Source organism: Magallana gigas, chromosome 7, assembly GCF_963853765.1.
Source record: "Magallana gigas chromosome 7, xbMagGiga1.1, whole genome shotgun sequence".
NCBI lineage: Eukaryota > Metazoa > Mollusca > Bivalvia > Ostreida > Ostreidae > Magallana > Magallana gigas.
This window is the reverse complement of record NC_088859.1, coordinates 3,333,075-3,405,163: the sequence shown is the minus strand read 5'-3', so window position 1 is coordinate 3,405,163 and position 72,089 is coordinate 3,333,075. Positions and strand designations below refer to the sequence as shown.

General features: G+C 33.6%; 5 protein-coding genes across 6 annotated transcripts; 2 read left to right on the top strand and 3 right to left on the bottom strand.

Moving 5' to 3' along the window:
• Positions 1-17,565: 17,565 nt before the first annotated feature.
• LOC105320635 (GPI ethanolamine phosphate transferase 2) lies at positions 17,566-30,783 on the bottom strand. Of its 2 annotated transcripts, none has more exons than XM_011418641.4 (12): positions 30,295-30,783; positions 29,798-30,007; positions 29,312-29,497; positions 28,528-28,669; positions 23,383-23,592; positions 22,370-22,572; positions 21,209-21,415; positions 20,028-20,452; positions 19,314-19,496; positions 18,764-19,043; positions 18,204-18,373; positions 17,566-18,019 (listed from the first exon to the last, which is right to left on the bottom strand). In XM_011418641.4, the coding sequence occupies exons 1-12, from the start codon at positions 30,616-30,618 to the stop codon at positions 17,815-17,817; spliced, it is 2,745 nt and encodes a 914-aa protein (XP_011416943.3). In that variant the 5' UTR covers positions 30,619-30,783; the 3' UTR covers positions 17,566-17,814. The 2 variants fall into 2 exon arrangements, with proteins under 2 accessions (XP_011416943.3, XP_011416944.3); XM_011418642.4 differs by having other exon boundaries at positions 20,028-20,449.
• A 3,695-nt stretch (positions 30,784-34,478) lies between these two features.
• Positions 34,479-36,685, top strand: LOC105320634 (homeobox protein TGIF2). Its single transcript, XM_011418640.4, has 2 exons — positions 34,479-34,629; positions 35,321-36,685. The coding sequence occupies exons 1-2, from the start codon at positions 34,602-34,604 to the stop codon at positions 35,983-35,985; spliced, it is 693 nt and encodes a 230-aa protein (XP_011416942.1). The 5' UTR covers positions 34,479-34,601; the 3' UTR covers positions 35,986-36,685.
• Positions 36,686-38,772: 2,087 nt separating this feature from the next.
• Positions 38,773-42,722, bottom strand: LOC105320662 (ATPase ASNA1 homolog). Its single transcript, XM_034455591.2, has 8 exons — positions 42,566-42,722; positions 40,744-40,891; positions 40,593-40,647; positions 40,391-40,481; positions 39,919-40,069; positions 39,614-39,721; positions 39,291-39,491; positions 38,773-38,937 (listed from the first exon to the last, which is right to left on the bottom strand). Exons 1-8 carry the CDS (start codon positions 42,673-42,675, stop codon positions 38,815-38,817), a joined length of 987 nt encoding a protein of 328 aa, XP_034311482.1. The 5' UTR covers positions 42,676-42,722; the 3' UTR covers positions 38,773-38,814.
• Positions 42,723-45,302: 2,580 nt separating this feature from the next.
• Positions 45,303-48,582, bottom strand: LOC105320633 (NAD-dependent protein deacetylase Sirt6). Its single transcript, XM_011418639.4, has 5 exons — positions 48,106-48,582; positions 47,111-47,278; positions 46,487-46,869; positions 45,934-46,127; positions 45,303-45,836 (listed from the first exon to the last, which is right to left on the bottom strand). The coding sequence occupies exons 1-5, from the start codon at positions 48,479-48,481 to the stop codon at positions 45,626-45,628; spliced, it is 1,332 nt and encodes a 443-aa protein (XP_011416941.3). The 5' UTR covers positions 48,482-48,582; the 3' UTR covers positions 45,303-45,625.
• Positions 48,583-48,782: 200 nt separating this feature from the next.
• LOC105320632 (WD repeat-containing protein 36) lies at positions 48,783-63,503 on the top strand. Its single transcript, XM_011418637.4, has 19 exons — positions 48,783-49,004; positions 50,105-50,132; positions 50,861-50,961; positions 51,220-51,337; positions 51,753-51,940; positions 54,741-54,873; positions 55,129-55,304; positions 55,533-55,653; positions 56,056-56,205; positions 56,872-57,026; positions 57,278-57,389; positions 57,645-57,810; positions 58,183-58,371; positions 58,907-59,130; positions 61,197-61,327; positions 61,735-61,854; positions 62,065-62,140; positions 62,641-62,828; positions 63,246-63,503. Exons 1-19 carry the CDS (start codon positions 48,861-48,863, stop codon positions 63,393-63,395), a joined length of 2,670 nt encoding a protein of 889 aa, XP_011416939.3. The 5' UTR covers positions 48,783-48,860; the 3' UTR covers positions 63,396-63,503.
• The last annotated feature ends 8,586 nt before the right edge of the window (positions 63,504-72,089 follow it).

The following is a 72,089-nucleotide window of genomic DNA, read 5'->3' as shown; positions in this document are numbered from 1 at the left end:
ATTAGGGGTCATACCCTAAAACGTCCTATCCCAGATAGCTCAAAGACGGCAAAGAATTTCTAAACACTTGCTGAACAAAATATGTTTAATATCAAAAGACCTTTCGTATGATGCCAAGAAAAAGGGGCTGGCCCTTCAATTTAGAGGCCAAAAGGGCTATAAAGTCTTTCTTCCATAGCACTTTACTGAGAAATATTTTTTTATATGTTTAAGAAGCAAAAATGTTCATCTTTCACTAATAAAACTATACATTATAAATTTGTTATTATGCGTTATGTTATTAGGAATTTTAAGGGGCCAAAAGTCCAAAACTTCGATCGAATATATCTCAAAAAGGACAAATATTTTGAAAAGCAATATAGAATAGAAGATGCTTAGAATGACGTTTTAAACAATATTCAATCATCAAAGTTTCGTTACCTGGCCCCAATAAGGAGATTAGGGGTCGGCCCCTAAAACGTCCTATCCCTGATAGCTCAAAAACGGCAAAGAATTTCAAAAGACCTTTCGCATGATGCCAAGAAAAAGGGGCTGGCCCTTCAATTTAGAGGCCAAAAGGGCTATAAAGTCTTTCTTCCATAGCACTTTACTGAGAAAAATTTTGAAAAGCAATATTGAATAATAAATGCTCAGAATGATTCGCTTGTCAATATTCAACCATCGAAATTTTGTCATATGGCCCCAATAAGGAGATAAGGGGTCAGCCCCTCAAACGGTTTTTACAAAATAGCTCAATAACGGCAAAGAATTTCTAAACACTTGTTGAACAAAATATGTTTAATATCAGAAGACATATCTTTTTATTTTTAGGGGCCAATAAAGGCTCTGAAGTCTTTCTTTTATAGCACTTTACTGAAAAATATTTTGTTATATGTTTAGGAAGCAATAATGTTCATTTCACATTTATTTAACAATATATTATAATTATTTTATCATGTGTTCCGTGTTTAGGGGTTTTTAAGGGGTTTAGGGGCCAGAAGTACAAAACTTTGATATCATATCTCAAACAGAACAAATATTTGAAAAAGCATCATTTTGAAAATCAATATAGAATAAAATGCTGAGAATGATGTTCCTAACGAAATTCAACCATCAATTTTTTTTATTGTTGCTCCAATAAGGAGATAAAGGGTCAAATATCAAAGTCAATGTCATATAACCTTCAAAAAATCGCACGGAAGACCTCCTCGTTGCTCGCAACGAGATCGTGTCTAGTTTTTATTATTATTTTCATATAATTCATTTTTTTCTGACTCCTTCTCGGCTTTATATCTCAAAAAGTTTTCATCCAATTTCAATAAAATTTTCAGAGCTTTTGTAAAGTGCCTCAATGATGCTAAAGTTTCAGCATTTACGTCACTTCTGTTCAAATTTGATGGCCATTTTTAATTTTTTTAAAAGTGATTTTGTCCGGAGGATATCTCCATAAACTTAAAGATATCACTTTCAAATTTTCACTGATGATAGATGTATCAATTCTACGGTGTACTGGGGGGTTTAAAATTCTATTCATCAGTTTTGCTCAACACCGGAAGTATTTCCAATTTTCGGAAATTTTCATTTTTTTTGAACAAAATAAGACAATACTACAGTGTTATAGAATTTGCCATGAATTCAAATCTGAAATCTGTTTTAAAATCGGACGATGCATTGCAGAGATATTGGGGATTAAAAATCGATTTTCCCGGAAATTTTGATTCCGCGTTCCAGGTTTAAAAAATAGTGTAAAGTTCAGAGTGAAACTAACTCGTACCAAAAATAATTCGATTTTTGTTAAGTCATACTTTGACACGTTTGGATTTTTACCGTTTTCCTTGGAAGACGGTATAAAGAGTTGAAATAATTTATATTCACCGGGTTGTGCACTTCCTTTCCTATGTGATTGGTAGAAAATACATGATGTGAAAATTTACATTTTTTTCATTAGTTCACTGTTGAAATACGGTTCGGCGCAAGGGAGATAATTTTCTGATGATCTTTTTCATGTACGACTTAACAAATTTCGTAGATTTCAAATCTTAAAAAGTGAGAAAACGAAAAAGCAATACAAATTGCTATGAATGAAATTCAGCCTTTGGTTTTCAGGTCCAACTAGTTAAAAATAACATTCTAGAATATCTATTAAAATTATTTGTTTTTCTTTTAGCATTGTTTGTTCAAATATTTATACAAAATTAAAAAAATGATGCGGTATGCCTAATATCGGTAAAGTTATTTGCACCTTAGATAAATGCAGTGGTATAACTTTGATTTTATCAAAATAATACGAGTCTACGACCCTACCAAAGATCTCTTTCACCCTATAGTCGATCTCAACTTACAACCTCGGGTACGCAGTTCTCAATTTTAGACACGCATGCTTAAACGACACAAGACATAAAAATGTTCCACTCGCCATACTATATAAAGGAAGGTGACATTTATATAAAAAAGAATTAAACTGTCTTTGATAACTAATTGCTGTTTAGGGTTTGTTCTAAAGACGGTAAGCTTTTTTAAAAAAGCTAACCTTGTTTTGTTTAGTTGTTCTTGAAATCGTAAAGGATTTTGTTAAGTCGTACTGAGAATTATTCAATTTTTTTGTTGTTAAAGTTACCCTTGTTATTGGTTTAAGAACTCTGCTTCTTACAGGAACATCTAGCTTTACTCTCGACGCTAAAGGAAGACCCATTCGTTGCTTTGCAACGAACTTTGCTCTAGTTCTTTGTTTTATTTGTACAAATATACATTTGAAGTTTTTTCATAATTTTCATTTTCATTTTAGTGCCCACAATTAAAAATATGACATCATAAAAATTACCTTTTCCTGCCATTTTCGCATTTTAAGAATAAAACGGCTTGTTTTGAATCAGTTGATCTTTAAGGAAACATTGAGCGACTGCTTGAACAAACAAAATATTTTCACAAATGTATCTCTCCAGTACTTATAAGTGACAAAAAGTTCGCTCTTGTTCAAAGAGTCGCTCTACATTTCCCATTAAAAAAAAATAAGAAAAATGTCAATTTTTGACTGATTTTGATTGAATTATGGAAAATAGCGTCTCTTCTGACGTCATATACTTCCAGTGAGTGCATATAAATAAACAAAAATAGGTGAAAAACATATTGCATGTCAACTCTTTTATAAAACAACTCAACAAATTAATGTACCTGAATCACTTTAAAAATAGCGAATTATGGGGGCCAAATTTGACTAATATCATATATATAGTCCTTTACATACTTTTATCAGAGTTCTTAGATTAATTATATTGTGAATATGTTTACAATGCTTTCCGATCAAATTCACATGACATTCAACTTTCAGTCATGACGTCATCAATGTGTAAATCTACGTTATACAAACTAATTTCTGAAAAAAAAATTGTTTTCAGTATTTTTTATTTGTTTTTGGTCTACGTTTCGTTGCTTAGATATTTGAATATGTACATAATAACTAAGATTTGTGATTTCACGGAATTACATGTAACTCAGATTCCATTTGCTTTCTTAACACCCCCGCGTATTTGTTTCTTGTTGACAAAGTTTGTTAATGACTCACTTGTATATAGACGAAAGAACTCGATCTTTCGTGGCATTTTGTGACGGTAGTTCCCATGGCAACCTGGTATTCATCTCTGAAAGTAAAAATAAACCTGGAATGTAAAGCGAATATACGTAATATTGTCAAATGTCGAAATGAGGAAATAAGTCATTGTATATCATGTTTTGTGATGTGTTGTTTTTCATTTCAATAAAAATTTTGCGTAAAATCATAAGGCTTGCGGGTCACACCGCTCATCTAAGCACTGTAACATCGGCTATTAATATCATATGCTAATCAAAGACATTGTTTCTATCATCTTTCTTACATTTCAACGATAAAAAAACTTCCAAGTCTAAATTGTTCGAATAAAACGTCTGTAGACCATACAGAAAGAGCCACATAATACAATATCTATATGTATCTTTGATCTTTGATATAAAGACCAACTATTACCAAAGTCAACCAGATGGAATGCCCATATAAGACAGTATAAATGGTTTAAGCTCATCTGAACGAAAAGTTCAAGTGAGCTCTTTTGATCATTTTTGTCCAGCATCCATGTGTTAAGTTTTTATTTTCAAGTTCTTGTTCAGAACCATTGGTCAAGTTTTAACCAAACTTGGCACAAGAACCATTGGATGAGGAGCTTTCAAGAGTGTTCAAGTAACGGGCCCTTTCAAAATGAAAATAATTTGGAAAGAGTAAAAAAAAAGGGGGGTGAGTGTTTAAAAAATCTTCTGAAGAAGAACCAAAAAGCCAGTTTATCAATACAACATATAGGAGGTGATGTGAGTAGGTCAATTTTAAGGATATACAGCGAAAAATGTTTTTAGCAATAAAGAGGATTCCGATGTGTGAAATTATTCACGAGAATGCTAGTATGAGGATGCTTCAAATTTATTCATACTTTAAAGTGGGACCACGTTTTGTTTATTTTGTTAGTTTTGTTTTGTTTTTCTTGGGGGGTGGGGGCATAGAAAATCTTTTAGGAGAAAATAAGGTATACTAGATATAAATGTGAAAGAAACGCGGAAGCAAGCAACATGAGTAGCATCTTCGCTAACCAAGGGTTTCCGATACACTACGCTTCTGTAGTGTATCAGAAACCCTTGGTTAGCGAAGATGCATGAGTAGTAAAAACAATCAGTTTAATTTGGTATTATTTCTAAATCTTTGTGGAACTGATATTAAAGAAACGAGGATAATTCATATTTATACTGTTAACGGATTATATTTGCATGGTTATGTATTCTGTACAGCGGATTTGCGGAACACATATCGCTAAATCCAGTTTGTCGCCAAATATCTTGCCTGATTATATAAAAATACTTGTTTGTAGCTACATACGTACATACAAAAATCCGCTATATCATATGTTCATAATGAAATTTCCGTTAAATATCGTATACGCAAAATATAATACGTTTGCATGAACAATTGATTTGAAGCAAAATGGTTATACTATGCCACCCCCTACCCCCTTGTGGATCAAGAGGGGACACAAAGATAATACATGCACACAGATAATTAGAAAATTAGCATGTGAATGATCGTCTCAATATTCTCATCTCTATCGAGCATTAGCCCCCCCCCCCCCCCTTCCACAAGGGTCACCTTGTCCCGGGTACCACAAAACAAATACATTTTAACTTCTTTATACAATGCACTATTATGTTTCTAAATCCATTATACAAATATCAACCAGTTTGAATTCTTATTTTTTTTTTTTTGGTTATTTATTTATTTATTATTTTTTTTTGCAAAACATTTATGTTTAAATTTTGAACCCCGCAGTAACACGTTAGCTCTAGAAAGTACAGTCTGGACAAAGAGATATAGCGCATTTACTATCCAATATAGCGCTTTTGCAAACATCAGCCATTTTCAATACTATAAAAAAAAATCGGTTAAAATATATCTAACACAATTATTTGGTCCAAAGAGTCCTAATTATCTTAAACGACATCGATGAAATTGAATAGCACATGGATAATTGGAAAGGACTATATATGGTTTGAGCCTAAAACGGCCCCTTAAACGAACATTGTCATTTTACCGTAGTTCTTTGTTTTATTTGTATAAATATACATTTGAAGTTTTTCATAATTTTCATTTTGATTTTAATGCCCACAATTTAAAAATATGACATCATAAAGTTTACCTTTTCCCGCCATTTTCGCATTTTTTGATATAAAACAGCTTATTTTGAAGCAGTTTTCCTTTAAGGGAACGTTGAGCGACTGCTTGAACAAACAAAATATTTTCACCAAAGATGTATCTCTCCAGTACTTATAAGTGACAAAATGTTCGTTCTTGTTGCACTATATTTCCCATTCGAAAAAAGATGAGAAAAATGTCAATTTTGACTGATTTTGATTGAATAATAAAAATAGCGTCTCTTCCGACGTCATATACTCCCAGTGAGTGCATATAAATCAAATAAATAGGTGAAAAACATATTTTATATCAACTCGTTTATATAACACAACAAATTAATGTACCTGAATCACTTTGAAAATAGTAAATTATGAGGACCAAATTTGACTAATATCATATATATAGTTCTTTAAAAAATTACAAATTTGAGTATCTGAACCACTTTAAACCAACGAGAGTTTTAATCATGGTAGTATTGCAGTTTACGTTAACATTAAATGCATTTGGTTTAATATTCTCTTCGTACCGAAAATTAGACAAATATTTCAATTAGTTATGTTTTTTAAACATCCATTAATATAGCAACACACATTAAAAAGACGTGGCGAACATTGTTGTATGCGTGGCCTTGTGGTTACGCACGTGATTATTTTTTTTTAATTTTGAGGTCGCTGAATCGATTCCCCCAATTTGTTTCTTTACACTTAAAGCATGATACATAGAAAGTTTAGATTATTTTTATCTAACCTATTTTTAAAAATTAAAGACGATCGAGATATATCTTCTTCAACCTTGTAATAAGTATTAACACTGAAACAGATCTCCTCAACATCACTACAGTTTACAATCAATGCATTACATTTTCTGGATGTAATCACGTTTCCGAATATCATTTGAGTTCTATATATAATTATGAGACAATATTTCTACTCACAAAATTTTACCTGATACTTCAAACTCATGAATACAATTAAACAGGAATGGAAATACCTGCAGATCGGAGAAACTTACCTGGAAAATTTTAAAACCAAAGATGTCGACTCCCAATAAACTACTGGCGCATTATCCGTCAATCAGTGCGCTCATATAGACAATATAATTAACACGATTGCCTTGCCTTTAACATTTCGTATTTCATGATTCTCACAGTTGGCAATGATATTTCAAAAATCAATGGATATTACTTGTCCATGAGTGTAAACTAATTTTGCTTCTAAAAAGTAACACATATGACATCCTAGATTTAACCTAAATTCTAGCAAAAAATTATCAAATCAACAACTGTGAACTCCCCTTTGTTAAAAACCAGTTGGATTAAGTCCTGTTTCTCTTTACTCCAAGAGTCATATTCATATTTCATGTTCAGCATTGCAGCTCTCAAAAACATCCTAAACAATTGTTTATACATGGGATATAAATCTACATCAAACTCTGAACCCCTTTTGGGACCTAAGAATTGTAATGGGGCCAAAGTCTTAACAATTTTTAAAAATCACCTGATTAGTTTCTGAGAAGAAGATTTTTAAAGATTTTCTCTATATTATCCTTACGTAAAATGTTGACTCCCCCCCCCCCCCCCATTCTAGCCTCACCCTACCCAGGGGGATCATGATTTTCCAAACACTACCTGGGGATGCTTCCACACAAGTTACAGCTTTCCTGCCTGATTAGTTTCTGAGAAGAACATTTTTAAAGATTTTTCTATATTTTCCTGTGTAAACAATTGACCCTTTTTGTGACCCCAAACAACCCCCAAGGGTCATGATTTTCAGAACCTTAAATTTACACTACCTGAGGATGCTTCGACACAAGTTTCAGCTTTCCTGGCCAAATGGCTCTTGAGTAAAATACTTTTGAAAATTTCTTCAAAAGTTTCAATAATTCCTAATAATCTCCCTTTGAAAAAGGACATGATACTTAATTACACAACTTTGAATCCCCTTTGCCTAAGGGTTCTTTGTGCCAAGTTTGATTGAAATTGGCCCAGTAGGTCTTGAGAAGATGTTGAAAATGGGAAAAATTTACGGACGGACGGACAGACAGACAGACAGACGGACAAAAACTGGAAAACAATTTATAAATTAAGTTTTATTAAATAAGAGACCCACTTTAAAATTTGATTTAATATACTGAAGCTCATTGGTTCTAAGATACCAATATGTAATCATAACAGTTATATTTATATAACCAGTCACACAGGAGATATATATGTCAATGGAATCAAAGACACATTCATATAGTAATACATGTATTACATATAATAACTTGGAGCTTACTTTGCCAATTGATTTAAAAATTTTTATGCTAAAATCAAATTTAGAGCAACACAATCTCAGGTTGTGAATGTCAAGGCTGGCTTATCATACTGATAAATGTTCATTTACTACCAAGAAAAAGATCATGAGAGAAAGAAAGAGAGATAGAGAAAAAGAGAAAGGAAGAGAGAGAAAAAAGAGAAAAAGACACAGAGAGAGAAGACAGAGAGTGAGAGACTTTACAGTAGGGCGATGGAACTGTTTGATTTCAGTGTACACAAAAAATTGTACAAAAATTGTATAAAACTTGGATGGAAAATCATGTGACCATACCTTAAGATGTCAAATAATATTACTTGGTCATATAAAATTGAAGTTTATTTTTTATGTTTCATACTTTAAACGTAACAATTAATTGATGAAGGTAAATAGGGCCTCTTAATTTAAGGTTTGGTTTAAAACCTCAGTTTCAACATCAAGACAGGTACAGTTAGACAGTGAGTACCGCTATTTACAAGAATAAACAGCCATTTAATAAGTTCCCATGACTAATACATATTTATATACATTGGCACCAGTATATCGCTAATATGCAGGTGCCCTTTAATTACATGATGTGCTGTCTGCTATAACAAACAAACTCCTACAACTCTCTCCATTGTAAGGGACGCTTTTCACACAGAGTTTATCAAAGTCTAGAGACACTCCCTTTTTACTTGTCATGCTGTTTAATTGATTCCATAGGGCTGCTTTACAATAAAAGTTATTCTAAATTAAAAACATCATGGAGTCAGACATGTCTCAAATCCAGTACGGTATCCCAATACAGCAATTCTGTAACCCAGTTACACCAAGAACACAAAGATGGGGGAATAGGATTAAACAAATGCCCATTTGGTTTAGTCGTAAAATACAATTTCAAATTTAACATATTTGTGATAGGTTATAATTATACAAGTTTGCAAAAGGGTAATTTCTAACTATATTCAGATTGAAATATTTCAAAAAAACGATAAGGAAAAAAACCCTAACTTAATCCTTAAGTTTTGTTGGTGTCGAACCCACAACCTTAAAAACCCAAGTTTTATAAAATTAACTAATGTCTGGTGCTGTAACCACTGAGCCATTTTGTTCACAATAAAGTGCTTTGTTTAAATACTATATGAGATGTTGGCCACAAATTTTCTCTCCACATTGTTGCTGATTAAAACCAGTTAAAATTCCATTAATTCGCATTTAGACTATGACAAAAATATGGAGCTCAGACCCACTCTATAAAAGAAAAGGCATTGAAGTTATAAAATGACACTATTTGGAGGTTTTGATACGCATACGCCAGTTTAAATCAACCTATTGCAAGTATTTTAAATATTTAAGGGCTACAAACCGATGTTACGTTAAATATAATTAAGGTCTTCCGTTTTCAACGGAAGACCTTGTACTGATTCTGTTGGTAATTCTTTTTATTCTTTTTTTTCTTCTAGACGTTTTTTAAAACTCAAATATCTTGCTTGTTTGTTGTCCTATAAAGTTCAAATTTCCAGAGCTTATTGGTAGTTACAATTTCTCAATATCTAGGTAACATCGTTGAAATCGACACTTCCGGTACCGAGTTATTACTCTTTTTCCAAAAATATAGGCATTCTTGTGCACGCAAAGGCTCTGAAACCGCTCACAGCATGTGTTACAAAGTCACAAATCTTAAAAATAGAGGGTTTGAACGTTGTCCTCCGAGTTTTGTTTTTACAATTTTCCTCCTTTAAAGTTTCAAAAAATTAATTTGAATTTGTGTTTTCAAAAATGCTGATTTTTGGTTGTGTTTATGTTATGTAGCTCTTTAGTTTAAAATTTTCTCTAAACACATATAGAACAAAATATGTGCAAAATATCAAGGGCTTTCACTTGACACCATTGAAAAAGGGCTGGACCCTTAAATTAGGGGTCTAGAGCCATTAAAAGTCTTCGCTTTATAACTCAAAAATGGTTAATATTTCGCTATAGCTGTCGATAGAAAAGTTGTTTCTTACTGTGTTATCAATGTCGTTACAAAATTATTTTGTACCGGTAATGCGTAATATGAGTGTAAAAAGCTTGTCTTGTTAACATGTACCTGTATTCATTTGGCAAGTAAGCGAATAGTCTTCGTGCGCATAACGTACATAAATTAACAGCTGAAAGTGTACCAGCATATACGGGAGTCTTTGATTCATCTGAAAAATTCTTAAAAATATACGGGTACATGTTTTTCTTACAGCTTTTTTTTTTGGAGTCACCTCTGTTTAGGTCTTATAGTGGACAACCGTTAAGAAAAAAAAACGAGAAAATATAAACGTTCTTTTTCTTATCTAGTGAGATACATAAACTAGATTTAAATAAAAACATAACTTCCATGAAATAGATTTGAGTCATTTTACTGCAAGCATTTCAAATCGACCTAAATTCTTAGTTGTGTGCGTCATTACGTAACCCATCTCGCCCGCGGCCGAGAAAATCGATCGCCAAGGTCGCGGCTGGACTACCTAGCGGTCAGCGGTTATCTAATACACAAGAATCGCGTCTGTTATATGTGATTTTATTAAGCCGCAAACACAAGAATCGTACATATTAAAGCTTACTCTTCTTAATTTGAATTAAACGATAGAGTGTCAATTAAGAAATCGTTCTGTGAATGGAGAAGCCCTTCAAAAAATTGATAAAAGCGATATTATTCCAAATCAGAAACATCATCAGACATAAATCAATAGTGGATTTTTAATTCTAAAATGTTCTAAAAAACTATAATTACAATGTTAGAGATAAACAACCGAAAACCACAAAGATTAAACCATTAAAATGATGATCACCCCTAGCACATAGCCAAGGAGATCCGGAGCGAGTGGACAAGTGATCCGCGGTAGCTTCGTGTTCTTCTACATGTTCTTAATCACATGTGCATGTTTATTGATATTTTGTACGATTCCAACTATTTGTTTATTCGAGATTTTGACCGGTACATGTAAGATTGACTTGTGTTTCAATTTCAGATTTTTTTATTTACCCACGAATATTTCCGCTAAATACTGCTGAGAGGTTTTATAGATATCGTAGAAAGTAGTTGACGTTTTCAGAAGGTTGCACATAAAATGAGAGAGAGAAGGAGAGAGAGAAAGAGCTCAAAATTGGAAGCATTATTTAGCCGAATTTAGAAAATGAAACAGTCTCCAAGCGTTCAAGGCAGGATAAAAAAATCAAATATCAAATTAACACATGCGGTAGAGGCAATTGCAACTTCTCTTGCCTTTTCGGCAAGTTTGGAAAAACACCTCGAATGTGTTAACATCACCGGATGTTAGAATTTTATACAAAATGGAGTCGCTTCCCATTAAAATAAGTATTAGTCTTGTATGTCGCTTCTGTGTTATATTTTAGTGAATATTGATACCTTTCAATGAAGTATAGCTCACATCTCAACAGATCATAAAATGTGTTGTAATTAGGGTCTTCCGTTTTCAACGGAAGACCCTCTTGTTATTCTATTGTTTCTTTTTCATTATTATTATTTTTCTTTTTCTTTATTTTTCTGACTTTTTCAAAGCTTAATATCTCAAAAAGTTTTCAACAGATTTACATGAAACTTTCAGGGATTATGAGGCATTATTGTGCCTCAAAGTTTTAAAATTTTCAACTACAAAGTCACTTCTGTTTTTACGTTACGTCAATTTTTAAATTTTAAAAAAGTAATTTTGTCCAGGGCGTTTTTCAAAAACGGTTCAAGATAAAGACTTGGAATTTTCTGTGTTGAAGCAATGATCGTTTTTATTTGGACATAAGACTGGAAATTAGTTTCCGTCACTTCCGGTCTAAACCGGAAGTGTTTTAAAATTTTCGAATTTTCGAATTTTTCGTTTTAATTAAAAATGTTTACGAGGTTTGTAGAGTTTGTTATGCTGAACACGAATCTGAAATCTGTTTGAAAATCGGACGATGCATTACAGAGATATCGGGGGTTAAAAATTGATTTTTCCGGAAATTTTGATTCCGCGTCCTTGGTTTAAAAAAATGTTCAAAGTAAAATTAACTCGTACCAAAAATAATCGCTAAGTCGTACTTGAACACATTCGGATTTTTTTGTTAAGTCGTTCTTGAAATCAGAAAGGTTTTTGTTAAGTCGTACGTAAAATCATTCGTATTTTGTTAAGTCGTACCAGGAATAATTCGATTTTTTTCATCTTTTTATTTTAGTTACTCTTGTTATTGGTTTAAGGGCTCTGCTTCATACAGGAACTTCCAGCTTTACTTCCGATATTAACGGAAGACCCACTCGTTGCTTTGCAACGAGCTTTGCTCTAGTTATATCAAGTTTTATAAAAAGGGGGGTTGTCATGGACGCCTAGGTAATACATTCGAGGTGTTTTTCCGAGCTTGCCGGAAAGGCCCGAGAAGTTGCGATTGGCGGTAGAGGCTGACACGATAAAAGAATTGTCCAGAATTGAGGGATTTAGTGATTATTTTTAGAATGTTCACAACAAGATTTGTTTAGATTTTATCGGTTTCATGATCACAGTGCAAGGGCTTAATTTTTTTTCAAAATGTGGCGAAGACCTGTTTTTTGCGACTACTTAACATGTGTACATTTTTCTCCTCAATGTATGTCACTTTCCCACCCGTGTGTTTATTCGGTCAATCTATGCTAAGTCAATCCGCTCCACGTGCGACCACAAATCACGTGTCGCGTAAGCGCACATAGCTCACTGCAGATCAGCAATTGTTAAATAATTGAGTAACATTTGGAAGGATGCTTTCACTGCAGCGGTCAATTGTTAAACAATTAGTGTCTAAATATACGATGTCAATCAACCTCACATTAAAGGTGCGATATCGTAATCTGAGAATGTGGCTAAAATATTAAATTGTTGAGCACGCTAAACTTCTATAGTTATGAACAGAATAAAATATATATTATCAGAGACATAAATAACTTAAGGTAAGGTTTGCGGCTTGCATTTTTTAGAGGTTATACCAAAGTTACATACCATTTTGTTCACTATACTAAAGTTTTTTTTCTCATGAAATTCAAATGAATTTTGCCCGTCCCGTTTTATAACTACAAAAGGTCAAAATTCATGGTTTCCAATTTTCACTTTGATAAAATGTAAACAATTTCGTGAAAATATGTACATTTTATATGTGACTATTATGGGGGTTATTTATGCTTAAATTGTTCGAAAATAATATCACTATTAATATCATGATTCACTTTTATTAATTTCTGATGAAATATCTAAAAATTGAATAAAATACAACAAAAGTCTTAATTTTTGACTACTATTATGTAAACGAAAACATATTATTTGAAACCTTTCTAAGTCCACCGATTTCAGGAAAAACGTATCTTAGAATATGTGTAATCTGATGTTTCTAAAACACTATTCAAAACCATATGATGCGGATTTTGTTTTCGTGGAAATTGATAAAATGATTGTGTCCTCTTATTTTTTCATTGAAACTAAATTATGACGTCATATAAATTTTGACGTCAATACTGAAATAAAGGGTAGTTGGTGTTACGTCACAATGAAAATGTGTGAGTTATCTCCCTGTAACTGCAAACCTTACCTTAATAAGTGATTTATGTCTCTGGTTTTATAAGTTAACAGTTTTAAGTCAAAGATTAAATAAAAAATTGTTCTCAGGATTAGAAGTAATGATATACGACTACATTAAGCAATAAAGTCGGTCGATCGTCATTAAATCATCAGAGTACTGCAAGTGTCGACAGTTTCTTATTTCTTTGAAATAATTGTAGTAGTTCAGTTGACTTGCAGACTATAATATAGCGAATTTTCTGCCTCCCAAAAACGTATGCATTTAATTGCGATAGATATTTGTTCTTGGGGATTCTACTTATTGTTATATGCACATTGATAAAAAAAAAATCATTGAAGTTGTGTAGTATGAGGTTGTAATGCAGAATAAGTGACCTAAAACTCAGCTGAATATTTTATTTTTAATCTGGCTTGTCAAAATGGGAGATTGTTAACTTGTAGCTTGTTAACTCTAAAAAAAAGTCTAGAACAGAAGAAATAAAGTCTTTATAGCTTTCGCAACATCTTCTTATTTATGTGTACGCGTACATAAAGCTATTTATTTTTTTTTTAAATTTTTTTTTACTGTATAAAAAAGTGTTGTTTTTCCTAACCTTAAATTTAAATCTATAGAAATTCAATATCTACATGAAACATCTCAAAAGCTTTGATAGCTTACCGCTTGGAAATCATTTAGTGATGCAAATTGACATATGCCCATGAAAAGACATTATTGGAACCCAAAGGTTTCTTATCCTTTCCGACGATGATGAGAACTCAAATGTGCATACAAATCATACATTTTCATGTATATTTATATGTGATATGATAGAAATAATTGAAAAATATAGGTCTTTTTTGTGCCGCACAAAACGGGCGAAAAGGATTTTTATACCCCACGGTGAATAAAAATCACCTTGTCCGTCCTTACGTCGTGTCCGGTCTATATCTTTCTGATGGAGAAACATTGGAAGTGTTCTTACTTCATACAAATATTACTCATTACCTGACGAAGCGTCATGACCTAAACCCAAGGTCATTTGGACAAAGTAAAGGTCACTGGCAGGAACAGTGCAAAATTTGTTTCCGGTCCATTTTGGAATTTCTTACTTCACACAAAGATTGCTTATGACCTGAGGGTGTGCAATGATTTGTCCCAAGTCATTTAAGGAAAACATTGGGAGTTTCTATTTCATGAAAAGATTCCTGATGACCGATGATGTGTCATGAACTTGACCCAGGGTCAGTTGCGCAAGTTTAAAGTCATATTAAACATGTGTCATATCTTGTATTAATGGAAATGAGTAAAAGCTAAAGTTTGACATACAGATTACTTATGACCTGTAAATATACCCTGCCTTGTCTGACTCACTAAAGAAAAAGAACCATCCATTAATCTCTAATAGAGAAATACGTGAGTAATGACTTCTTTCTTAGCGGGGATATCATTTGTGAGCTTGCTAACAGTACCTTTTAGAATGTCCAGTGGGAGCAATGCCCCCTTTCTCTCTACCAAAATTTCCCTTAAGTTAACGTTTAGAAAATTGATTTTTGGGTCATTACCCCCACCGCCACTCACACACTTTTATCATAATTACATTAATTATATGCATGTACATAAATGATGTACTTTTAAAGTTCTCCTAAACTTGAAGTAAGTTAAACGAAGAAATTGCCTGGTATGAAAATAATACTTTGAAATTGAGTCTCGTTTACGATTTCTTGAACTTACTATTATCATATTGATAATCCAGTCTCATTAAAACCATTTCCTTTCTCCTTACACTCGCCAGGGTCTGAAAGACCTGACGTATCAATAACAGACTATCTCCACTTGACCTCCACATTTGCATACAATCTAAATAAACACCTACTTAGCAAAGATATGACTTTATCTGTTTAATGGGTGGTGCAATACTCAATCTAGAGGTTACACAGACAACAGGCATGAATTAATTTTTCTTGTCTCCATTTGAAGAGTTCCAATGAATTTTCTAAAGCTCTAATTGGTAAAAAGAAATGGTCGTGTAAAGATGACCTTTTATCAATACATGGTCTGTCAGGCTCTGCCAAGTGTGAGGAGAAAGGGGTGTTTTAATCAGACTGATGTACAATCCTTCCCGACACGAAGTTGCGACGGAAGACCTACTCGTTGCTTTGCAACGAGCTCGGCTCTAGTTGTTTTTAATTATTTCTTTGTAAATGTATTAGATTAAATGATATTTTAATTTTGCAGTATCTAATCATTCCTCATATGGGCATTTTACACGCCTTATTCACCCATCTTCTTTATGTTCCCTATGTAGAGTCAAAATAGTGCAAGGTATATATTAATGTGAACCTTTAAAATTTTTTTTACAATCTTAATTGTCTACAACAGGCCTAGGTAGCTTGATTCAATATGAAACAGGGTGACAAGGGTAACAGAGCCTCATTTCTATACTTGTCTCTGTTCAGAAACAGGGTAAAAAGGGTAACGAGGGTAACAGACCCTTGTATCTTTATGTATCTGTGCTCTAAAACAGGGTAACGAGGGTTAAACAGACCTTTTCACCCTGCTTTAAAACAGAAATATATAGAGATACAAGGGTCTGCTACCCTCCTTACCCAGTTTTAGAAAAGACACAGATTTCAAACAAAATTTCAAGCTTTGTTAAAGTTTAGATTAGGAAGTCTGATTATAACATCGGTCTGGTTTCAATTGTAACTGGGTTACAGATTTGCCGTACGTGGAAACTTTATTGTTTTCTTACCATATATGTATGGAGTATACGTCAGTTTAATATTGAACCAAAATTTTAAAGAGGTCATTTAAAATAAGTTGGTTTTCATTTCTGCATTATGTGGAATTTTCATGGCATTCACTTCCTCAATGTCATCCAGAACACGAAACTTCATTATTATACTGATGTAATATTCTTTAGTACATGTGTATCAAGTACATTTGTTTTGAATCTCTGACAAGTGGAAGTTGTTTGTAATTTTCTCCCTCTCTGCCACTTCATATACATCTAACAGGTGAATGCTGACACTGGAGTAAGTGTGCAGCTTTACTGTGTCAATGTGAAATCAACCACATCTCAATTGATTTGTGACGTTAAAGAAAACAAAAGGCTCATGGGCCACATTGCTCACATGAGCAACAATAGCCATAACTGATCAAATAAGTTTTATGGACTCATTTACATAATATGTACACAATTTAGCACAGTAGACTTTGTTTAAATGATGTCAAACTTATATCCACATGTTCCTTTGATACAAATTGAGCTCCTTTTGTGACTTCAGTTTTTGAGAACATGTTAAATGATTTTGCTCTATTTTTACAAATGTAAAAATTCAACTCCCATTGCAGGCCCAACCTACTTCTATGGATTAAGATTTGAACAAACTCAACATTTCCTGGAGATGCTTTCACACAAGTTTCAGCTTTTTTTTTTTTTTTGGCCTATTGATTTTTTTAAAAGAAGATTTTATTCTATTAATGTAAAAAATTCCACCCTTTTCAGCTCAGGTGAGCTAAAAAAAATTATAGTTAATCTGACACATACTTTAACAATACATAGCCATAACAGACTCACAGATGTACACGTCTTTTTAACTCAATTAATGTTTATATTCATATTTATTTTGAGCAAAAATGTATAAATAGTTAATACAGTTATTCTCCTGATCAAGAAACCATAAAAAGATGAACTAGATATTACATAAAAATAACATTAACAGGATCAATTGCAGTATATCATATACAGGTGTATTTTATAAATACAAATTCATATAAAACATGTAAAACAATAACACAAACATACAGCTGATGCAATAAAATGTACTGGTCACAAGACTTAGTGATAAATGAATCTTGGAGTCTCGGGCTGATACTGACTGTGATATGGAAAAGGTTATGTATTATTCACTATTTCTGGTAATGGTTGTATCAGCCAACCAAAAGAAAAGGATTTTTATTTGTAATAGGAGATGGATTAACCAATACAGATGACTGTAAAAGAACAACAAGACATGTGGTTGATTCAGAAGACTTGAGTTATAAATTTTAGAAAATGAAGTATTTGAAAATTTTAATAAAAACCGAAATTCAATATGAATGTATATGTATGTACAATGGCATGTTATTAAATGAGAAAAAAAAATAAACTTTTTTTTTTATTTCTTTTAAATTTAAAGTGTGGGCAACTAAATTTTGATGTGGGCCCCTGGAATAACAAAGTTTAGTAGCCCACATGGGTAGCAAAAAATTCAAGTTAGTTTAAAACCCTGTGTAGTACTTTATCATTAGAACTATAGAGGTACATCATCATTCACACCGTAGATAGTACTTCAGCACTAGTATCACAGAGAGAAGGTAGTAGATCACTAGGTCCATGCCAAAATACAATAACTTGGGTAGAAACACCGTCCACACAAACAGATGGTACCGCTCGGTCACCACGAACGCCGCATAGACCACCATCGGTAGTAAACAAGTCACTGCCACAGTGAAGTATACCTGGTGAAGGTCCCTGCAAGATGACAGACACATCAAAATACATCTATATACTTCATGAACACTCAAGTTTTGTTCAAAATTTCTTACATCTTGCTACAATAAAAATGGCCCCAAAATTGGATTTCTCTGTTAAAAACAAACTTCCAACTATCATAACTCTGAAAAATGAATTATAAAATATTAGTTAAAACTCTCACCGACGACTTGGATTGAGGGTGTTGAGCTTTGCAAGAAAGGCCATGAACCAGTAAATGGGACCAGCATAAGTAGCGAGGCCCAGGAGGAAGGCGACGGGGAAGGCGTTGTAATCTTCCTGTCCTACATAGCCCGCCCCCACATCCACAGTGGCTATACTGTTAGAGTTACCCTGACAACAGTGATAAATTGGGGTGAATACTACTGAATATTTTATCCTTTTTAAACAAAAATAATTTGTTTTCAATCATTTGGAACAAAAACAACAAATAACATGTAACTATTTTCTGTTTGTCAATATGCATATAAATTATAGAATTTTCAAATATCAAATTCAAATGATATTCATAGTTAAAAATTTAATCAGTGGGGTTTATTGAATTAGATAGTTCATAACAGAAAGTCTCATTAGCATGTGATATATGGAACAACAAATAGCATGTAATTATTTCATGTTTGTCAATTCAATCTTATTTGTTATCTTTCAGAGAAAAGAGCAATTTCTTGCTAAACATCCTACAGTTCTTGTAAACAAAATATCCTTTGGCCAAGTTGTGATTACCTGAGAAAAGAAAGCAGCTCTTCCCATCCACACATAGAAGACTGCAGCAGCAGAGGGGGAGAGCACCAGTTTACATCCACAAAGCACAGACTGCTGGACTGTCATGAAGGCCACCAGTACAGTGTTATGAGGCCTCATCAATAAAACATGGAGGACTGTCCATGCTGTCAGACAGATATCCATATGTCCTACAGACGACCTTGAGGTTTGACCAGGAAGGAACTGACTGACCAATACAAGGAATCCACACAGGAAGCTCAGCCTGGCCGGAAGGATTCCCCTGTACAGGAAACAAAAACAGAGATCTATCCAGATTGATGGAGACTGCTGTGAATGAAGATACATGAACTACAAAATTTTTATGGAATTTTCACTTTTGCAAGTAGAGAGTAAAAATATTTTATCAACTTGATAACACACTAATTACATGTGGTAGAAATAGCCCAATGATAATGATCTTGGTAAATACATTAAAATTATCTAAATTGAAATGCTTCAAAGAATGAGAGTACTGGTAATTGAAAAGAAACAAAACTGTTAGGCAACTCACCTGTCCATTTGAGGAACAAAGGGGAAAAAGAGGGCACCAGTTGAAGCACGGGACCAGAACACACAGAACAACCCCGCGGCTGCCAGTATCGTTTGTACCCAGGTCAGCCGACGGGACTGCAGGACTAGAATGAGTAGAAGAGATACCGCCACCAGGACGGAGAGGAGAATCCTGTTGTCTGCTCTGAAAGCAATACAAGTGTTAGCACTGATACTAATTTATCAGAAGCCTGTTTGATAGAGATGGTGTTCATGAACGCATTAACATTTCAAATCCCTACAACACAAATTTTGGCAAGCTTGTGTAAGGGCCTTCTCTGCCGAACATTCCTCAGAATTCAAATGTGGTATATTCTAAGTATACTGTGAAATCATTTAAATTCCTGAGTGCCAATTTTTGTGGATTCCATAAATTTTACAGGTTCTTGGGGGCGAAATTTTGTGCATTCTATTACACCAACATAAGGAAATATGACTTATAAACTCTAATTTATTAATTAGTAGAGGATGCTATTTCGTAGATGAGAGGCACCCAAAAATTCCACAAAAATTGAGCCACCACGAAATTTAATGATTCCACAGTGATTCAGAAACACACGTAGATTTTCATTTCAATGCAGCAAGTAAATTTGTTATCTAACTTTTACAGAAATTTATGAAGTTACAATGTCAGAAATAAAACTTTTGAATGAAATTCAAACACCTGTTGACTTACAGAATCAGCCAGTCCCCAATGTCAGGTAGGTGGAGCCACTTGTTTCCTGTCTGGTTCCAAGACCTCATCAATCTTGCAGCCAGTAATAAAACAGCAGTGTTAAGTACTTCCTGTCTGATTTTGTCTGAGTGAGAGCCCTGATCACTCTCTACATCAGATTTGGGGCAGCTCCTCAGGAAATGGTTTGATGTGGAGGAGTTAAATGATGCATTACAAGGATGCTGATTTGTGTTCATGGTGAGGATTACTGACATCAAGTGGAGAATGTGGATGGTAGTGGAGAGGAAGTACCAGGTCTGGTGTTCTTCCTCCACGTAGCTGCTGGACAGCAGACTGACAGTGTGGAGGAGTGTCCCAGCAATCAGGAATCCCCCACACAGAGATCCACCTCCATAAAATGAACTCCGCATCCACTCAAGCACCTGCTATAGTATAATCAATATTCATTAAACCTCTACTTGTGGAGATGCTCTACTGGCACTGTACCAGTTATTGGCTAAAATGGTGAACTTCTTATTTATCAATAGGTTAGATTATATCAATATTTAGACCCCAAAACATCTTGTTTTTGTGCATTTTAGCAAGCCCAAAATTTGCTCAGATTTTACGATCTATTGGCTTCATGATAATAACATAGTAAAACCCCCTGTACATTTCGATTTTATAATCGGTAAAATATAATTTGAATTATGTCCCTTGTGGGGTCAGACTTAAGGTCGTAGGGGTTATGTTAGGTAAACAAAACTCATAAAACTATTCGTTCAGGCATTCAACTACGCTGTGAATCTATTGGAATTAAGTGAATTCTTTTTGTTTATACATGTTATATGGGTTGATATTTTATGTCAAATCAAAGAAGGGATATAATAAGGTATCACAAAAAGGTCATGTTCTATTTTTAGCTTATTACATCACTTCCCTCACTGCTGACAGTGCAAAGATGTAAATCAGCGGTAAACAATGATCGTTTAAGCTCATGTTTAAAACATATTCAAGAAAGTTTTAAAGCAAAATTACTTTTCTTTATTCAAAACAGATGACTGAATTAAAAAATATAGGATAGCAGCGTGCTATAAACCCGAACTCTCAGTTTAGCCGATAACTGGTACAGTACCAGTACAGTGTAGTTTGAAAATGAAAGTTTAAAGAAATTTTTGTAATACAATAACATTTACACTTACATCTTTCATTGTTTTCTTGGCCTGGAGTGCAATTGTAGAGAGTACAAGCATAAGGGAGGCTACAGAGATTAAGTACCCGGACCCAGAGAACGGCCAAACAGACTGGAATTGTGTCAGGTGGCCGACCAAATACAAGGTAGAGATCACATGGACCATGACAACCCAGCTTACCGGGCTCTGCTGACTCAACAGAAGGAGGATCGCTGCCTATAATAGAAAAAACCGTCATTTTCCACACTTCGAAGCAGATTAAAAAAGTTCTACAATAGCGATTTTCTTCAAATTGTAATACATATATGAAAATAGTACAAGGTAATATGATTTTCTACCTTACCGGTATATGAAAAAATAAATACTAAATTCTACCATCTGGGTTTTAGTGGGGTCATCTCAAAATGCACCAAAATTTTGCTATATATTTGGAGTATTACAAATGTAGATTGGTACAATGGATTCATTCAAACATTAAGGAGAATAACTCTGGTAAAGGCATTATTCTGTAGATAAAATTTCAAAAGCATACACTTACTACTTCTTTTTATGTTATTTCTTATAACGTACCCCTACAAAGCTTCACTTTTATCATAATCTCATAAATGCACAATGGCAATACTCACATAACGAACAAGTTCCCTTAAAAAATCCTAATATTTTTAACTATTATATTTTTATTGTGTTCAATCTAAAAAATAGTATCGAAACAAGTTCATAAAAGGTATAAATACACTGTATTTTACCGTAATAGAATGTGCAAAAACATGCGCAATGAAAAATAAGGTTGGCCTCCTTAAAACAGATAGATTGCATTTTAATAGAAAATATACACACACAAACACAATTCTTGTATAAATGAAAAAACAAGTACAGATACATCACCACAGGTCATACATTTCAACAACAATAACAAATTATTTAATAATTAATTATTTAATAAAAACATTGAAACATTCCAAAGGTGATGAAAATAAGGTAGCAAGAGAAAAGCAATCTGTTCCATAAGTAGGTAAACCCAAATCATTTTGATTGCCTTAAATTAGGTCTGATGATCATATGCCACTCATTTTTATGGAAGAGGCAAAACTTATTTTGGAGACATTTTTAATATGTGTATATAGTTTAAATACTTTTCTAAACAACTAATAACTCACTAAAGTCACTCACTGTCCACAATCCAATGACACAAGTGATCAGAGCTGGTAGGTCGTAAGTGGTCAACTTTTTGGTGATGGTGCTTGTTGCCATGGTGATGACCTCATTGTATTTGATTTGAATTTGATGAGCCATTGCACTACTTCTCTCCTGTGGAGTTAGGGATAACCATTTTGAATGGAGTTGACAAGTTGAATGGAAAAAACCTCTAACTTCTAGAATGAAGATTAAAAATAAAATGATTTTCAATAGCCAATCTGGTCCTGTCATTTATATTAGTAAATGATTTTGAACTAAGAGAAATGTGCTAATGTATGACATCATTTTTCTATAAACTAATATAGAAATGTACCAATGTAGGACATAATGATTAAACCCAGAACCAAGAACCTAGACATAAACTTTATCCTCTTAATTGGGTTGCAATATATTGTATATTTAACTTGACTCAGAATAATTTGCTAAAAAAAGTAGATATTGCATGACTTAAGGAATGAATTCAATATTTATTAGTTTTATACAATATAAGACGGTTGGGGCAGTTTACGCCTCATAAACTGTGAAGCGGTTTATAAAAAAGTGTAAACTGTCCCAAACCATTTTATATTGTATAAAACTTCAAAATTTCTTATGGAAATCTACACATTCCAGTTCTAACCTGTTTATCAATCGATCGAAACCTTTAGCAACCTTACAAAAATCATAGACTGCCTGAAATTTTAAAGGTAACTAGCCATCATTGCAAAAAAAAAAATTATATAACCACCTAACAAGGGTTTTTTTTTTCTGCAATGGTTGCTACCTTTTTAACCCACATGAATCACCAAAGAAAACATTTCTTAATTTAAATATAATATGAGAGAGAGAGAGAGAGAGAGAGAGAGAGAGAGAGAGAGAGAGAGACACATAGAGATAACAGAGTTGATTAAAGACATGTCTGGAGAGGATTGGTAGTACTCAAACCATACAGAGAAGTATCCATAGTTACAGAGGGAGACTGGGCCATACATGACTGACAGATTTACCTGAATCGGCGCCTGGCTGGTCCTCCCTCAGCAGACTGAGGAGCTGGATTGTGTTCCTCAGTAGTGAGGCTAACTGTTCCTCAGCACCTTGCTCTTGAACCATGTCCATCAGCAGGTGCCCTAGGTTGTTGCTAGGGATAGGAAGACCTAGCAGTTCTGACAATGTAGGAACAAGGTCAATCTGATCAACTTCTGACTCAACCACACCACCTGTATTTAAACATTGAGAATATACCACCTGTAAACAACAACAACTTTAATCAGAACACTGACAGCACACCACCTGTAATTAGAACACTGACAGTACTAGGGATGGGACGATCCACTGATGCACCGGTGCATCACGAAATTTATTTTGACGATATTTGGATTGATACATTTACCATTAATACAACAATACCTTGGTGAACTTTTTTTTATTTTCCAAAAATATCCGAGCTTCATATATCGGCTATTTTTAGTCAACGCACCTAATATGAAAGTACAAAGATGGCGGAAAACCTCATAAAGGTGTCAAAACAGTTATGAAGCTAAATCTGGAGTGTGGAAAACTTTCGGATAACTTGTTTATGAAAAAGTAGTGAATACAAGACTAAAGTAATTTGTAAATTGTGCAACGTTCATTTTCAATATAATGAAATCACTTTGGACATGCGTTAATACATTGACAGATTCAATAAATTTTAAGCCCTTATTCATGTTTTCATTAAGTTAAGGCTAAATAAATTATCGTCCCAGCCCTAGACAGTACACCACCTGTAATCAACAACACCTATTTTCAAACATTGAGAGTACACCACCTGTATTCAAACATTGAGAGTACACCACCTGTATTCAAACATTGAGAGTACACCACCTGTATTCAAACATTGAGAGTACACCACCTGTATTCAAACATTGAGAGTACACCACCTTTATTCAAACATTGAGAGTTCACCACCTGTTATCAAACATTGACAGTACACCACCTGTAACAAGTACATTGAAAGTACACCACCTGTAATAAGTACATTGAAAGTATACCACCTGTAATGAGTACATTGACAATGCATCAAAGTACTGAAGTACTGACGGGAGTTGATTTTATTCATTATCATTTATCTTAAAATCAACTTATCTTGCATGGCAATTAGTTTCTAGTCTGTATTTGAATTATGCACTTTTTTATTGTAGGAATTTTAGACTTTTCTGACAAGAATTTCGAGAAACCCCATATGAATCATGTTGTGTAATATTTAAAGATAGATTTCAAACTATGTATAAGTAATCGAAGCAATTCTAAAAAATTTATGGATCTAAGCACTATTGATATCGAACTCTAGTCTCGTTCAACCAGACGCTCGGCTTTCTCCGTTAATCTCCGACAAGCAAGAGAGCCTTTCTGCTTGTCGGAGATTTATGGAGACAGCTGAGCGTTTGGTTGAACGAGGCTATATTAAACTCTGGCGTAGGAATACATGAGACTATAAAAATATCTTAGTTGTTCGTATTATATAATATCTGACTTATTGATAAGTTTCCTTGAAAATCAATGCTTCAGCATACATTACTTTGAATTTTTCTATTATTTTCAAGAACTAAGTCTTGTCAGCAGTGATGATTTGTGCTTAGGTCCAAACGCTGTTTTACTTTCGGTTTGCCTCTGAAAATTACAAAATTGCAAAAACATCAATAGAAGTTAATATGAACTACGTTTTAGGTGAATGACTTACCTGTCTAAAAATCTTGGGGGTGGCGAGCAAGTTGGAGCTCGTTTCACACTTGGTGACAGTCTTGTTTTCGTCAGCAGCTCGCAAAATCCAGACGCCTGTCGCTTCGCCGGCATCAAAGACATGCCGCCGAAACTCCCACGCAGTATGACTGCATTAGAGCTGGCTGGGTGGCTTTCCCAGCATCAAAGATATGACGCTACTTTAACGATAATTCTACGTGATATTTAAAAGAAGGATTGTTTAGTATTTATATATAATGCATGCATATATACATGCGATTAGTGACAAATGCTGTTTATATACTGTAAACCAATTTTTATTTGCGGTGACTTTATTTCGCGAAAAAACTGGCTTGCGACGACTAATGTTCGCGACCAAGCCTTATCCAGACCTGTATTGTTATAAAAAATTATAGACAAAGGATTGGTTTGCGGCGAAAAATATTCGCGATGACAAGGCTCTCGCTAACCTCATGAAAATTTCTCGCACGCGAATTAAAGTTGGTTTACAGTATTGATTTCCTGAACACCGTAGGTCATAGATTATTTACATGTTTGAATTGTATCCTTACTCTCTATCTCTCTCTCATTCAAGTCACGGGTGGTAAATGTCTTAATTCAGCCTACTAAGGTTTGATTGGACAAGGGTCAGTCAACATTTTCCATCAGCAAAGATGTTACACACAAGTAGTTAACAATCTCTATGGGGTTCAGGGGTAACCCCAGAAAGATGTCGATACCTAATAGTGCATTCTAATTACTACAATTGGCTGCAACTATAATTATTTAATAATAACATAAAATATTCAGTGTGCTATCAAAAGAAATAAAAGAGAAAAGAGAAACTTTTATTGAAAATCTGGCTCAACCTTCACAAAAATCTTAAAATCACCCCTCATTCTCCAACTCAAATCCTTTTTTAAAAAATTCATAAATTTGATATCAATACTCATGCAGACTTGAGGCGGAGTATTGACTTCAGAAAAGTTGGGGACGACGGGGCCTGATGAAGCCCTATTTCTTTCTAAGTTCTCTCTCTCTCTTGACATATAAATGAAATTAAGTATTTCCAAACAAGAATAATATCAAATATTAGTATATATAAGAAATTTAGTTGTTTTTCGATCTGTTGTACACTATCTTTAATGCAGTCACGTATCAACCACATGTTGGCTCTCTCTCTCTCTCTCTCTCTCTCTCTCTCTCTCTCTCTCTCTCTCTGTCTCTCTGTGTGCCTGTGTTTAAGTTACATCTTTATAAAGTCACTCCAAATATGTATATAAATAATACCAAATATAAGAATAAATAAGGAAAATAACTGTTTTTCAACCGGCAGTGTACTAACTCATGTGCAGCTGTTTCAACCTCACGCGTTGTTGTGGTGGCGGCATGCTTTTGATGCCAAAAAATTTAGCGGCCGACTTGGTCTAGCGAGCAGCTGACGTAAACATTGGCTGTCACGAAGTGTGAAAATCGTCGGTATTATGAAACCAGCTCTAATATGGTCTCGGGTGAATGACACCTGTTTTAAATGTTGGGGGTGGAGAGCCATGGGAGAGGTGCTGTCCTTGTTATGTTTACTGGGAGAAGAAGAGTGCTTACCGTAAAGTTATTTCACCTATAGGTGGGTGGGGATGAGGTTAAAGGGTTGATAGTGATAAAATATAAAATTTTGACATAATAAAGAAAAGTGATTGAATTTTTGTTTGTAATTTTTTGTTGTAGTAATTTTGCATTTTCAATACAGTACTTATTATGACAACCTACAGAATTCTTCTCAAAGAAAATGAAATCATCTCATACAAGAATTTTATTTTACACACTGTATTCATTAGATATTAAAATGTTAACTCTCTTTAATCATTTCTTACCTTCAGAGGGTGCATTTACAATTCTTCCATTGGTAAAAATATTGATTTTGCCATTGGCTGTCTTTGGTAACAGTGTTAAACAATGGTGCAATGTGTTGCTTCAAACCTGTGAACAGCATATTGGTAAACCAATGGCAAAATAAAAGCCAAAGGCTACCAAAAGTGCACTTTGGTACCTCTGGTTAATAATGGTTACAAATTGTAATCAATGGCAACCAATAGCAGAGCTTTAGTTTTTAGAATTTCTTCTTTTTCAATAATGACTAGCTTAACAGTACAAGGTGCACTATTGCACTATTGAGGCAAAATGAAACTTATAAGCTAGGCTTTGTATGATCAAGTGACATCCTGTAATATTCATTTTCCTAAAAAGCAATCATTTGTTCCATATATGTGCAATAATATATAGAGGTTACTGTTTCACAATACACCCAAGATAATTGTAAGTCATTTACAAATGTCAATGTTTTGCCAGTGGTAGAATCGGATGGTCCACCAATATTAACCTATGAAAGAATTATGAATGCACCCAGTGTTGAATATGGAAGAGTTCAAGCAAAATCTACTTCTATTTCTCACATGTCTCATGCTAAAATTACATCCCACTCATTCAAAACTTAATTTTTCATTTACTAGTTAAAATCAGCGAGATAAAAATCCTCCCAGGCATTACAAGTTCCTAATTTTTTTGTTCATTTAATTAATTAAGTTGGCTTTGTTTATCATGCTGGAAATGTGCAACAACAAACGCTGGGATTGAATGGTTAACCTTAGATTGAATTCATTCAGAGAGTGTCAGACAGTGGCTCTCATCCACTTAGCAACACAGAAACCGAGTATAAACACCAACCCTATGAGGCCAATGCCTTAGAAAGAACTTGAACTACACTATCTTTATGACATGGCAATATAACTCAAAATATTAAATCACATCAATTTGTGATTCCTTTTTTCATGAATTTTCAACTATTGCAAATATTAAAATACTGGTTTGTTAGTGAAGAGGAGAGTTAAAATTATTAAATCTGTTAACTTTCCTCTTTTGAACATCGTATGTGTTGAATGAAACACATACAAAGTGCAGAATCCCACTGTCAACTCGCCTCCTGCCACTCAACCATCTTTCCTAGACCAACTGACAAAAAATTTCCATGAATTTAAGAAAAAAAGTTTTGTTTATGGAATCAGGTGATAAATTTAGCCAAACCATCATATCAATCATTTAAAAAATCAGCAAATTAAATAAAATAAATAATTTTATGCCCCTTTTGGTATTAATTGTTATTGAATCAATTAGTTAATAGAGTTTTAATGCATCAAAATAGAGGCAAGTAAGTATTGGGTCATGGGTGACTCAGGGTAATACCTGGTATGACGGAGCTAACTGTTAACAAGAGAGGGTCAGTTACTAAAGTGGCTTGAATGAGTTAACAATAAGTTGAGAACCCCTTTGAAAAAATCTGTATCACACAGACAAATTTAGGGTGGAGAAATCTACAAGCAACACCAAGATTAACCATCACTGAACACACCAAAGCCTGACAACAATTGTCACAGACTGACCTGTGCTGGACCTATGTTGGGTGGACAGGAACGCGAGTGGTACTCGAGTCTCGCTGTAAGAAGCTCCCCCATGACTGCCCTGGTCACTCATTCCGTGGTCCCCGCACACTATCAGAAGGTTGGGCAGTCCCTCTCCCTGCAACTATAAGGACAAGAGGATTGTAAGTGAGTGCTAAAACCAAGTAAGAGGCTCTTCATGCTAATACATTCAATGTTCTTAATACCAGTGGTGTACAGTCCAACCCATCTCTATGGGACTTCTTAATTTGATATTTTTACTGCATTGGATTGGATTTAAAGTGTCAATGTATGTCCTTATAAATTCATCCAATGATTGGTTCTGTTAGAAATATACAGAGATAATTTTTCATAATTCACTTCTGAGTGTATTGCATAATTTGATTACTTGAAGAAAAAGATCGACCCATTGCACAGATTTAGTGAAAAATTAAAAAAAATTTAACAGCATCTGTCCAGAAAGAAAAGTGAAGAAAATTAAAAAAAATTAAAAAAAATTAAGGGGAATAACTCTGCTGAAATTTAGAATTTCATAAAATATGTAATTCATTATAATACAAATCAACAAAAAATAAAATCAAGATTCAGCTGCTTAAAATCTCCAAGCAAAATTTGCATATAAATAGAAGAAAAAATCTCCAAATTTCAAACCCAAAGGCCCTAAGTTTGCCAAATAAGGTATAGTTCACTAAATCAACTTTGATGCCTGTTGTTTTGTCCTTTGACAGATGAATGGCGTGCGATCCATTCATTATATTCCTCCTACCTTTGTAAGTGATCTGTATACTGTGTCAATGACCACGTCCATTTCTCGGAGCTTTGGAGGAACCAATGGACTGCTGGGACCAGCCAGATGACCAATGTGATCCAATCCTAGATAGTGCAAGATAAGTAGGTCAAAGTCCCCTGCAGAGAGTTCCGACGGCAAATGTCTGGTTACATTGTTGTCCACCTGAAACACAATTATGAAAAATCAAAACAAGTTCTAAGATCCTAGGCATCTCTTTGATAAATCTTAATAGACAAATTGTAGGTTCTTTAATTGTAGCTTAATTCTGACAGAAGAAAAGTTCATTTAAAAGGAATGATACTCATTCTACCAGTATTAATTAACACCATTAACTTATGCAAATGACTTTGTGACATTTCTTTATGTATTTTAGGGTAAAATCTTGATGTTAATGAATTAATATAGCACTAACATTATGAAAGCTAAATTCCATTTATCTGAAGTAATGCAAAGTCCTTTCACCTCTGTATAATCAGTGACAAAAAAGGAGGTAGTGCCTTCATATCTTGTAAAATGGTCGGAAAAAAGTTTGATCCATGTGTTATCCCCGAAAAATACGACCCTTCTACCGGCCCGACTCATCTGAGCCAAAATGTTGTCCCCCTCATATTTTGTTGAGCCGAAATTTAAGATGACATCAACAAAACCAGGGACACTGCCAGTCATCAGCGCCTGTAAAAAAAATGATGTTCCGTTTCATATGTCACATCAATTTACAAGAAGGATGGTAAAATCACATCAGTAAATCTTTATTAAAACATTTATATGTAATAAACTGGCTTAAGACCTATTTTCGCTATGCAACAGTTCTAGATACCATATCATTTTATGCGTTGATATTGTGAAGTGACAAAGCCTGGTGAGTTAGGTACTTAGCAAGAACTGTTGATCCTGCTCCCGTAATAAACTGGACAGTGAATCTGCAGTTCTTGTTTTACATACAGTTTTCTTTAATATACCTTGATTCTTGGCAAAGTCACTGTTGGAGTATGGGCTTTAGCCACTAAAGCCAAGTTTTGTGAGACTAGTTTCTTTGTCATGGACATGGGAGTATCAGGGCTGAACAAGAAATCAGCTCTAAGAGCATCAATCAAAACCAAAACTGTTTTGTTGTAGTGACGTTTCAAAGGGGAAACCCCTGGCACGAGGGACCCTGATTGTTCCAGGACTGTCTCTGGTGTGGAAATCCCGATGAATTCTTTCTTTACAGGCATAAAATACGTAAGGAAAATGGCAAACCAGATCACAGCAGTGGTGAAAATCCAAAAACTCCATGCTGCCATCAGCTCTATTATCAATTCAACCAGCTGTCAACAAAAAACTATGTAATCTTTGCTACATAAAATTTAGTCTAATGTGGTAAACAAAGTTTTAAATAGGAATACTGCTGATTTTATAAAACTTCAGTTAAAACTAAAAGCCGGTCTGAAAATCAAACATTTTTGATCGGGTTCGAGGTTTTTAGTGATGTCCAGACAATTCGTGTCAAATATATTCGAGTTTATTTCCTACGGAAGCGTATTAGGGCCGCAGCAGTATTTTTTATTAATTTGTTATAACAGATTATCAATTTGTTATATCAAATTATTAATTTGTTATAACAGATTAGTAATTTGTTATAACAAATTAGTAATTTGTTATAACAGATTAGTAATTTGTTATAACAAATTAGTAATTTGTTATAACAGATTATCAATTTGTTATAACAAATTAGTAATTTGATATAACAGATTAGTAATTTGTTATAACAAATTATCAATTTGTTATAACAAATTATTAATTTGTTATAACAGATTAATAATTTGTTATAACAGATTATCAATTTGTTATTACAAATTAATAGTTTGTTATAACAGATTATCAATTTGTTATAACAAATTTGTAATTTGTTATAACAAATTATTAATTTGTTATAACAGATTATCAATTTGTTATTACAAATTAATAGTTTGTTATAACAGATTATCAATTTGTTATAACAAATTTGTAATTTGTTATAACAAATTATTAATTTGTTATAACAGATTATCAATTTGTTATTACAAATTAATAGTTTGTTATAACAGATTATCAATTTGTTATAACAAATTTGTAATTTGTTATAACAAATTATTAATTTGTTATAACAAATTATCAATTTGTTATAACAAATTATCAATTTGTTATAACAAATTGATAATCTGTTATAACAAATTATTAATCTGTTATAACAAATTAATAATTTGTTATAACAAATTGATAATTTGTTATAACAAATTACTAATCTGTTATATCAAATTACTAATTTGTTATAACAAATTGATAATCTGTTATAACAAAATACTAATTTGTTATAACAAATTAATAATTTGTTTTAACAAATTAATAATAGCAGAGAGATATCATAGCATTGCACAGAAATCTCATAGCATTGCATTTTTATACTATTTTTTGGTATGCTATGATATTTTCAATGTTTTGTAATGAGATTCCATTGCTATGCTATATGATATTTGACCATCATTTTATGCATATCTATTACAATCTCATGCTATGCTGTGCTATGAGATTCGAGTAATGTTTCGAGATTCATAAGCAATGATATGAGATTCCTATGGAATTCTGTAAGATTTCTATGCTATGCTATATTAAATTGAAACGAAATGCTTAATGATATGGTAAGCAATGCTATGATCAGTGAGAATCATATGAAATGCTATAGGATTCAAATGCTTTATAATGTATATCGATGCTATGCTATGAAATTTAAATAACATAGCATTAAAATCGTATGACATAACATTGGAATCTTATAGCATATCACTTGATTCTCATTCATCATTGCATAACAAAACCTAGCACAGCATACTATATCATGTAATATCATATATCTTCATTAAACGAAGCATTTTATTTAAATTTACTAAAACAAAAGCATATAATGATATGCTATGATATTTCGATACTATTCAATGTTACGGATATAAAAGGTTAAATGATGCTATGCTTTGATGAATGAAAATCAAATTATATGCTATAAGATTCCAATGGTATATAATGTAATTCCAATGCTATGCTATGGAATTAGATAACTGTAATATCATTGGAATTACATTGCATAGGATTGGATTTTATAGCATATCATTTGATTCTCATTCATCATAGCATAACAAAACCTAGCACTGCATACCATATCATGTAATATCATATATCGTCAGACAGCATTTTAATTTACCAAAAAATAGTATAAAAATGTAATGCTATGAGATTTCTATGCAATGCTATGATATCTGTATGCTATTATTAATCTGTTAAAACAAATTATTAATTTGTTATATCAAATTACTAATTTGTTATAACAAATTGATAATCTGTTATAACAAATTATTAATTTGTTATAACAGATTATCAATCTGTTATAACAAATTATTAATTTGTTATAAAAAATTTATAATCTGTTATAACAAATTATTAATCTGTTATAACAAATTACTAATCTGTTATAACAAATTAATAATCTGTTATAACAAATCGATAATTTGTTTAAACAAATTGATAATCTGTTATAACAAATTATTAATCTGTTATAACAAATTACTAATTTGTTATAACAAATTGATAATCTGTTATAACAAATTATTAATCTGTTATAACAAATTACTAATTTGTTATAACAAATTACTAATCTGTTATAACAAATTGATAATCTGTTATAACAAATTAATAATTTGTTATAACAAATTACTAATCTGTTATAACAAATTAATAAAAAATACTGCTGCGACCCTAATACGCTTCCTTAATTTCCTGACTGTAATTTTTTTCGCGAAATTGTTCACCATATTCACTTTAAATAGATCTACGAAATGCATCTACACTGACTTGTTTAAGGTTATTACTATTTCTTTTAGAAGGAAATTTTAATTTTTGGATTATCTAAACTTATATTATGTTGATATGAAATTCTTTCTGCTAATATATATATATATATCAATTAACATTATATATATATCTTTTATATCGGCTTAATTTTTAACTCATTCTAGAATGGTTTGAGAGATTGTACAAATATTTCTCAATGAAAATACATTTTAAAAACAGCTGATGATTAGAATAAAATACCACTCGTATACTGGAGAATTAAGGAAATGAGCTTTATGAATTGTCACTGTTGAATGTTAATAATATCATTCCTTTCAGTCAATCTGTCCATGCATGGGCGGTAACCAAATTAAAGAATAAAAACCCATAACGATGTAAAATATACGTACAGTCTGTTAAATAAAGCCTATTATATGTTGCTAATCTCAATCATATCTTAATATATAGTTTTGCAGTCAGTTACAGGATGACCGGCGAACTGGCTATAAAGACTACATCCAGAACCCGTAAGTCAGTCTGAATGAAAGGTACGTGGGACTTAACAGTCCCTGCTTAGAAAACTATGTTCATGAGCCGATCAAAAAAAAGAAAAGAAAAGAAAGGGTATTGTGTTTGCAAGTGGTGGTGGTTGGGGGGGGGGGGGGTCCGACGTTTATCGTTTTTATCATCGGTAAATTATTTACTTTGTGGATTTCACAGTTTGAATTTTTCAAGGGGTCTATCTCAACCTTTTTTTTAAACTACTTAAGATTTGACTGACAGGTAGCATAAAAAATTAAACGATTTTCAAAATTAAAAATTGTGTGTGTAGGTGTACGTACGTATACGTACTACCTAGAAAGACAACTTCAAGTTGAAATCAATTAAAATGATAATTTCACTTCAATTATTATATACCCCAAAATGTGGGTTGGGGACAACTCCTTTATAATCGAATTATCTATATGTATTTAAGGAAAATGTTTGCTGCTACTTGCCTGTGTGCATGGTGTGAACTCAGGTATTGCTTTTATGAATTAACTTTTATTTATAGTTCTTCCGTGGTACAATTTCCACTGTTGTGGAATTATCAAATATTCTATAATAAAATATTTATTAAAATGAAACGCAATTATCACACAAATAAAGAGAAAACAAATTTGAAAATCAGAATCCTTTGTCATATTCTCTTTTTTGAACAGGTGACACATGGAAGCAATTTTCTCGCGCCCCTTCGAGCTGTCAAAAGTTTGCCGACCAATCAAATTGAGGAATTTCAAATACTGTCCAATGAAATGCGATCTCAAGCGATTGGCACGTGGTTTGCGCGGTTTGTCAGATCCCGCGTGGTGGAAAGGAAATTGACAGTTTTGAAAAGAAGAAGGAGCTCATTTCGAAGTTTTACCTATTTACACGGACTTTCATCATGTCAGAATCACTTAAGATGAGACGAGGTATGTAAATCAATATTTTGAAATGGAAAGAAATGTTTGTCGTATCTTGTTGTTTGATTCTTTATCAAAAATCGTTGACACCACGTGCTCGATGTTCGTACAACAAAGAAACACGCATCACAACAACGCGTTGCGATTAAAGTTTACGTTGATTTATAATTTTTTGTTCCTATATGCGACATGCAATGGCTTTGTTGGTGTATTATTTTTTCTTTGTGTGTATTTGGAAGCATTTAGCGCGAATTTGTGAATAATTGATGCATCTGTCAATGTTGTTGACCGTGAAGTGACACTTGCTCACAACAACCTGCTAATGTTAGCCGTTTAATTGTTCTGAAAACAGTACTCTAAACACTTTGACTGCCCTCGGATAGCCGATGACATGAAAGTTATAATTAATTGTGTGGGATAAGGCACTGCTCAGTGTGTCAAGGCCACTGGGATACTTGTAAACAACACTGAAATAATTAGAGAAACTTCAAAATGTCAAAAAATAAATTTAAATTTAAATCTTTAAAAAAGCCATTGACAGAAGCTTATTTTTTAACCAATCTTTGTTATATTCCTGCCAAAAAGGGGGCTTTTTTGGTGTAATGAAAATAAGGGGGGTTGCTATCAAAATATATTTGTCGGAAAAATGTTTAATTTTTCACCATTTTAGAGTTTAATCCTATTATTTTTTCACCTACAGTTCGTGATTTCAAATTTGCAAGGCCATGGGAAAATGACTATGACTCAGATTCCAGGAAGGATGATGATGGTCTAAGTGATGCAAGACGCAGGCGAGGAAATTTACCCAAAGAAGCTGTCCGCATCCTGAAAACGTGGCTGTATGAACACAGATATAATGCTTATCCTTCTGACCAGGAAAAGGTTTATCTCTCATCAGCTACAAATTTGACTGTTCTGCAAGTGTGCAACTGGTTCATAAATGCTCGTCGGAGAATTTTGCCAGAAATGATTAAAAAGGATGGCCAGGATCCTCTCCAATACACCATCACCCGCAAGCACAAGCAGTCCCTGTTAGACCGAGTCACATTCACTCCTGGAGGGTATGGCTCGGATAACTCCGGGGATAAAAAGCTGGTGGAGCCGGATGGCTACATGTCCGACTGTGAGGCTTCCTCCAGTGACTTTTCCTCCGAGCCAGAATCGGCCTCGCCTGATGTCAGCGAATCACGAACCAGAGGAGACAGCTTCTCTCAGGAAAACCCCTCACCACCCTCGTCCCCCTCCAGCAATCCACAGAACGCAGACCTTTTCAAGTCGTTTTTCATGCTGGTTGATGTGGCTCTGAATCAGATTCCTAAAGAATCGGGCAGCGAGACGACCGACTCCTCCAACTCCTCAGTGTAGTTGTGGGAGGGACTGCCAATGCATGTTTAAATGATTCACTTCTTGTATATGCTCATTCCAATTTTCATAATTCATATGTTTATATATCAATACATATTTACATTTATTGTTGAATCATGTTAAAAATGCAGTTTTTTGACCTACAGACTAAATACATCAAGATCTAATAACTGGTGAAAAGTAATCAGGTTGTGCAATAGGCATATTAAATTTTTGCAGGTAATTAAGCTGTAAACTGATAATGTTAGGCCATTTGTGTTCATCGATAGTAAATCCCAAGCAATGAGAAGTGATGTCTTGTAAATATGATACATAGTAGATGATAGACTTTGTGTGGTCCTGTGCCATGATATTGCAATAGTATATTGAATTGCTTTTCATTGAATACGATTTGTGCTAAATTCTTTGTGATTTAAAAATGTTGCTGATGGGATGGATTTTTGTGATCGAAATTCTTTTTATTAGATTTTTAACTATCTCTACTTATTGGATCATGTTTTTGAGTTATATGACAGTTAAACTGTGACTTTTCTATGTACTTGTACTACTAATTCTGCCATTTTTCTTTGTGTACTTTTACTAGGTTATGATTAATATGTATTTATGATTAAACCTGTAAATGATCTCCGAATTTTTAAATGATGCATTTCTGTAATGTTTGTTCAAGGGATTGTATACATTAAAATATATGTAAATCTGACATTTGTTATGTATCTTGAGAACATGAAAGTCTAACAGAAAAAAAAAGATTTTCAAGGTTTACTGCTACAGTTTGCTGCAAATGTGAAGGAGGTCAATGAATAGATGCTTCAACTGAAAAGAGCTGATGCTTCTGGCTATAAAAGTGGACAAGTATAAACTGGTCAGCAATGTAGAGACCTTTAGACAACACTCCTAGTCCTAGAGTGATGTGTTAAACAGTTGATGTGTGACTACATATCCAAGTACCCAGTAGTTCTGGAGAAGATTTTTAGCAACCACTGCATATTTCCCTTATCATCTCCCTTTGTGCAAGGACCACATTTCTTCATTTAATGGTTCTTGATACTGGTATATGGTCCACAGTCAAAGTTTACACACATTGGATACATGGGCTTGTAAAAAAAAATGTTAAGCCTTTATCCTGAATAAAGGGTATGTGAGACTGTCTTCTCAAGAACCACTGCATGGGAAATGCCAAATATGATGTAAATTCCTGATAGCTCCTACATGACCAAAATTGGGTGCCTCATGGAAGCGTACGAAGTTCAAAATAGAAATATATAGGGAAAAATCTTTACAGTGCACCATGCCCTGTGATATTAATTGATGACGGTATTTTGCAACAAGATTTAAGTTCAAATTTGGTGGAGTATAGGACTCTTAAGAAAGTATGGTCACCATTTTTGCTAATGAGGATTGCAAAGCTCAACAAATAAACATCTCATGATCTAAAATGCTATTATCTGTAATATTATGAATAACATCGGCTCAAGCCACAGTCTTTAAAAAGTTATATCTCATTTAATGTTCTGATATACAAAACTGAAAAACTTGAAGCAATACATGTACAACAGGGACTCTCTTTAATTCAATATTCATTTCAAGTGAAACAATCAATTATAATCAATATAATGAATTAATTCATCCATCTTTTCATTGAGACATAAGTTATTGCCCTTGAAAGACCAGCATTACATTAATGAATATTCAATATTGTAATCCTACAATTACTTTCAATTTCAATTAACAATTGGTCATTTAAAAAAAAAAAAAGCACAATATCAGTAGTTAAATAATAGCATGAAGGTAATCAGTCTTAATGATCAAGCTTGTATATGAGCATTTAATTTTAAATAAATTACACATTCGAAGAAATGATATGTACATAATAAATTAAGGTGGTATGGGACATCTGTCGATATAAATGCAATCTAATTAGATTGATATAAATGTGGATTAAAGTACTTTATAATTGAAATACTTTCACCAGTTTAGAATTTTCAAATTTTACAATATTTAACCAAACCATGGCTTTAAAAATATTAAGAGAGGTAAAAATTGTAAAACACACAAGTGGGATTCGAACTCATGACTTACAGTTTCATAGTAAACCCTCTTACCCACTGCGCTACGCTGTTAGGTGACCATATTGGGAAAAAAACAATTTATATAATTACACTTCATTTTATTGTTTATTTCGATAAACAATACGCCACAACATGAAAGTGTCCCATACCACCTTAACAGAGACTGCTTCTACAACCAGATTGACATTTGTGAAAAAATATCCCCTTTACTGGCTATGCCAGCATACTTATAATTTAATCAGGTAGAACATATGAACACATCTTAAAACTGGTCCAGAAAGAACAGAGGACTCCAGAATGAAGGCATGTTCTTATTACCAGGAATTTAAAATTCTTCCATGGGAGCACATCAAGTGTAAGATAATCTAGATACCGTATTTAATTACATACATGTAGCAAAAAACGAGGCATGCAAGTTAATGTCAAATCACTGTATACAGTAACACAGGCTTAGAGCCAACACGCTTATAATGATTTGATGCTTATTGTATGGTGATTTTCATTCCCAGTGTGGGTTTTAAACATTGTATTACTAAGGGATTTAAAGAATTAGTTTATAACAAAACAAAGTTGCACGTCCCTGGCATTTCATTATAAGCGTGTTTTACTGTACATTGACAAATCTAAGATACAAAAGAATACACTTTATATCAAAGCATGCAATTTCAACATTTTGGGAGGTAATTACTGACTTAAATATAAATTGTTCCAGTCATTAGATATAACAACAATCATTTTATTGATATAAATAAATCAGACATCAACAATGCTTGTAGGGTTCTATCAGGTATTTAGAGAAGTTCTTGATCTTCTCAACTCCCCTCACTTCATCTTCCTGCAATGGCAGCCTGACCACGTTAAAATCTTCATACAAGTCTGCGATCTGAACAAAAGAAGAATATCTGATATCTTTATCTGCATAATTGCCAATTTTTGTTTGATTTTAAACATTTCTCCCAACAACTAATAATATTCATCTAAATAAACATGCAAAATGTAAAATTTTGATTAGATTTTACAAAGTAGAAAATTCAAAGTATAATGCATGTTACAGGAAAACAAATTGCTGGAAAAAAACTGCAAATCATGGTACAAGTATACCAAACCTTTCTAAAAATATGGTCAACAATATTGTTTTGAATTCTTCAATATTCACTTTTCTAATCCTATTTAGATAATCTCATAGAAAGGGGAATAACTTTGTAGATATAATTTTCAATCTATTGGTGATATTACCTGGTCCAAATACTTGGCCTGAATTCGATGCCGGGCTTTACAGAGCTTGCATGGTTCTTCCCCTTGTTTTAGGAACAGAAGTTGATTGACAACAATATTGTGTGTGTCTATACCATACTGGGTCAGTTCCTGCACAAGCCTCTCTGTCTCATACAACGATAAGAACTCCGCTATACAAACACACACAAACGTCGTTTGGTCCTGTAAGCAGATATTTTGATATAGTTACTTCATTAACACACTTCTCTTAAATTTACACAGAATAGTGCAAATCAAAGGACAAAAATGAAATACAAAAGAAAATTTTTTTCCTATAGACTTGCCGCATTTTTGAATTGTTCATTCACTTGTCTTATTGTGCCCATCATTTCATCCAGCTTAGTGGACATCATGTCTGAATTAACGTCTTGCATGCCCAAAATTCCAGCCATCTGTAAAAGAAATGTATATAAGACTACCAGATAACTCAAGTATGCATAAAAAAATACACACTGCACACCCACAAATACAATGCCTAGAACATCATGTACAACACAGCATTATTTCTACATCTCAAACCAAAATACAGTGTCAATTGTTAAATGAATATGAAAATTCCTTAATTCCAGTGGAATTTGAGACTGTGTACCTGGGAAACAAATGGTCCGATCTTATTTTTTAGTCTCAAAATTTTCCCCAGCCCTTTCTCTATTACAGAGGGAAACGAAAGCAACCTCAAAGTGTGGCCAGTCGGAGCTGTGTCAAACACCACACAGGAAAAGTTCATTCCCTTGACAAGTCTGCAATAAATTACAACATAAAAATAATGATCATTGCTGGTAACAACATTGTCATATATTAATATACTATAGCATTTTCAGTCCCATTTTTCCTGTGTATTCCTGTGAAAAACACAGGAGATTCAAGTGTTTTTTTTGTACTGTGATTTCACCATGGTTCAGTATATTTAATAAGGTATATCATAAATAAGGTTCTGATTATCTACCCTAGTAAATATGATAGAAATACAAGTATCAGTACAGGCTTAAATTAAATCGTGCAAATTTGACTATAAAAGATGTTACATGTCAAGATTGTATATCTAAGACACAAAATCATACTTCATGACTTCAGCAAAACTCATGGCTTCATCAATTCCAGGGAACGCACTAAGTAAGTCAGAGACAACAGTCTTGCTCATGCTCATCACATCTGAAGAGAATAAAGATAACGTAAAATATAATTGAAAACAGTGGTACTTCTTCGTTACTATTATAAGAATAGCATAAAATGATGATATCATAACAAATGCAAAAAACTTACCTTGTTCAAAATATTCATCAGGTAATTCAGATAACCCTACATTTGGATCTATTTCCTAAAATAGATTGGAAATATTTTTAAAAACTATTCTTAGGCTTGTTACAATACTGAAATATCTTCATGTTTTCATTTACAGAAATTTGACACTCACCATTGCATACAAGTTCTGAAAACCCTTGACAAGGGTTGGAACTTTAGAAAATTTCTGACTGAATGCATCTGAAATATTATGGGCAGGATCGGTTGAAATGATCAGAACACTTTCACGAACTTTTGCCAGCTGTGTGGCCAAACAGCAACTGCAACAAATCAGAAAGAATATGTTCAGTATATAATATTGATACACAACTGTCGTTAATATAAGCATACTGCATACAATAAATTGGCTTATAAAAAGCCTATTCCTACTTATTTTGGAAATTCAGCGAGTTCACTGTAAGATTATGAATTCCTGATCATCTTTTATAGTTTTTTAAATTTTTGTGATATCTGGTATTGACAGTTTTGACAAAAACTGGTTGGCACGAGAAACATTCACGATGACAAAGCTCTTGTAAACCTTGCAAATATTTCTTGCATAGAAATAAAAGTTAGTCCATAGAGATTTCTATAAATACACCACTTTGTGTGTTAATTAATACCCATATTATATGCTGAGAAGGATGATATTTTGAACAGTACAGCTAAATTTAGCATATACATTTTTTAATTTTACATAAAAAAAAATTTATACCAAGCACAGCGAGAGACGTGCAAAGTCAGTCTCGCGAAAAGTTTCAACAGTGCTTTAGCAAGGAGATAAGACTAATTTCATGTATGTCTTATCAAATTAATAGATGGAAAAATATAAAAACATTTCATCAAATATATCTTTTAAATACAGAGTAAAGAAAATTTATCAACTTATGAAATAGATAAGCATTGAAAGAAGAAATAAAAAAATCTTGGAATCACGCACTTTCCTTTGACTCTCTCTGAAGACACAACTTTTACATTTTACATAGGAAATAAAGCGTCATAATTGATACTGAGCATTCGTTTAACTTTGGCTTATAGTTTGAGTAGGCACTGGAAGGCAGATCCTACTGTCTGAGTTTCAAGCCCAAAAACCTGTGCTTGGCGCAACAGTCACACAGTTTTCATATTAAATTATTGATAAAATTTCAGGTGGTGCGTATGTACTGAATATGTATCCGCTAATGAGCAAAAAACTAAATACCAGTACAAAAGCTCCAATAGATTTTTGTTTGCTGATAATGATTAAACAAAAAATAAAGAATACATTAAATGGCGAACCTTACAGTTTACACTTTAAATAAAATCATGTAAAATGTAACCTTCATTACAAATGTCTATCTACATGATGTATGCTAGATAGAGTGTTCTATCGTCAAAATGACAGATGTCCTACGGAGTACGGACCCGGTTTAACAATAGAATTCGTCCCATATACTCACTTTGTAGCAAATAAAAAAATTATATCATGCTGTATCTCGCCTAAATTCTGATATGATTGGTCTTAAATACCTACAATGTTGATCTTTCTTAATCCCATATTACCACATTAACTGTTTTTACAACGAAATCGCTGCCACTTTTATCATCACGTTTAAAAATTCGTTGTTTTTGGTCGCCATGTTAACGAAAAAACTTAAGACATTCCGAGTGCGATTTCAGACAAAATGGCAGGCAAATAAGATTATTCTTTCTAGATGTATGCAACAATTAATATCAGCAACGCCCAATGAAAGTTTGCACATGCCACTTTGACATTTTCAAGACAACCTTGCATTTCAATTTCCTTCCATCCTGCATTTTAATATAGCTCTCCCATATTTCTAAAAATAATTATGTTAAAAACGTGTGGTGTGACCCACAAAAATATGATTAATTTATCTAATTTTGGTTTTGATCATACACCCAGTTCAGTATTTTGTGGTGAGAATTTCCCAGGAAAACAATCCAGTGATTACCTTGTTGTTGTCTTCCCAACACCTCCTTTACCACCTACAAACACCCATTTTAATGAAGTTTGCTCGATAACATTACGCAAAGAGGGTTCCAACTCCTCAGCTTCATCCATTTTAACGTGTACTTCCGGTGTAATTATTGTTGATAATTTGTTCGCAAAAAGAATTTTTTATTGTCATATCGTTCCAGGAACAATTCGGCCCCCGACTTGTGTTAAACTGTTTAGATAAAAATAATTCCCGAAATTTTGTTCAACCATGCTAAATAAATGAACTGGCGTGCGACCAGTTTTCGCCGAGTACCATTTCTCGCCAGTACATTGTGACGTCATTTTTGTCTATAACGCGCAAAAAAGGCATAGGCTATTATGCTTTGAAAACAAATTTTCCTGCAAATATTAGGCCTATAATTTCTCTGTGGAAATTATGTTGAAATTATATCAATCGATAATAATACCAATAATGACTTATGGGTCTGAAATATGGATATCCGACTTCAAATGTGATTTAATGTCTTCAGAACAATTTACATTTGAAAAAACACAACACCTTATTTTTAAAGACATCTTGGGGGTACACAGAAAGGCATCAAAATCTTGCTGTTTTATGTGAATTATAACAATTTCCTCTGTATTATCTATGTTTTAAGAATATGTTCAAATTTTATAAGAGACTGGAAGATATGGAACACAAAAATGAATATAATAATTACTTAGTAACATCTGCATTCAAAGAAGACAAAAAATTGTCTTCTAGAGTATCTTGGCAAAGAAAACTGTCTTCATTGCTACAAAAATTAAATATCAATTCTTTGAATATCTGTCACAAATTTTAAAGAACAAGTTAAAAGAACAATATCAAAACAAAATACATGAACAACTAAACAATATATGTAAAGCTGACTCTGGAAAATTGTCTTTTTATAGCAAAATTGTAAACCAAAATGAATATGAACTACAACAATACTTAAAACTACCTTTAAAAAAATATGACAGATCTGTTCTAACAAAACTAATGTGGTAGTGTTGATTTTGCGTGTGTTTGTTTATTAAATAAAAAGATTAATATGTGTGTTTAAATAAAATAAAATATGTGTTCATGTTCATGTTGTTTTCATCAAATCATCATTTCATTCTATATTCATCTTCTTCAATTGCATGTTTATGTTGATTATTGTAGGGCTGATCCCATATATAATATAGTCCTGGGGTCAGGCAATAAAGTGAGATAACCCACAACCGGACTTGTTTTCCTTTATAAAACACCGGCTACACTAAGAATCAGTGATCATTCATTATTTATTGAAACTGGTAGATATTCTAAACCTCCTATTCCAAGAGAAAAACGTCTGTGTAATTTTTGCAAATTATTTATTGAAGATGAAAAACACTTTGTATTGTATTGTTCAAGATATGACCAATGTAGATTGAATTATAATGATATTTTTAATGTGAACACATATACAAATGTCAATCCCATTAAGGAACTTGTCAATCCTAAAAACATTACAGCTGCTAGAAGGATATGTTTTCTAAAAAACTGTTTCAACGCTAGAAAGTCAACAATGAACACTTATACAATTCTATGAATACCAATAATAGTCTTCGCACAAACCTAGTTTTGTTCACCCAATGTTTTGTCCATTGTAGATTTGTAGTGTAGATTTATTATATAGTCATAATGTTTAACTTTTGCATGCTATGTTTAATGTTTTTGTTTTATGTAACTCATATTCATGACTGTCTGCCGACATGGTAATTGTCAATAAATGAATTGAATAATTTTATATGTTGATAAAATCGGACGTCACAATGTACGTACTGACGAGAAATGGTACTCGGCGAGAATTTTAACTGGTTGCACGCCAGTAATGTAGCGTTAAAATCAAAATGTAAATTGGAGAGGGGGAAAAGAAATGAGTGAAATAAACCCTTACAAAACAATTTTAATTAACGAGGCTGGGTCTAATTTTTTCTGCCCTAGATTTCTTATTGAAATTTTTAACATGAATTTCTACTGATATAATTATTATTTTAAGATAAAAAAAAATCATTTACCACGTCGTTTATTTAGGGGATCATCTCAAAGTTTGTTAATTTTTAACATAGGACCCTACGAGATTTTGCTTGAAAAGTATCAATTTTTTTTTACATTCTTTTTTTTGGAAACTATAGGTATACGTACCCCCCCCCCCCCCCCACCCACCCACGGATAAGGATTTTTATGATTTTGGGAATAGTTTTTTTTTTTTGCTTGTCAAGATTTCTGAGGATTAGTCTAGCCCCTCCCCATCCCCCACACTTTCAATTTGCTTCCGACGCCTCTGCTTAGGGATTTCTTTTTCTGTTCAATAAAAACAATAATTAACGTATCAATCACGTTGGCAACTTTAATTATCAATTGTATTCTACATGTATATATTTTGGACCCAGCAAAATACATTTCTCTATTGTATGAATTATTTTGCTGTGATATCTTTGACAATATAAACTTTTAAAATGTGTATCCATGTAATTTCAAAATTGATAAAAGTGAAAAAAAAAAAAATTATTACTTCCAAAAAATAATGTATTGGATCAACAGATTATGACATACAAATCAATTTAGTGACAGAGAGCTTCAGGATTTTCTGACTCATTTATTAATTACCAGAGGCAGTTTATATGTGTTAAAGTATCTTTTTTTTAATAACAGTCTTTAACTACAGCATAAAAATGAACAGTGAAGAATAAAAAGATAAATCGAAATGGTTTATTTATTATGTAGATTTATAAACATACATAATATGTACATCTGTAATAACAATATATAAATATAAAAGACAAATTCAAATATTTTCAGGTGCAAAATATCACAGGCACCTGATATTATTTTTTTTCTCATATTACTTTAATATTAGGTTTGTAACTGGCTGACTATGGAAATATATCAGGTTGATCAATCTCATAGAAGGCGAGGCAAAATAGACAAATAGTGATATCAGTCACAAAAATAACTGCTTTTTCTTGCAGTTTAGGTGAGCTAAAATATTTGAAATTAAATAATGCACTGGACTTATTCCCTTCATTCGGAGTGCTTTTGACAGCGATTTTTTTCGTAACTGACAATTCTTTGTGGCCTGTCCCCCTCCCAGCTCTTTAGTCTCTCATCGCCTATAAGGTTCTTGAGAATCTCCCTGATAAATGTATCACAGTCTCCGTAAACACGACAACCAGCTGCCTCCGGGATCCCATCAAATTTGGGTAGACAGTCATCATCATAGTCCGTCTTCTGTCTACAATACATCAGAAGCTCACATTGAAAAATGAAAAAATACAACAATTGAGTCAGAGAGAATATTTCAGGGGAGACCATCATCTACAATATCTTACCTATTACATATGACAAGACGGCCTGTTTTTTGGATGACCTCTACAAGTTCATTGGCTGGAGTCACAGTGAGGGTGGAGCCCAGACAAATCATGAGGTCGCACCGCTGGGCATGCTCAAAGGCCTGGTTTAGAATCTCTTCCTCCAAATTATCGCCAAAATTAATAATGGTGTCTTTCAGAAAGCCTTTACAGCCCTACATGACATTATTTGAAGATTGTATTGTACAAACAATTGCCAACAATGTCAGTTATATCAATCAAACCAAAAATCTGAATACCAGTTCATCTGAAAATCAAAAGAATTATTAAAAATTTGCAGAAACAAAAATACTATTCCTTTTTTCAGTTAGATGTATGGTATTTAATATTGTAACTGTATAATTTTATAACATTTAAATCTTGTAGCAAAATTTCCTGAATAAAAAGTATTTGCAGGCACAGTGAGACAAAAAGTAAGTGTTTCTAAAGAATATTTTACTTTTTCAGAATTATACATTGATAAGCTGAATGGGAAAGAGTAACCTGATTGCCATGACTTAAACTATATCCTGACCTTCTGTTCACACTTCCTTCCTGTCCTGTGGGAGAGTCCACATGTGTCACACCGTTTAGCATGCCTCGGTTTCTTCACTTCTGATTTTCCATAATCCTCAATGTCCTCAAAATACTGACTTCCTGCGTCATCCATTACATAGAAAGTTCGCTCATATCTGTGGTGGCACTTCTCACATTTCTCAATGAATACATTGCCATGAAGCTCAGAGAGATGTTCCTTGGAAATTCCGGATAAACCATGCAGTCCATCCCCATTCTGACTGACCACATGCTTCACAAGATCCAGGTCAACAAGCCGGCACAGAGCCTCGTGGGTGAAGGTGGGCCTCAGCTCCTCATAATCTACCCCCTCATCTCCTCTGTCCTCCTGGTCCTCATCACCTGATGCATGATTTATATAAATTGTTTCTAATTTTTTAAATGTGCATTTTTCATTTTCATAAATTTTAAAGTGAAGAAAAAAGGGGAATATGCTAGTTAAAATACAAGCTGATTTCATAAATGGACATGACTTCTGTAGACTAAATGTTATCTGATTCTCACATAGTTTGTATTATTGAAATTAGGGAAGTTAAAAACAAAGAGTCATCTTATTTTAAATTTTTGTTTTTATGAAGTGCACCTGCTTTATGAGTTTCTTTCTCTGGGTGACACCTCTCGCTAGGAGATGGCCCCTGCATGTCAAATATCTGTTCTATTTTATCTGACACTTGTTCATGGTCCATTTCAGTCCATTTTCCACTTTTGCCTCTGTAGTCCCCAATACCAGCAGCAGTAGATATCCCAGCTCCTGCATTAATAAAAACATTGATATATTGTTTGCTTTAAAAAGTGGATGCCAAAGGGATCTTCACTCAATAAATTTATTACTGTAAACAGGGTTATTTTCGCCCCGTGTTATTTTCGCCTTTTTACACTTGCAAACAGTTTCACCTCATCTTGAATTATCCCAGATGCAGTTGTGTGAACAGAGATATTATTTGCTACATAGAATTCGCCCTTTCTTAAATTTGCCCTCTGACAACGAGGGCGAAAATAAAACGGGGGCAAATATTTCCCTCTATACAGTATAACAGTCATTGGAATATTTGTTATGACCAATGATAACTGTTCTCCTTGTTTTTATCTTATTGTATTGAACACTTTCATTCATTATTAATAAAACTGTAACATTTTTTTCAGATAATGGTTTTGAATTTAGAAACATTAGAATTTAAGTGAAAATTAATTTGCTAGTTGCTCATTGTGTTTTACAATGTGGTAAAGTCAGATACATGGCATCCCTACTATAGAAATGGCCTGGCTAGACCCTCTATAACTTGATTAGTTAAGTGATTGGTTTGTATGCCTGAGGACCCAGCTAGGTTCAAAGTCTAGCAAGATTCATCAAGAGTATACGGTTTTTCTGACTTTTCTTGTGGAAGAGATGTGAGTACAAAAAACTTTTTAGTCTTGACAAATCTTGCTGAGATTACTTAATAGAGGCAATATGTAGTAGTTGGGGCTATATGGACCGTGGATATCAGCCTGGGTAGCTCAGTGGTAGAGCTCATGACTAGAGTTGCAGAGATCAGTCACAACTTTGTACTTTTGTAAAGCAGAAACATTTCAACCTACCTGTAAAAACAACACAGTGTTTTGCAGAAAGCAGCCATCCTGCAACTCTACTGGCCTCCTTTTTTATTTGTTCAGCAGAATCAAAGAATTCCGCCGTCTTTTTTGCCTCCCGGATGAGACTTTTCTCTTGCTTTGTCACCAATTCTGAAGAGTTTAACCGACTTCGTTTTGCTCCAAGTTTTTTGTAATTAGTTGTTGGTTTCGATTTTAAGAGACGCTGCCAACAGGGTAGATGAAATATTGCCTCTCCGTTTCTATTCCAAGAGACAAGAAAATTTTTGCCATCAAATCGAGATGGTAGAACAGTTTTTACTTCAACCCTCGATTCACTTTGTTCAAAAATATCATTTCCGCAGAGTGTAAGACAACACTTCATTTTTAAGCCTGAATATAAACACCCTTGCTCTAGCGTTAAATGAATATATTTCTACACTACTGTTGACAGATGACAGCAAAATGAAACCGGATGTTATGAAATGTCTCAAACGTTGTTGATAAGTTGTACTTATTTAAAAAAATAAATAAACCAACGAGTAATATTTGCATAAATAATAAAGCCTAAATAATACAACACACATTTTGATTCAGGAATTTATATCTAATAAGATATAAATACAGTTGCTAAAGATTTAATGAAAGAAATTTATTAACACGAATATGTTTTGAAAGAGCTATTGTATTTTAAAAACAAAATGGAGAATTGTGAAAACCACGTGTGGATGTTTACCTTCACAGTTTAATAAGATCGGTAAAATATGTCCAGCGGGAGCAAGATATTTACTGGTTACCGTGCACTAGGGTTTGTTAGTGACCATGTCCCCCTTGCCACGCGATATAACAAGAGACTGAAGGAGAACTATGTCATAACAAGCGTGGGAAATGCTTTTCACACATACAACGTAAGTCCGCCAACACAGTAAGATTGCTGGAGAAAACGTACCCAGGAGAAAACGTACCCAATTTCTAGGGTACGTTTTCTCCAGGAGAAAACGTACCCGGGTACGTTTTCTCCTGGAGAAAACGTACCCTATGAAAATAATAAATTATAGTTTTCATAAATATTCTTGGATAAAACAAAATAAAATATACATTAAACATTGTTCAAATGTTGCTGTTGTTTTTAAATACATAATCACATACATAAATTATCAAGATAATAATTTTGTTTAATTAGACAATAATTTTGTTTAATTAGACAATAATTTGTTACATACACATACACGAACATCGCCTGAGCAGTTTAATTAGTCGGCAATTAATCCACCATAAAGGAAACCGTTAAATAATGAGTTCTTATTGCAATCTAATTTGGAGAACTAAATGATGAGTATCTCAAGAAGTTGATAGCGCGTTTTACATGTTATATGTATATAGAATGTAAATAAACGAAATAAATAATATGTCACCTATATTAATGAGTTTTTGTTTTCATTGCTGAAATGTCTCTAGAATTGACCATAAAAGTAGCATTGGAAAACTATTTAATTTTGTCCAACCCTTTAAATATATAAAGTATTAAACTCATATATATCTATAAAATTCATACTTTCCGGAATATTTATGGTTTAAAATAGTATTTAAAAGTATTGAAAACTATCAAGTAGTATATTTATTATTTTCATAGGGTACGTTTTCTCGTGGAGAAAACGTACCCTAGAAATTGGGTACGTTTTCTCTTGTGTACGTTTTCTCCTGGGTACGTTTTCTCCTGACACCCACAGTAACAGAGGTTATTCACATACAGCAACAAACGTTATAGCCACAACTTATCATGACCATACAGCAGATCAGAGCCATGTTTCGATACAGTTGTCATTGTCATATGTCAAAGATAATTGCATCCAATCTGATTTTAATCAGATTGATCTACATCTAACATGTTAAATATTTTTTTATTGGAAAAGTGAAATTCATACATCTGTTTTAAAGTAATTTTTGATAAGCCAAGGAATTTTTATTTCGCTTGAATAAAATCCTGATTCAATTATATTTTTTTCAGTGCTCCAAGCTAGGAATAACACAAATAAGTGAGTATTTTCGGTGCCTTCAAGTTTCTACACATATAAATGTGTTTTTATTTGTTTATGTATTTTATCAGCTAAATTATTTAAACCTATTTAATTCATTATTTCCTTATGTTTTGTTAGATTTATATGATTGGTTTACACCTTTCAGTAGATAAAATGCATGTTCCATCGTTAAAATGATATATGTCCTACGGACCCGGTTTAACGATAGAATTCGTCCCATACACTCGCTTTGTAGCAAATAAAAAAATTATATCGCGCTGTATCTCGCCTAAATTTTCATATGATTGGTCTCAAATCCCTACAATGTTGCTCTTTTATAATCCCATATTTCCACATTAACTGTTATTGCAACGAAATCACTGCCACTTTTAACATCACGCTTGAAAATTTGCTGTTTATGGTTACCATGTTTATGATAAAATCCGAGATATTCCGAGTGCGATTTTCGACAAAATGGCAGGCAAATTCAAACGTGTATTTTAACAAAATGCCTTGGTATGACTCATTAAATGGATATTTTGTGGACTAAACTACATATGCATGTTCAAAAAGGTTTGTAATGTATAAAAATGTGTTTGTCCTCAGCAGATTATTTTTAACAGACTTAAAATCGACGCGAAGCTGATCCGCTTCGCGGCTGCTACATTGCAAGTATATGGGACGAATTCTTACTGTGACCTGAGCGTAGCTTGGTCACGGTAAGATTATTCTTTCTAACCTTTCAGGTGATAAACACCCAGACAGCATCACCTGTATAGCAGTCAACAACAGATATGTATTTACCGGGTGTGGAAACCAAGTGCGAGCCTTCAAGAGAAGCCGACAGGTACACATTGTTTAAACAGTTGATACAAGTTCATAAAAATCAAATTGTTGAAACCTTTCAGATTGATTGAAAAAAATATGATATTCTTTTAGAATATATTTGGCAACTTACTTAATAGCTTCATAGACACATACATAGAGACATGTATTGTAATTGTCTATCTAGAACTGTTTTACATGTCAGGAAATAAACTATAAAAGTCTATTAAATATGATATTTTTTTCACATCTCTTCATCACATTTTGTTCCCCTTTCCAGCTTGTTCACACCTTTGATGGTCACAGTGTTGAGGTTCACCTGCTCCTTCCCTTTGGAAACCATCTCATTTCAGTGGATATTCACAGCAATTTGAAAATCTGGGATGTGGAAAATGGCGGTAAATAAAATTACGTAGTTATTTTTTTTATTTTTGTGCATTGATTTTAGTTATTTCACGGAACACAGTGGAATTTTTAAGTGGTAAAAAAAGATGTTCCTTTTAATTCACAAAAAGGAATGCTGTCTATTAATAAACTGTATTTGGGAGAAAAACATTTGCCTGAGAAAAAGTACTTCATCATAACCTTAAACTTGTTATAGCTTTTCTTAAAATATAAATGTACAACAGCGTCTCATGGAATTAGATATGGATTTTGCAGGGGTACAATTTGAATTTTCATGTAACATAGCCATAAAATTAGCCCTAACTATTAATCACCTTAATATTTTAGAAAAAATGTGCTTTTGATAACTATTCTATCAGTTATCGTAATATTTTAGATGAAATATGTTCTTGATAACTATCTCAACAGGAGTGTACCTGGAAATGGAGTTCAGTAATTCCACCTTCCACATCAGTGCCCTTGTCCATCCCAGCACCTACCTGAACAAAGTGGTTCTGGGCAGCAAGCAGGGCACCCTCCAGCTGTGGAACATTCTGAAGGACCAGATGTTGTACTCCTTCACCGGCTGGGGGAGCCCCATCACCATCCTCCAACAGGTGTGTGCTTACAGGTGGTTCTACAGGTGTGTGCTTATAGGTGGTTCTTGTACAGGTGTATGCTTACAAGTTGGTCTTGTACAGGTGTGCACTTACAGGTTGTTATTTTAGGGTGGGGTGCTTTGCAGAGTTCTTGAAATCTTTTTTCTGCTGTCAGTCATTTGGACTGACTACAATCTGAAGTTTGTCAGTCCGAGTCCAAAAATTTTTAATAGAAAGATGAAAAACTATATTCGAATTTTATTATCAAATTATTTCATTCTTAACTTACAAGCCTTCCAGTCTCTCTCATTTTTTCCTGATCCGATTCCTCTTAACTTTCCCTTTCTGGCTTCTCACGCTCACGTTCTTATTTATCACTTCATTAATTTTAACTTCCTTCCCTCTCTCTCATTATCAACTTTCCTTTTTACTCTTTCTTTCTTTCTTTCTTTCTTGTTCTCTTTTTTCTCTTTCTGCACACATCATGCCACAAGCAGGGACTTAGTTGTCGGATAGTGGAGTTCTTATTATTTGCTCCCGAAGACATAAATGATTAGAATTAGTATTTTTGTGTGTATTTTTGTGTATTACAATAAAAACACTAACTTACAACCCTGTTTCAATCATGTAGAAAGTGTATTCAATGTACATAAAAAACGTAAAAAAAAAGATGACACTCGCCATCTTGGATTTATAGGGGGCCATCGGTTCACGCTATGCTTAAACAAGTTCTCCAATTTCTCCAAGTGATTTCTGACGATATCTATGTTGGAAAATGATCGAAAACCTTATTCCTATTGCCTGACTATACATCTGTTAGTTGCATTATAAACACACCGTGTCAATATGTACTTAACACTCGCCAAACTTATCGAAAGCATTGGAAGTTTACATTTAAGTGACGTAAATTCTATACATTAGTACTGTGATCTTCCGAAAACGCATGATTAGTGTAGAGAGAGCCAAAAATCCACGAAAAAATCCTCTTGATTTATTGTATGCATTTGGATCTCCTCAGTGATTACCCAGAATAGTTTGCATCAACTTTATTACTTTTGTACAAAATTAAGTCATATTTTTGCAAGTTCCCCTGTCAACTTTTACCAGTCATTTGGACTGACAGGCAACCTCAAGTAATCGGTCGTTTGTTATTTTTATCCGTCTTGCCGACAGGACCGAAAAATTTCAAGGACTCTGGCTGTGTGTAATGGTTGGTTGGTTCCTGTATAGGTGGGGCAGAATTTTTACATGTACAGGTAAGGTGATTCTTGTACAGGTGTGTACAGGTTCCTGTAAATTTGGGTGGACTTTATACAGATGGGGTTGTTCTTGTACAGGTGGGGTGGTTTTGGTTGCATCCATGCAGTTGTTCTTCCAATCTGTTAGATAACTAAACTGTGGAATCATTTAAATTTGAAGGGGGGGGGCAATTTTTCATGGATTATGCTAATTCATGAGGATGTAATTTCCTGGATACTTCGGTTTTCAGTTTCAGTAAGAAAGTTAGCTCTTTCTTGATTTGATTTCATTGAGGATGAAATTCGAGGAGGAGGACTACCCATGAATACCATGAAAATTGAGCCATCATGATTTCTAATGATTCCACAGTGACTGATATTTTATTTTGTTTGTTTATTGTTCATATGTGTAATCAATATTCCATCTAGATGGACAGATAGTAGTGAGGTTTTGGACAGTTTGTTGGTATAACTTTAGACTTTTTTTTTTCTTTTTTTTTTTTTTTTTTTTTTTTTTTATATTTTATTCAATAAATTACATTACAAGCGAGGCAACATCTCCGCAGAGACCCTCAGGTATATCGTCACCTGGGGTGCCAGGGGCCCCCTGGATCCGATAAGTTATAATTAATATCAATATTATATATGTATATATTCAGTTTGAGTTATGTCATTAATACAAGCATATAAAGAAAAATATTAATAATACACAGAAATAGTAGTTTTTCTAAATCATCTCGCAGGATGACATATTTAAGTATTTATAATAGTAACAATAGAACAGAAAGAAAAATATATAATGTATGTTTGACATTTTAAGTATATTTGAAATACATATTATAGAAAATATAAAAATATACGTATATAACGAAAAGACTATCTCATTTAAACAAATATAATATGATGGATGATTTTCGTCCTTGAATTAAAAAAAAAAAGACGTTCATATAATGAAATACATGCACATATGGTTGCTGCCACAGGGGATATCATCACACATCTTACAGAGTCCTCGTTTTCCCCTATAGCAGCTCCACTGGAGAGACAGAAACCCTCCAGTAGCGTGGAATATGAAATTAATTTATAATTGGAAAGTAAATACATGCATAAGGAAAAAAAGAAAAAGAAGATACATGAAGACTAGACATCCAGAAGATGTATACATGTACTCATATTAAACATAAGCCCATATCAGTTTTGTGATACATTGTTAATCATAGTTCAAAAATAATATTACAGCTTCTCAAATAAAAGCCTAAGCATATCTATGTTAAAATTACTATATTTTGATTTTTTCAGGGCTAAGTAAAATATTTTTGTGGACGTTTTCACGTGCGAAATTATGTCTTCTGGTTTTTCAATATCATCATTTATTCTACACCACATCTTGTATTTATAAATTCTAAGTGCTACAAACGATATAACATTATTATAAACGATAACTTTGTTATTGATTTCTTTATATAGTCCAACAATTACATGTTTCCATGAAACCACAAAATAACTTTAGACTTAATTAGTTTGTCCTTTTAACTTGGATGGACACAGTTGTAATTTTCTTGGACGTGTTCTGTTTGTAGTCTCCGGCCATTGATGTGATTGCAGTGGGACTAGCAGATGGACGGACAATCCTACACAATATTAAGTACGACGAAACCATCATGCACTTTCAGCAGGACTGGGGACCAGTGTCGGCCATCTCATTCAGGACAGGTAACTCTCAGATCTAAAATCAATTATTGTCAGACCGGCAGTGTATGTGTTATTAATGAATAGCACAACGAAGGAAATCAGAAAGGACGCAAAATTATCAGGAAATAGAATTAATGTAATGCAGAATAACATGAAATTCATAGCTAGACGTCTGACTTAATACAACTATACATTTAGGGACATTTGATTATGCCTCTTTACAATAAATATTTCACACAAAAAACTAAATCACAAAACTTGACCTGAATGTTTCAGATGGTCACCCTATCATGGTGACAGGAAGTACTGCTGGTCACATAGCTCTTTGGAATTTGGAGGAGAAAAAGCTCCAGAGTCAGATCAGGAATGCTCATTACAGTGCTGTGTCTGGGATGAATTGTCTCCCGTCGGAACCCCTGATGGTTACCTCAGCTGCAGACAACTCACTCAAGGTAGGTGATTGAGTACATATTGTAATTGTACATCAGTTTTCAACTGATTTGCATAGTCATGAAGTAAGGCATTCGAAATCAAACTTGTATATGTTTCAATCAATAAGAAACAGCAGGAATTTGGCATGAGTTAAAATTACCATTAAATAAAGAATGTTTTGATTGCGTTTTCCTGTACATGAGATCAGTTATTGGAGAGAATTGTTTATTATGATGGTGGCTGTTTAGGTATGGATCTTTGATTTACCTGATGGGGGAGGCCGTTTACTACGACAACGATCTGGTCATAGCGCCCCGCCTAATGTCATACATCACTATGGAAACAACGGCAAAAATGTTTTAAGTGCAGGTAGTTGACATTATTATTTTAATGTTTTACACAATTTTTAATGGTCCTCGACACCCTGTGACTTTTTAGGGCAGTACATCACAACATGGCAGTTTCAACCTAATGCGAAACTGGTTATGTCACCAAAATGTTGCTCAATGAATCTGCAGGTCCTGAGTGTGAATACAGCAGGGACTTATGTTTTTATAAATAGCAATACATTTTTAAAAATTGATTTCCTTCCCCCAAATCAAGTAAAATGCATGCTTGAATACCATATCTTTGAGGAATATATAAAATGGACTTTTTTGAGAAACTTTTCCAGAGGATGTGGAGGACTTTTAAGATTATTATTCAATAAACTAGGTGTATATATCTGGAGGCAAGTTGTAAAGGAAAATAAATTTTAAATATTTTATCTAGGTCAAGACAGTTTTTTGAAGTCCTTTTCCACCATTCATGATTCGGAGAACAAGAGTTTAGGAAGAGCCAGTTTCAACAAGGCAGGGACTAAGAGGATGGGGCTACAGAAAGACAAATACATGATGCCCCCTATCACTGCTTTTGCTGCAGGTAATCATTCAGTTTGGATCTCACTGAGTGTAGTTCTGTTTACAATGTGGTATCCATTCTCATGCCCTGATGGGGATTGACTTTGCTGTTGCTGCATTTTTAGCCGGGCTCTGCTGAAAGCAGAGTCCTGGCTATAGGCAGGCTAATCGCCAATGTTACTTTAAATAGCACAACTTCAAAAGTAAACAAAAAACCAAACAGCGTCAAGGTAAAGCTTCCGCTATACCAAATAGTTACACAAAGAGCCACGTTTTGTCAAAAGTGTTGGCATTTTGTTTCTTTTTTTAAAATTTCGAATGAATTGTCTATCTTTTTTAGTTTTCTTATTAATAAAGTGTTTTTAAAACATTACTATGCATTTTGGACACATACAATGCGCATGAATTTCCATGAACTACTTTGCTGCGCAATGAAGAAATGGGGATTGAATATATATTGCTTGTTGCAAAATTCAAGGCAGCAACTATTGAACTTTTTAACTTCTACTAGACAGACATATTTTTTGTTTATAGCCGCTTACAAAATTTGGTCGCTCTCTGATGCTTTGCCGACATTAAAAGCATTAGAGAGAGAGAGATATTTTATTTTCAGTCTTTACTACACAATATGCATAAAGACACACCAAAAGAGCCTGGCTTTCAGTACTTCAGTACTTTGATTTTGTAGAGGTCACTAGAGCCAGTGACTGGGACAGTATCGTAGCCTGTCATAGAGGCTTGTCTCAAGTCACGACCTGGAACTTCCAGAAAAGCACCATGGGAAAACTGCGCCTATGTCATCCTAGATTTGAAGAGAAAGAATTTCAAACAGCTACAGCAAAGGCAAGCATTTTATGTTTTGTCAGCAATAAACTGTGTACAAGAGTAGTTTGTTTTTGAAAAGTATTTTACACTTCTCATAAAGTTTGAACCTTTGTTATTGAATTATGTGACAATTCTCATCGGGTTTTTTATGTTTAACTGGTATGTGACAATATCTTGGTACACATGTTAAATTGATTTGAAATTGTTCTTTAATTGAAAAATAATGTTATTTAACTCAATTAGAATATGTGACTATATTTAACTTGTAGTGTTTGGACATTAGCAGCTGTGGAAACTTTTGTGTGATTGGTTACAGCTCAGGTCATGTGGACAAGTACAACCTCCAGTCAGGTATACACAGGGGCTCCATAGGGGATCCAGGTAAGATTTCTTCAAGGATCTCTTTGGTTTTGAATGTTGAGGCTGCAACATAATATCATATAATATATAAATATTTTGTTGATTAATTTTTTCATTATTTTGAATGGTAAGTTTTGCTTCTTTTAGTTGCTAATTAATGAGTCAATCTGTAGACTTCGCATGAACTCGAGCATCATTGTACAGGTACTTAAGATAGGTTTATGAGAGAAATGATTTTTCATGAAGCATGACAGTGAACCAGTTTATTTGTTGCAGCCCACCACTGCTGTGTGATGGGGGTAGTGGTGGATGGGATGAACCAGATACTAGTCACGGCGGGTCTTGACGGAGAAATCCGGTTCTGGGGGTTCAAGAAACACCAGCAAATCGACAGCTTACGCACCGATGGTTATATCTCTGGAATTGTGCTGCACAGAGATAGGTATATTCCGTAGTTATGTATCAAGAGATACTGATTTGTTGTTATCTAAATCCACATTTTTAAGATGTAAAAGAGAAAAACTTACATGTATTGAAAAAATACCTAGCAGAAGCATGTTCTTTCAATAAGATTAAAAACAAATGATGGAAAAGTAAATTTTTCTAGAAAATGCATGGAACTTGATTTTTTTAACTGACAAGTACACTTCGTATGTATAATAAACTAATTCATACTTACTGTCCCCAGTGAACATTGTTTATGCTTTTTGTTTCAGTAATGCATTATTCTTATGTTTATTCAGGGCCTGATGTTAATTTGATTTATCAATTTCCTACTATCTGTCAGATATATGTATGTCTAACACTATTCCAGCTCCATGCTCGCTGTTTCCCTAGACAATTTCCAGATCATCGTGGTGGATCTGGACACTCGTCGAGTGGTCAGGAAGTTTCAAGGTCACAGTAACAAGGTCACTGGGATGTCCTTCAGCCCTGACGCTCGATGGCTGATCTCTGCTGGCATGGACTGTACAGTGAGGACCTGGGATCTACCGTCAGGAAGGTAAAAGAAAAGAGCTATTATATCCCACCCAATGAGTTGCAGGGGAGGGTCTAATTATGTTTCTGACCTGTATATTAGTCCTGTTATTTGTCAGCACAAATCGACTCAAACCAATGAACAGAATTTCAAGAAACTTTGTACATAATAAGGACAGGTGTAGTATAGATGTGTGTACCAGTATCCTGAGGAAATTATTTTTTGAGAGTTATGCGACTTTACTTTGTTACCGAAAGAACTGGTCAACTTAACTCCTTCCAAACCACTGAACAGAATGTCATGAAACTTGGTAATAAACTAGTGCACACCATTTATTAATCCCAGAAGATTTTGATTCCAAATTTATTCCTTGGAGTTATGCCCCTTTAGAACTTGTAAGTTTTGCCAAATTAAATCTTCTACTGAAATAATTTGTGTGTGCAACTCCTTTAAAATTGTCTAGATTGTTTCACTAGAGATAAAATATCAGGTACTGTGTTCATTGTGCTGATTTTGATTACCAGGCTGATTTTTCTTCAATCCCCTGATCTTTGTTCAGGTTGGTGGACTGTTTTATGACAGAGATGGCAGTAACCTCTCTGACAATGTCTCCTACCGCAGACTTCCTGGTGACCTGCCACATCGACAGCGTAGGTCTCTACACCTGGTACAACAAGACGCTTCTCTCTCTTGTCTCTCTCGCTCCTCTCCCCGATGATTATCAACCACAGGAAGTTGACATGCCGGATACGCAAGTCACGGCCTCAGTAGACAGCCAGACAGGTTTGATAAACCCTTATTAATTCTTTGTCATACCTTTTACATAAATGCTTAAGTATTGAAAATTTATTTATTTGATTTTTTCAGTATAATTTCTAGATACATGTATGAAAATATTTTTTTTGAAATATTTCAAAAAGTGTATGGATCCAACCAAAAATGAACTCAAGTCTCGTTCAACCAGATGCTCGGCTGTCTCCGTTAATCTCCGACAAGTAAGAGATACCAAGTCACGTGATAGCTTGATGATGCGACCTCTAAATATAGACTGACTCTCTGCTTGTCGGAGATGTACGGAGACAGCCGATGGTTGAACGAACCTGTATTGAACTCTGGCGTAGGAATACGTACAACTGCAAAAAACTTCGAAATTGTTCGTATTATCTAAAATCTTACTACCGGGTATTTCTTAGGTATTTATAAATAATTTTACTTTAAAAAAATGCTTCGCGTACATTACATCGAATTTATCGATTATTTTCAAGAACTAACTCTTGTAGCGGTGATGATTTGTGCTGAGGTCCAAACACTGTTTCAGTTTCGGTTTGCCAGTGTAACTGCATAGGAGAGTTGATTAAAATCAACTCCCTAAAATTGAGGAAAGCTCAGCTTCTATGTTTTTTACTGAAGCCTAAACTACTGAAGTATTTTCAAAAAATTTAAGTTGTGTAAAGACCCACAAATAATTTGTTTAAAAACAGAATTTTGTTGTTATAATGTTTTATGTTTCCTTTTTTTTTTGGGGGGGGGCATACTTGCCAACTGACCCGATTTCGTCGGGTCACACCCGATTTTTCAACCCTTCACCCGATTATTTTTTAGGACCCGGCGGGTCATGCTTTTCACCCGATTTTTGTCGAACAACCCGAAAATCTCCCGATTTCCGGATTTGGTTCGTAAATTACGTTGCGCGATTGACTTCCAGTTATGAATCCAAGCTTAGCTTAGATTTACGTAACGCGTAAACAATGCCGATGGCTATAACAGACACATTAAGTGTAATTATTATCGTGAGTTGTTTTGACTAAGCGAAGGTTTAAATCATTAAGTGTGATGGCTTCCAATAAGAAGCGGAATCAAAACCAACAAAAAGAAAACGATATTATTGTACCTATCAACATATCTTGGAAAATAAATTCCCATAAGTAAAGCAAAGTAATCGAGTACAAAACGAGGCTTTTGCATTCTATGTAACGCACATTTGAATATTGGATTTTGTGCCCAAAATGATATGGCTAAACATTCAAAAACGCTAAGTCATGTATAGAATGCTTTTTAATACACAAAAGTCTTCCAAGTCACTTACAACTTTCATGCCATCATTTAAAGAGTTCAAAAGCAAGGTTATTGTAGCAGAAACTCTTTTTGCATTTTTTTTTCAGCTGAACACAACCTACCATTTTCTGTGTCAGATTACTTTACAAAATTCAAAATCAGCAACTGTCACTTAAAATGCTTCTTTGCAATAAAGTATTACACATAAGTTTTAACACATATTTCTATTGTATATACCGGTACCTATGAAATGCATGTTAAATATGCCGTGAATATCGTTACGCGCTATGACCAGATTTTTTACTTCCCAAATCTGGTCATGACCAGATTTTCACATGTTGGAGGTTGGCAAGTATGTTGGGGGGGGGGGGGGGGGTGTGTGTACATACAAATTAGACTTTATTTACTTAGATGCAAGCTATAATTATTAAGTCTGGCAATTATGAAAATATTGAGAAAATTTAATCTATTAAATGCCTCAGGAAGAATTCTTAAAACAAAAACAAGTTAACCTTGAAAGAAATTGAAAAATACTAGTTGTTTATAATCTGTATAAACAAGTAATTTAGCTAAAAAAAATGCATATATGATAAAAAACATGTAATTAATAAAATAGAAAACAATTTTAAGTGGATAAACCTTTAAGATTTACATGCCTTTTAGAAACAACTGTGTTCCTGATGAAGTGTTTATTGCTTTAAGTTGTAAACAGTCAAGTGGTTTGAAACTTTTCTGTTGACTGCCATTATTATTCCTTGAGATAAATAAAATATAGCATGCCTTGCTGATTCCAGGAGAAGACAACTCTATGGAGGATGATCCTCAGGATTATGCCTCGCCTGAACAGCTGTCTGCAGAGTTAGTGACCTTGTCACTTCTCCCCAACTCCCGCTGGCAGAACCTGCTCAATCTGGACGTCATCAAGGTGAGAATTACATTATCTGTTAAACATTGCAGCTACAGTACGGTAATCAGTTATCCGTTTACAAGTCAATTGAAGTACATATGTGTTAGAGGAAACTGTTGATTGAAAGTTTGCATTATACTCAGAATGTAAAACAATAAATCTCAATTAGTACAAACTAGGATAAAGTGAAATCACAGATATAGATAATTCTTTTTGGCTCCATAGCAACTATGAGTTTGCTATTCTTATCATAATGAGTTTGCTATACTGGTATTAAGGAAAAAAGATTCACAAATATAGCAAAGTAAATCCACAGGTTTTTAGGACTTTTCTATAACAAAGTTTTACTGTATTTGCAAGACACAAATTCAATAGTAATCTGTTGATTCCAAATTGGTATTTAATGTTACATATTTTGTTTTTAGATGAGAAATAAACCCAAAGAACCTCCTAAAGTCCCCAAAGCTGCACCATTTTTCCTACCCACTATTGCCGGCCTACAGCCAAAGTTTGATATCCAAGACGACAAGGAAGAAGGGGACAAGGTCAGCCATTCTCTCCACAGTACTCCACATACACAGCCCGTTCTTCACTCATTAAAATATCAAAGTTGATAGTGATAAATATATATATAGCCCATATTTTATGAATGGAAATATCAAAGATGATAGTGACAAATATATTTACAGCCCATATTTTACTAACAAAATATCAAAGATGGTAGTAGTATATTCAACATCCATTTTTTTTTTCAGAAGCAATCACGTTCTGATCTCTCAAGATTTAATTCACTCAGCGAGCTTGGACGCAAACTAGAGGAGGGCAACGAAGGTATTGTACAGTTGTTAATGGAGTGACGAAAGCAAGGATTGTGACTGAATTTAAAATAAATGTTTTGCCTCAATTCCAAATCCATGAAGATGGGTCTTGACACAACACAATACATGATAGGATTATAAATATGTAGCTCATAAAAAAAGAATAGAGTGAAAAAAACCCTGAATAAAACTTTTTGACATAGATTATTAAGTGTTTCATAAGATTGTAAAATAACAATCAAAGGAAAAAAAATTTGTTCATATTGATCAATTGATAATAAGAAGAATTAGTGAAAACATTTTTCAAAAGCACAACACTGATATTATATAGTATACAATTAAAGTACATGTATACCATTGAAGGAGTCATTAAGATTTTTGTTCCCCAAGAGCAGACCTATTTCTCGAGGCTTCACTCGCTGCAGACCTGGTAATACAAGATACATGTAAAAATGAATGAAATAAAGCTGTGGTGAAATTTGGCCAAATACAGTATAAAGTGATCTGTTTTAGGCCTGACTGCCCTGGATTTCCTGAAGGAGCTGGGTCCATCTGCGGTGGACAGCGAGATTCGGTGTCTGGGGCCTGATGCAGGGGGATCAGTGACCGTTATGGTCCAGTTCCTGGACATGATCAGTTATGTCTTGGACACAAAGAAAGACTTTGAGATCAGCAATGCATACCTGGGACTGTTCTTGAAGGTAATAATTATGTTAATATATTTTTCTTATATGAACTATAATTCTATAATTTTTACATCTTGATTGGTTCTCTGATGTTTTTACATTACATCATGGTTCTCTTATATTGAAATGTTATAATTACCAACCATTGGTGAAGTTCTTCAGTTTATATGAATTCTCAGTTCTCAGTTCCTGTACATACATCGACATATGACAATACTTTACATCATGGTCTCACATGATTCCCCTAAACTTTCAATTTTATTCTGAATCCTTGGCAAAAGCATAGTTGGAACCTGTTCATGATTTAAGTCTACTTTGACCGGGAATAGAACACAAGACTTTCTGCTCAATTGTTTGCATCTTTGATAATGAGATCTTTGTGACTGTGATTACTGGTAAATGTGAATAAAGTTTGACACTTCTGAATTCTAGATTCATGGAGATACGATATCTAGCCATCCGGAACTAGTGGAGGCTCTCATACAGGTGAAACAGAAACTGAGTGAAACTTGGGGCTCCATACAGGACTTATTTACTTTAAATCTGACACTTCTCACCCACTTAAGGACTGCCAAGATCTGAGAGAGAGAGAGAGAGAGAGAGAGAGAGAGAGAGAGAGAGAGAGAGAGAGAGAGAGCAATGCATTTATTACTGTCAAGAGAATCATTCATTAAAGATTTAAACCAAAAAGTGTTTCAAGTAGTCAATACTTTATATTTGCACACTATGCACAATATATCTCATATAAGGTTTGACAATATTGGGTGTTTGATTCAGGAGAACTTCTTATAAAATTCTTCACCTTATTTGCCCCATATGAAAGGGCATTTTCTTTATTTTAACACACTTGAAAGCTCTTTATCCAAGGTTGCTATCTTTCAGTTTTGAAATTGAGTGGTTTTAGAGAAGATGTACATTTGAATAATGAGATAATTTTTTTCAGGAACGTGAAAAGATGTTTATGTACCCAAAATTAAAGTTATGAATAGAGCTTTAGAATTTGTTTTAGATATATTAAAACATATATAGTTTTCATCTTTATAAGGATGATCTATGTCATCAATTGATGATGATTGTATTTCACAAAAAGTTTGCATTTAAGTTAAAAACTGGGTATCTCAGATCCGGTTTTTGAAAAAGAAACATTGAGCGCATGTTTGCTCTAACACCAGTTTTTTTTTTACGATGTGCAAAATAATATGAACATTACTGTGGTTTCATTGTTATTCAACGGTATCAATTATATTTTTTGTGGATAAAGTGAAAATTGATGACACTACAGTATTATATATATGTGAAAATGGTTTTGGAGCAGTCTTCGAAATAACCCGGGAGTCCGATGCCCGGGACCTGGTAAATTTGTAGGCGGGCATGTAAAAATTGCCAAATTACATGCCCAGAGGGCACGTGTAAATTTTCTGTCAACGTACAATATGATAGACTGGTCCTTGGTCTCTTAGTACGAAATATCGCGCATTTACTGTGAATATCAGACAGGCATTGCCAGTCTAACAATTTGTTTACTTGCCATTTCTTCCATCCTACCCAAGTTATTCGCGTAACTTGCTTTGTGCAGTCTACATTCTCGGTACGACTTATCAAATAAGCGTCAATCGTAATCATTGAAGTGTTTAGTTAAACCCATTGTATATGTTTGCTAAATTACGAGACGTACATCTTTAGCTATTTATTTATTTTGGTTGCACCATACATGTACCGGTCAATATAAGAATTTTGAGTTGGGCATGTAAAAATTTGAATGGGCTGGGATAAAATGATGGGTCTACATGCCCAAAGGGCATGTGCTGAAAAAAATTTGTCGTGAAGACTGTTGGAGCAATGTTACTCTCTATACTTCCTTCTGTTAAATATGAAGATGAATTGAAGTTTTTGTGAAATTGCAAGAAAAGGTCATTTACATGATGTCATAAAAGCACAAAGAACTAACAATGTTGTAAAATTTCTACATTTTTGTAACTAACTTATCTAGTTAAATGTTTTTTGTAAAAAAATATGTATAATGTGATGATTTTTTGGGGTTAAAATAGCAGGCAGAAATGAGATTATATCAAATATAATCCCTGTGCGAGCAAGCTGGTAAAATGCATTTTAAGATTGTCTTTACTTGTGACTCCTGATTCAGTAAGTTATACTTTGAGACATTGGAATGCAGTGCATGGGAGGTATTTAATTTTAATCTTTAATTTTTTTCAACAACTTTTGTAAGTACATTGCACTTTATAATATTACATTACAACTGATATGATATAGTGTATGCATCATGATATTGTGTATGTTTAAAATTTTTCAGAATGTTACCTCCAAGTTCAAGAAATGGTGTAAATTTTTATTTCCCTTCGAAGAAGGGAGGGCATATTGCTTTGCTGCTGTCTGTCGGTCGGTCCACCAACAGTTTCCGTTCATTTTCTTTGCAAAGGATAAACATATTGAAATGAAATTTGGTATACAGGTTTATCATGATAATATCTAGGTCAAGTTCGATATTGGGTACGATCGAGCAATTTTTGACAGAGTAATGGCCCTTGGACTTAGAAAAATTCGAGTTATTTGCAGTTCCCGCTCATTTTCTTCGCATAGGATAAACATATTGAAATGAAATTTGGTATACTACAGGTTTATCAAGATAATATCTAGGTCAAGTGCGATATTAGGTTTGATCGGGCAATTTTCGACAGAGTTATGGCCCTTGGACTTAGAAAAATTATAGTTATTTGCAGTTTTCGCTCATTTTCTTCGCGGAGGGTGCACATATTATTATGAAATATGGTATGCAGGTTTATCTAAATAATATCTAGGTCAAGTTTGATTTTGGGTATGATAGAGCAATTACCAACAGAGTTATGCCCCTTGGACTTAGAAAAATTCCAAATATTTGCAGTTTATGTTCATTTTCTTTGTGGATGTTTCCAAGGGAGGGGGGCATAAGTGTTTCACAAACATCTCTTGTTATTTGAGGGAAAACGCTATGTTCTCACTGTGACCTTCTAACAATTAATACAGCCCAAAGAAGGTTGCAATTTTTCACGAAACAAACGTGTATGTTGGTAAACACCTACAAAAACTGTTCTCTACAATAAGCTTTGAATAAGTAAGCAATCTTTTTCATTGCCAATAGAGTTTGTTTCAATCAAAGTCCACCGATGCAGTATGTTTCCAAAATTTGATTTTAACTGTAAAATCAGGTAAGCGTGGAGGCCCGTGGGCGTCTTGTTTTTGATTTATTTACTCTGTAAACAGACATGCAATTCTCATGACAACCGCCACACTGCCCTAAATATTACTGGTACTTCAAGGTTACTGGAACAACTGCAGACCGCACTGAGCTCCAGGAATTCGTGACGTGTCGGGATGTTTACGATGTCGGTTAAAAAAAATGAAAATATAATAAATTCGGTAACGTAGAATAACACCATTATACAAGACATGAGATAGACAAACATGAGAAAACATTTATATCAGAAAGGATGGTGTGAAATACGGACCACAGAAATTTGACACGTAAAATGATTCCGGAATTTTTGTTCCTATTGCTTATAATAAGTCTTTGATATATATATGCGCCTTCATATTACACCCCTTTCATTAACAAACGTTTTTATCTATATTAGTGAATAAAAAGATTTTCATCTTATACTTGATTTTACATCGATTTAACTGGGAGGCATCTATGGGTGTTTTTATCGAAGATAAAATTGTCGGGTTATAAATTTTGAATTTACAGAGTGGCTGTAAATTTATACAAAATGTACAGTTGTCATGTTAACGTTGTAAATTTTGTACTTACACTTGCCTAGTAAAGAAGATGTGTGAATAACACGTGTAAACTGTCTATATAAGGATAGCTTAGATACTATAAAGAAGATAGGTGAATAAGGCGTGTAAACTGCCCATATGAGGATAGAAAAGATACTATAAAATTAAAATATGAACAAATCTCATAATTTCTTTCTCAATTATTAAAAACAATTTATAATTTTCATAACATCGATTTATAACCTTTAAATATGTTAAATATTTAGAGTAGGTTGATTTAAACTGGCGTATGCGTGTCAAATCCTCCAAATAGTGTCATTTTTAGAACTTCAGTGCCTTTTCTTTTATAGAGTGGGTCTGGGCTCCATATTTTTGTCATAGTCTATATGAGGTTTAAAGGAAATCAAACCGATTTCAATTAACAAAAAACGTGGAGGGATGACCCACTATACTTTAAAAATGTCATTTTGTATCCCAACAATTGAACGTTTTAGAGAAATACAACTAGTCCGTAAATGGCTCAGTGGTTAGAGCGCCAGAAATTAGTTAACATTGCAGAGCTACAGTTTTTAGGTTGTGGGTTCGATACCACCAAAACTTTAGAATTTATTTTTTTTTCTTATCGTTTGTTAAAATATTCAAAAATGAATATATTTAGAAATTGTGCTTTTGTAAACTTGTAATATAGCATCATATAGTATATTTGGCTAGAAAAAAATTAATTTGAAATTGTTTTTACGACAAAACCAAATGGGCATTTGCGCTATTTTGTTCCCCCATCTTCTTAAAATATCAACAAATATCATAATTTCTTTCTAAATTATTGAAAACAATGAGTATTTATCGTAACATCAATTTCTAACCCTTAAATATGTTAAATACATGTATTTGGAATAAACTGATTTAAACTGGCGTATGCGTGTCAAAACCTCCAAAATAGTGTCATTTTTAGAACTTCAATGCCTTTATTTTGATATGGTAGGCCTGAGCTCCATATTTTTGTCATAGTCTATATAAGGTTTAAAGGAAATCAAACCGATTTCAATCACCGAACACATGGAGAGATGACCAACTATACTTTAAAAATGTCGTTTTGTTTTGCAACAATTTAACGTTTTAGAAAAATAATACAAGTCCGTAAATTTGTGGACAAAGTGGCATAAAGCATTTAAACAATGGAGTTTATTGTGACTGAAATGGCTCAGTGGTTAGAGCACCAGACATTGGGTATCATTATAGAGCAAGGATTTTTAAGTTGTGGGTTCGATATTACCAAAACTTAACAATTTATATTTTTCTTATCGTTTGTTAAAATATTCAAAACTGAATATATTTAGAAATTGTGCTTTTGTAAACTTGTATTATAACATTATCATGAATATTTAGTTAGAAAAATTGAAATTTGAAATTGTACTTTATGACTAAACCAAATGGGCATTTGGCTATCTTGTTCCCCATCTTCTTTACAACATGACAAAATAGCCACCTGGAAGATAGATACAGCTGTATTTATTCTAGGGGTGCACTGTTACAACGCATTTTGAAAAAATACGCACTTTGAAATAAGTTCAACGCGCTTAGAAAATAATGATTTCTTTTTCAAAGTGCATAAAAAAGAAAAAAAGTGCATTGATATCGATATTAACGCACTTTATAAAAAAAATCAATAGAATAGAAATTCAATTCCAGAATTAGTGATTAAAACATATTTTTCAAAGTGCGTTAAGTGTCTCGATTCATAACGCACTTTGAAAGAAATTCAAAGTGCGTTATTTTTGCCGCAGTGCTCCCCGAGCTTGTCGGTGTATTTAATCAAAATCTTTTTTTTTATGTGAAAGGAGAAAAAAATGTATCTAACTGCGCTCATATATATATAACTTATAGAGATGCAATAATCCAGTTTGCCCTCCTTTTGATAAACAGATAATTGTCATGTGTACTCTTTGTGAACTCTTTGCATAACGTTTCTTCACTGCTTGTCACGTGATAAACTTTGAAGTAAACGTGTTCGACGTGACAATAGAGAGGTTGAGATTTTAAACGTGTACGGTTACGCGTACGTGTGTAAAAACTACACGTACACGTACACGTTTTTGTAATTTATCAGTTGAGATTTCTTAACTTGTAGGATATAAATTTGTACGTAAATCGACGCAGTTTTGTGACATGAATTTATTTAGTTAATTCCAAATAAATGGTAAATTTCTTATCAATTTTCATGCAAATGAAGTTTAAAAATCTATATAATGTATCACAAGAATACATTCACTCATCAATACGATTTTATTTGTTGTAAAAAGCTACACGTTTGTACTTACGTGTAGACGACACTCTACACGTTTAGAGAACGTGTAGAAACCATGTCGTCACAAAAACTGATGACGTAATACGCGAAGAATTTAGGTGATTCCCCTAGTTCAAGTACACGTACCCGTACACGTTTGAAATCTCAACCTCTCCAATTATTTACCATTGCACTTCCTTCATTTGAAAGTGTTAATTTGAAAAGGTATTATTTATGATCTCTCTACTGGTAACGTTATGGCAATATAGCTTTTCCTCTCCATTTATTTATTTTTCAATTAGAACGAAATTGACAGTTATTTAGGTATAATAAAAATAACCGATAGTGTTTCCACAAAAACGATCGAAGCGCAAGACACCCTGATCAATGCCGAAAGCTCATACATGTATAACACTAATCAGGACATATACATTCTGTTTGCTCTCTTTTGAAATTTTTTATAACATGTAAAAACGCAATGTAAAAACGCAATATATACGTTATAGAATTCCGGTACAATGTATATATCATTATTTATTAAAATATTCCTTGATAGACGGTAAACTTTTGTTGTTTTTATTTCATATTTTTTAAACATGGCCAATGACTGTTAAAAAAAAAATGATATAAGTTGTGTTTTTTTTAACTTTTACCTAATTACATTGATGTGCACTAAATACGGTATCAGGATATAGTTGTTACCAAGAGTTGTCTCAATCCCCAACATGCTCTTGTCTTGAATTTACATCTTTTCAAGATGGCCAACAAGGGATCGAGGCTGGAGGTTTACAGTGCAATCTTGCACTGGCCGTGCATTGCTTTGTAATTAACTCACTGGACATGCGCAATTATCTATCTATTTAAACCGAACACTCGTGTCGGCAATGCATTACAGTAATGTTGACAGATGTAGCACACCCAGTTATGTTCACGTCAATGTAGCATCCATCATCCTATCCATCATCCTATCCTAAATTGTTTAAGTTCTTTGGTTTACTTCGGTTGTTTCTGTTTGCACCTTGTCTTTGTGTGGGTATGATGTACTTGATAGCGACTTGAATGGTGGACACCGAATCGAATGATGTTTTCTTACGCTGCTCCCTTAAGTTTTGGCAGATGTAATTGTGGGTTAAAAATTCAAGTTTATAGGTTCATTACAATTAATCAGGGTGAAAACTTATCTTTGCGGTGATGCCAGAGTTTATCTTTGAGGTGGTGTCAGAGTATCGGGCACCTGAAATATTCCCAAGAATTTTGTATCAACCCCAATGTGATCGATTTTGGAAAATATATTTGCCAAGTATTCAGCTTGCCTTTTTAGAAATTATAGTGTTGTTTTGTTATGTAAATTTGCAGTGGTTGCAATGAAAAGGAATTATTGGTTCTGAATCCTTGGCAAAAGCATAGTTGGAACCTGTTCATGATTTATGTCTACTTTGACCGGGAATAGAACACAAGACTTTCTGCCATCCGGAACTAGTGGAGGCTCTCATAGAGGCGAAACAGAAACTGAGTGAAACCTGGGGCTCCATACAGGACTTATTTACTCTAAATCTGACACTTCTCACCCACTTAAGGACTGCCAAGATCTGAGAGAGAGAGAGAGAGAGAGAGAGAGAGAGAGAGAGAGAGAGAGAGAGAGCAAGCAATGCATTTATTACTGTCAAGAGAATTATTCATTAAAGATTTAAACAAAAAAGTGTTTCAAGTAGTCAATACATTTAAATTTGCACACTATGCACAATATATCTCATATAAGGTTTTGCAATATTGGGTGTTTGATTTAGGGGAAGTTCTTTAAAAATTCTTCACCTTATTTTCCCCATATGAAAGGGCATTTTCTTCATTTTAACAAACTTGAAAGCTCTTTATCCAAGGTTGCTATCTTTCAGTTTTGAAATTGAGTGGTTTTAGAGAAGATGTACATTTGAATAATGAGGTAATTTTTTTTCAGGAACGGGAAAAGATGTTTATGCCCCCAAAATTAAAGTTATGAATAGAGCTTTAGAATTTGTTTTAGATATATTAAAACACTAGACTTTGACCCGTGCGTGCACGGGTTGACATTGTATATTGGACATTTACGAAATAGGTACATCGACACACCTTACTATTGACATTTACAAAACAAAGCTATAAGCCTACAATAATGCTATTAATTTCACTACACTTTCCTTAGTTTGAATAATCTGTGTCTCGGGAAAGGCCTTTACCACAGTTAGAATGCCTTCCTTATACCCGTAAAGTAGCAGAAAATTGCAGAATCGTTCCGGTACGATTTTGGAGAAAGTTAATGAAGTTGCCTTGAAAATAAAAGTCAAATTCATCACGACAAACCTTTTTGAGACTGCAAATACCTTTCAGCTAAAAATTTTAATCCTTAGAATGGAAGACTCCAACACTTTTTCACCAACGTACTCATATTTTCTTTTTAAAACTGGGTCCATAGGACATTATTCATTTTTACGATAAAACATATTCTATCTTCACTCCTACCTCCTAATAAATATAATGTAACTTTTTTGCATGTAATCAAATATTTTTTGTCATCACGAAGACAAAAGTAAGTACTTAGTAAAATGTATATTTGTTATTTTATACTTTCTCTCATAAGAAATCATTAATATATATGAACAGAATATATAGCAAAAGTCCAATGAAAATTTACCCCTATTTGTATTATCATTTCGAAGTTTATTGATGCAGATGTGATATTGTGGAAACATAAACTAAAGATCCCGTTAGCTGAATGTATTGCGCAAGCGCAAGATTGTAAAATCCCAAAAATCCAGGTGATTTCCGGGATTTTTTGAGGAATTATCGTTGATTATTATTTAGCGAAGCTTAACTGAGAAAAAATAAAAACAAATTGGTAATCTTTAAGTACCAATGATGTTTAAAATATATAAAACAAAAGACAGTAACCAAAAATTTGAGTCTATTATTTTAATGTAGTAGTATAGATATATAATTTTCATCTTTGTAAAGATGATCTATGTCATCAATTGATGATGATTGTATTTCACAAAAAGTTTACATTTCAGTTAAAAACTGGGTATCTCGGATCCGTTTTTTGAAAAAGAAACATCGAGCGCGTGTTTGCTCCAACACCAGTTTTTTTTACGATGTGCAAAATAATATGAAGATTACTGTGGTTTCATTGTTATTCAAGGGTATCAATTATATTTTTTGTGGATAAAGTGAAAATCGTGGTTTCA

Excerpts from the sequence above, each read along its gene's own strand:
- LOC105320635 (XM_011418641.4), bottom strand. The coding sequence starts at position 30,618 with ATGGCAGCATGGAGTTTTTGGATTTTCACCACTGCTGTGATCTGGTTT. Across the intron at positions 20,453-21,208 it reads CCAAGAAAACAATGAAAGAT|CAGGTGCTTGAGTGGATGCG; the intron begins GTAAGTGTAAAT and ends ATTATACTATAG. Across the intron at positions 18,374-18,763 it reads GAGCTGCTTTCTTTTCTCAG|GGTAACTCTAACAGTATAGC; the intron begins GTAATCACAACT and ends CACTGTTGTCAG.
- LOC105320634 (XM_011418640.4), top strand. The coding sequence starts at position 34,602 with ATGTCAGAATCACTTAAGATGAGACGAG. Across the intron at positions 34,630-35,320 it reads ATCACTTAAGATGAGACGAG|TTCGTGATTTCAAATTTGCA; the intron begins GTATGTAAATCA and ends TTTCACCTACAG.
- LOC105320662 (XM_034455591.2), bottom strand. The coding sequence starts at position 42,675 with ATGGATGAAGCTGAGGAGTTGGAACCCTCTTTGCGTAATGTTATCGAG. Across the intron at positions 40,892-42,565 it reads GTTGGGAAGACAACAACAAG|TTGCTGTTTGGCCACACAGC; the intron begins GTAATCACTGGA and ends GATTTGTTGCAG. Across the intron at positions 40,648-40,743 it reads TTCAGAACTTGTATGCAATG|GAAATAGATCCAAATGTAGG; the intron begins GTGAGTGTCAAA and ends AATCTATTTTAG.
- LOC105320633 (XM_011418639.4), bottom strand. The coding sequence starts at position 48,481 with ATGAAGTGTTGTCTTACACTCTGCGGAAATGATATTTTTGAACAAAGT. Across the intron at positions 46,870-47,110 it reads GAAAGAAACTCATAAAGCAG|GTGATGAGGACCAGGAGGAC; the intron begins GTGCACTTCATA and ends ATCATGCATCAG. Across the intron at positions 46,128-46,486 it reads GAAGGAAGTGTGAACAGAAG|GGCTGTAAAGGCTTTCTGAA; the intron begins GTCAGGATATAG and ends AATGTCATGTAG.
- LOC105320632 (XM_011418637.4), top strand. The coding sequence starts at position 48,861 with ATGTCCAGCGGGAGCAAGATATTTACTGGTTACCGTGCACTAGGGTTT. Across the intron at positions 55,305-55,532 it reads CTGCAGACAACTCACTCAAG|GTATGGATCTTTGATTTACC; the intron begins GTAGGTGATTGA and ends GTGGCTGTTTAG. Across the intron at positions 57,027-57,277 it reads TTCAAACAGCTACAGCAAAG|TGTTTGGACATTAGCAGCTG; the intron begins GCAAGCATTTTA and ends TTTAACTTGTAG.